A 72,089-nucleotide genomic window follows, 5' to 3' on the forward strand; every position below is an offset into this window, starting at 1 on the left:
GCAAAGCCTTTAGAACACAATTGTTTCTCATATTTAAGAGGACACATTTGTGAAAGATGTCTAAACCTTAGTTATAACCTCATCATTCTGTGCTCCCTGATGTGAAACTGGCCTCTTACCAGATGAATAGAACATGACCTACTGTTTTAGTAGCATCAGATATTGCGAGGGTATTGCCATCTTTCTGGTGGCAATGTGTCTTTGGTTATTTAAGGTCTGAAGAAAAATACTTTATAATATGAACACAAGTAAAATACACCTTATTTTTGTTGTGTTGATAGTCCAAAGGCTACTGGTAAAAAAAATTCCCAGCTATCCTTACTGCCTTTTGTAGAAATGTAGTGTCAGTGAATATTTATCAAGCTCCCTTGCTACATGAGATTCTCTTTTACATATTCGTGAAATGTGGAAATAAATTTAAAAGTTGATGATGCAATTTGATTAGTCTGCACTATGATTTATGAGGCTGTGATTTTTCCACGAAGATAATGTTTCCTTTCGTGCTTTGAGTGATACAAGATAGCAACTAGTTAAGGATAAAAGCTTCCAACATTCAACAGAAAATTTCCAGTGTTTTTAAAAAAGAACCTGATTAAGAAGCTGTCATTGGATCTTCCTCTTATTTTGTTTCACCTCATTCTTTGTTTAAAATGACATCTTGACTGTAAGCAATGAGCACTACTAAGTATCATCTTGACTGGATTCCCTCATGTTCTGTTTTTTGTTTATATGTATTTTCTCAGGTGTTAATTCATACACCTGCTTTTTGTGTGGGGGGAGGGTTGGGGTTGTTTTTCCCTTGGAGGGAGGTGCTCGCTTCAGTGTCACAGAATTCCTATAATGATTCATCACATAATTTTCTATATGGAAGTCACTCTGGTAGGTTCGGAACACAAATGGGTATCACCCGTGGCTTTTCATAAGCCTCTGATAACTTTAGATATATTTTAGGAAAAAGAAGAAATATCTTACTCACATTATGCTAAATTAACAGCAGCTATTTATCTCTCATGAACTTGTGTTCCATGAAACACTGCCCAGTATCTGATAAGCAACTGGATAGTAGAGGACTATGTGTTACTTATTACTGTGTCCTTCAGTGTCAAGCATAAAACAGTACACATTGTAGGAAATTGATACATATTTGATGAATTGGAACAATTCATTGCAAAAGTCCAGTTTGCAGATAAAAATTCAGTACATAAGGGCAAAAAAGGATTGACTTGGGGGAATAAAGCAACCTCAGTTCTTCTAATGTTCCTAACATTAAAACCACATATATTTCTATTCAGAAGTATATTACCAAATCCAATTGGGTGTCATTTAAAGCTTGGGGGAAAAAATATGTACTAATAAAAAGTAATTTTAAATTTCTTATGTATTATTGTGTTTGATAGTTTTCTTTGGAGAGGTACCAAAGGTTCTTTTTTAACTGTCACGGAAAGAAAGTGTTGCATCACTAGTGGGGAGATGCGAATGGGCAGCAGAAGCTTCTCAGAGCACTTAATTATATCAGTCTAACTTACTGTCACCAGTGTCACATCCTGGATTAGTCATGAGATAAGTTTAAGAAATGTCTAAAAATGGCAAATTATAACATAAAACTTAAATGTAAGTGCCATTATCATTAAAGAAATGAATTAAAGAAAAAGCCTCATGACCTTTAAGCAAGTTCTGTAACAGACATCAGCTGTTTCATTTATAAAATGAGAAGAATGGATTGGATAATACTAAGGTCCCTTCCACACAGCTTGCTTAATGCTTTTTCAGGAACAAAAAGGTCTTGTGGCTGAGACAAGGAATTGACAAAAAACAGTTCCTATGAGAATAGTGAAAAGGATGATGATAGAAAAATACATAGTATCACCATTCTGTAGCCCTGTACTAGACCCTCTTGTTATTTACCTGATGTCATCCACAATTAGAGCATTTTGCCAGAGTTCGCCCTTAAAGGGGTTTACTGTGTTCTGGAAATGGACTACACAACAGTGTGGCAGTCAGGAGATTTTTGCTTCAGTCCTGGACCAACTTTCTGAGCTTCCTGCAACTCTGCAAGCTGTTAGTCCGGGATTTAAATGTTGGTGTTCTCCACTGTATTGTAATCTCTTACAGGGCAGGGATCACACCCCATTCAGGTCTGTATCCCATTCTACCTTGCATAGTGCTTTGCAGATAGTCGGTACTCAATAAATGTCATTGGAATGATCTCTTTGTTAATGAAATAATAATGGAACCGAACTCTTTTTTTTTTTCCCCTCTTTTATTTTCCTTTTTGGCCACTGTGTGTGGCTGGCGGAACTTCCTTGACCAGGGGTCAAACCCGCGCCCCCTGCAGTGGAAGCACAGAATCTTAACCACTGTACCGCCAGGGAAGCCCTTGTTTTTTTTTTGAAACTGAACTCTTAAATAGAGGTTCATATAAAGGAATATAATATTCAAATAGTACCTACCACCTAAAATGTATGCTTTTCCTTATGCTCATTAAACATTTGACCCTTTCTTCAGAATCAGATCAGGTTCAGCCTTCTCCATGAAGCACTAATTGGTTGTCACAGCCTTTGATGTTGGCTTATTTTTTTGTACCACTCAGGTGGCTGAGCATATTGGGTCTCTATCACATTAGATTTTCAGTTTGTCATCGGGAAGAGGAGTTCAATGTCTCCTTGTATCCTGTAAACATGGCGTCTTCACAATATAGGTGCTAAATAATTTCTGGATGATGATCTCAGTGATCGTAATGATCAATAATAAGTGATTTACTGTTGAGGGTTCAGATCAGCTGCTTATAGCAAACCCCAAATACTTCACTTACATGTTTTCTAGGAGGCAAGTGCTTTGGGAGTGATAGCTTTGCTCCTGTGTTCCTCAGTACAGGCCTCCCTTCCAAATCCCTGCACCTTGGCTCAGCTTGTACCCAGCCATAGCCTTCTCTATATTTTATTGTCATAGTTTTTCTGGAAGCCAGGGGATTTGGAGAAAGATCAAATGTTAAAAAAAAAAGTCAAAATGTTTTTCCAAGGGTTAATCATGAACATACTATACAAAGGGTAACAAAAGAATAGACATTATAGACACTGCAGTTCAGTATAATCTAATGGGATACTCTGGATACACACAATTGAAAATATGTAAGAATGTATAACATAGAAATACAAATGTATATATGATATATGAACAATTCTATCTCTATATCAGAGCCAGAAGTAGTCAAAGAAGGCCTGATGGAAGGAGAGAGGCAAGAAGAGGGGAGAAGGAAGGAAGGAAAGATGGAAGGAAGGAAGGAAGGAAGGAAGGAAGGGGAGGTGAGATGAGATGAGATGAGAATGGGTCCTAGGAAGGAGGGATGGTGCTGTGTGAAGCTTTGGGGTGAGTGGGGATGACGTCTGTGTGGTATATTTAAACGACTGGGTTACTGGAGTGACCAGTTACAGCAGGTTAAGAGACTGGTAGAGTAAGGAGGAAGAGGTAAACTGAAAAGGGAGCAGAAGGCTCAGTGTAAATTATGGACAGTGTCTATGAGGAGCTGCTTACAGATGTGCGATGTATTCAAAACAGCACTTGAAAAAAAAAACAGCACTTGAGGAAGATGAATTGCACTATAACAATAATAGCTAACATTTATTGAGCACTTACTATGTGCCAGATGCATATATGTAAGTGATTTATGTATTCGCCCATTTCATCTTACAACAGCCCTATGAGGAAGACACTGACATCTCTATTGTACAGGCAAGGAAACTGAGGCGAAGATCTGTTAAAGTGCTTCTGATATAGCAGACCTATAATGTGAACTTGGGCTGTCTGACTCTAAACCTGGTGTTCCTACCCCTTATGTGACGTGGCCTCTCTTTCCATAAAGCTCTTTTTTTTAAAAAATTTATTCATTTTATTTATTTTTGGCTGCATTGGGTCTTTGTTGCTGTGCGTGGCTTTCTCTAGTTGCTGAGAGTGGGGGCTACTCTTTGTTGCGGTGCATGGGCTTATCATTGCAGTGGCTTCTCCTGTTGCGGAGCACGGGCTCTAGGTGCACGGGCTTCAGTAGTTGTGGCACGCAGGCTCAGTAGTTGTGGCCTATGGGCTTAGTTGCTCCGCAGCACGTGGGATCTTCCCGGACCAGGGCTCGAACCCATGTCCCCTGCATTGGCAGGTGGATTCTTAACCACTGCGCCACCAGGGAAGCCCTCCATAGAGCTCTTTACCTACGTGATAGAGACCTAGGAGATTCCTGAGGAGGTTGTGGTAGTCTGAGGCATATAGTGATTAGACCCTGAGCATGGACTGTGATCACAGAAAAAAGTGAGGAAGGGATGAAATTCTCCCATTGGAGAATCAATCAGACTTGCTAGATATATTTGAAAATGCAGAAGAGAGAGATTAGGAAGGTAAGGATGTTTGTGTCTATATGACTTAATTCCAAAAATATTTATTGAGCACTTACTATATGCCAGGAACTGTGTTCCATGCTGGGGCAGGAAGAGTGACCCAAGTAGGCCACGTCCCTGCATTTATGGAGCAAGATTGTGTTATTAGTTTAAAAAAAAAAAAACACAGAAAAACATATGCATAGACTAAGTCTAGAAGGAATCCAGCAAACTGGTAACACTGGTTGTTTAGGAGGGGAAGAAGATGGAAACAGGCATGGGTAGAAGGGGAACCAGTGTTATGCCTACTGGATTTTAATACATCATGTGTAATCTATTCAAAAGTCATAATTGTTTTTTAAAAACTGAGATAATAAGACTGTGTACTAAGACATATATGTGTATGTGTTTGTGTATATTTGCCTCTGTATGCATAGACTTTCTGGCATTTCATAAGAAGAACTAGCAAAACTGGATGCTCTTGGAGAGGGGAATTGGGCAGGTGGGGAATAGAGGTAGGAGGGTGACCTTTCACTTGAAAAAAAAAACAGCACTTGAGGAAGATGAATTGCACTATAACAATAATAGCTAACATTTATTGAGCACTTACTATGTGCCAGATGCATATATGTAAGTGATTTATGTATTCGCCCATTTCATCTTACAACAGCCCTATGAGGAAGACACTGACATCTCTATTGTACAGGCAAGGAAACTGAGGCGAAGATCTGTTAAAGTGCTTCTGATATAGCAGACCTATAATGTGAACTTGGGCTGTCTGACTCTAAACCTGGTGTTCCTACCCCTTATGTGACGTGGCCTCTCTTTCCATAAAGCTCTTTTTTTTAAAAAATTTATTCATTTTATTTATTTTTGGCTGCATTGGGTCTTTGTTGCTGTGCGTGGCTTTCTCTAGTTGCTGAGAGTGGGGGCTACTCTTTGTTGCGGTGCATGGGCTTATCATTGCAGTGGCTTCTCCTGTTGCGGAGCACGGGCTCTAGGTGCACGGGCTTCAGTAGTTGTGGCACGCAGGCTCAGTAGTTGTGGCCTATGGGCTTAGTTGCTCCGCAGCACGTGGGATCTTCCCGGACCAGGGCTCGAACCCATGTCCCCTGCATTGGCAGGTGGATTCTTAACCACTGCGCCACCAGGGAAGCCCTCCATAGAGCTCTTTACCTACGTGATAGAGACCTAGGAGATTCCTGAGGAGGTTGTGGTAGTCTGAGGCATATAGTGATTAGACCCTGAGCATGGACTGTGATCACAGAAAAAAGTGAGGAAGGGATGAAATTCTCCCATTGGAGAATCAATCAGACTTGCTAGATATATTTGAAAATGCAGAAGAGAGAGATTAGGAAGGTAAGGATGTTTGTGTCTATATGACTTAATTCCAAAAATATTTATTGAGCACTTACTATATGCCAGGAACTGTGTTCCATGCTGGGGCAGGAAGAGTGACCCAAGTAGGCCACGTCCCTGCATTTATGGAGCAAGATTGTGTTATTAGTTTAAAAAAAAAAAAACACAGAAAAACATATGCATAGACTAAGTCTAGAAGGAATCCAGCAAACTGGTAACACTGGTTGTTTAGGAGGGGAAGAAGATGGAAACAGGCATGGGTAGAAGGGGAACCAGTGTTATGCCTACTGGATTTTAATACATCATGTGTAATCTATTCAAAAGTCATAATTGTTTTTTAAAAACTGAGATAATAAGACTGTGTACTAAGACATATATGTGTATGTGTTTGTGTATATTTGCCTCTGTATGCATAGACTTTCTGGCATTTCATAAGAAGAACTAGCAAAACTGGATGCTCTTGGAGAGGGGAATTGGGCAGGTGGGGAATAGAGGTAGGAGGGTGACCTTTCACTCTACACTCTTTTGTATCATTTGCACTTTTATGAATTCAGTTACTGAATATATTATATAAGTATTAATTTAAAAATTGAGGTTTGAAAATAGTAAGCAGAAACCTAGGAATAGAGGTTTTATATACAAAGAAAGTCGCTCAAATTTTTGACACGCTTTATAGACTAGCGTGCTTTCTCCAAGTTGTAACATTCAAAGAATGTTACAAACTTAACATTCAAAGAAATAGTATGTGTGTGTGCACATTTCCTATAGGGAAACAAGCAAAAACGTTGGTGTTTGTGAAAATAAGGGAACTGAAGTATTCTGGCCTTTGGCTAATGTAGGAAAAACTTCTCAGCTATCAAAATTCTCTAGATAAGGTTTCAAAAGACGCCTGAGGCAGTTTCACTTCATACAATAGACACACTGTTGAAGTAGGTTCAGCTGGTGGCCAACCTCCACCCAAGGCTTCAGGGGTTTTGTGCTTTCTTGTACAACTAACCCCAGCAGGACAGCTTGTACTGAGCTTTTAATCTGAATTGATCCACTCAGTCCCAAAGAAAGTTTGGATTATGAAACCCCTTATTCTTTCACAGAACTAGGAGGGCCATATTTGGTGAAATCATGATTACAAAATTTAGTTTTGTTGCAGATATTTTAACTTTCAGAGTTTTAAACAGCTTTACTGAAGTATAATTGATGTACAAAAATTGCGCATGTTTTGGTATGGGTATAGCTATCACCACGGTCAAGATAACAGACATTTCCATTGCCTGTAAAAATTGTGCCTTTTTGTAATCCCTCCCTCCTGTCACTCCAGGCCCTCTCCGCTCCCTAGGCAACCACTGACCGGCTTTCTATCACTATAGAATAGTTTGCATTTTCTAGAATTTTATATAAATGGAATCATTCAGTATGTACTCTTTTGTCTTCTTACACTCAGCATAATTATTTAGAGGTTTATCTATGTTGTAAGTACCAAGAATTTTTTTTCATTAAAATATTTGAGATTATAGGTCCACATACAGTTGTAAGAAATAATACAGGGGCTTCCCTGGTGGCGCAGTGGTTGAGAATCTGCCTGCTAATGCAGGGGACACGGGTTCGGGCCCTGGTCTGGGAGGATCCCACGTGCCGCGGAGCAACTAGACCCGTGAGCCACAACTACTGAGCCTGCGCGTCTGGAGCCTGCGCTCCGCAACAAGAGAGGCCCGCGCACGGCGATGAAGAGTGGCCCCTGCTTGCCACAACTAGAGAAAGCCCTCGCAAAGAAACGAAGACCCAACACAGCAAAAATAAATAAATAAACTAATAAACTCCTACCCCCAACATCTAAAAAAAAAAAAAACAGAAACCCCTTTGCTTGCGACTTCCCTGGTGGTCCAGTGGTTAAGACTCCTCGCTTCCACTGCAGGATGGGTTCAATCCCTGGTGGGGGAACTAAGATCTCATATGCTGCATGGCGCAGCCAAAAAACATAAAAGAAATAATACAATGAGATCTTGTATACTCTTTACCCAGTTTCCCCCAATGGTAACATCTTATAAAACTACAGTACAATGTGACAACCAGGATATTGGCATTGATACAATCTACTAATCTTATAGTCTTTTGTGTGGGTACATTTAGTTCTATAGTTTTTTTTAAATTTAAGAGTAATTTATTTGTTATTGATTCTTTTTTAATTTAATTTTTATTTTATATTGGAGTATAGTTGATTTACAATGTTGTGTTAGTTTTAGCAAAGTGATTCAATTATACATATATCCATTCTTTTTCAGATTCTTTTTGCATATAGGTTGTTACAGAATATTGAGTTTCCTGTGCTGTGCAGTAGGTCCTTGTTGATTATCTGTTTTATATAAAGTAGTGTGTATATGTTAATCTCAAACTCCTAATTTGTCCTCCCCCCACACCAGTTCTATACAGTTTATCACAAGTAGGTTCATGTATCCACCACCCCCTTCAAGATACAGAAGAGTTTTATCACTGCAAAGTTCTCATTTTGCCCCCACTGCGCGTCTGGAGCCTGCGCTCCGCAACAAGAGAGGCCCGCGCACGGCGATGAAGAGTGGCCCCTGCTTGCCACAACTAGAGAAAGCCCTCGCAAAGAAACGAAGACCCAACACAGCAAAAATAAATAAATAAACTAATAAACTCCTACCCCCAACATCTAAAAAAAAAAAAAACAGAAACCCCTTTGCTTGCGACTTCCCTGGTGGTCCAGTGGTTAAGACTCCTCGCTTCCACTGCAGGATGGGTTCAATCCCTGGTGGGGGAACTAAGATCTCATATGCTGCATGGCGCAGCCAAAAAACATAAAAGAAATAATACAATGAGATCTTGTATACTCTTTACCCAGTTTCCCCCAATGGTAACATCTTATAAAACTACAGTACAATGTGACAACCAGGATATTGGCATTGATACAATCTACTAATCTTATAGTCTTTTGTGTGGGTACATTTAGTTCTATAGTTTTTTTTAAATTTAAGAGTAATTTATTTGTTATTGATTCTTTTTTAATTTAATTTTTATTTTATATTGGAGTATAGTTGATTTACAATGTTGTGTTAGTTTTAGCAAAGTGATTCAATTATACATATATCCATTCTTTTTCAGATTCTTTTTGCATATAGGTTGTTACAGAATATTGAGTTTCCTGTGCTGTGCAGTAGGTCCTTGTTGATTATCTGTTTTATATAAAGTAGTGTGTATATGTTAATCTCAAACTCCTAATTTGTCCTCCCCCCACACCAGTTCTATACAGTTTATCACAAGTAGGTTCATGTATCCACCACCCCCTTCAAGATACAGAAGAGTTTTATCACTGCAAAGTTCTCATTTTGCCCCCCTATAACCTCACCAACCTTCCAACCATACCCCTCACATCAGTTTATTCCTTTTCATTGCTGAGTAGTATTCCATTGTGTGAATATACCATAATTTGTTTTTTCATTTACCTATTGCTGGACATTTGGGTTGTTTCCAGATTTTGACTATTACAAATAAGGCTACTATAAACATTGCATTACATGTACAAGTCTCTGAATGAACATATGCTTTCACTTCTCTTGTGTAAATATATAAGAATGGAATGGCTGATTCATGTGGTAGTTGTATTCTTAACTTTTTAAGTAACTGACAAACTTTTTCAAAGTGATTGTACCCACTAGCAGTACATGGGAGTTCTAGTGGCTACACATTCTCTCCAACACTCCAACCTTTTTTAAAAATCAGCTTTGAGGGACTTCCCTGGTGGCGTAGTGGTTAAGAATCTGCCTGCCAATGCAGGGGACACGGGTTCGAACCCTGGTCTGGGAAGATCCCACATGCCGCGGAGCAACTAAACCCGTGCACCACAACTACTGAGCCTGCGCTCTAGAGCCTGTGAGCCACAACTACTGAGTCTGCGTGCCACAATTACTGAAGCCCGCGTGCCTAGAGCCAGATCTCTGCAACAAGAGAAACCACTGCGATCAGAAGCCCGGGCACAGCAACAAAGAGTAGCCCCCTCTCATTGCAACTAGAGAAAGCCGTGTGCAGCAACGAAGACCCAACACAGCCAAAAATAAATAAATAAATAAATAAATAAACAAATGTATTTATAAAAAGAAATCAGCTTTGAGATATGATTCACATACCATACAATTCACCCATTTATTTAAAGTATACAATTACATTGTCTTTAGTGTATTTACAGAGCTGTGCATCTGTCACCACAGTCAATTTTAGAACATTTTCATCATCCCCAAAAGAAACCCCACATCACAGCGAGGTCACTGCTCCTCATTCGCTCCCCAGCCCTCAACACCAGTCGTACGCAATCACTAATCTATGTTCTGTTTGTGTGGATTTGTCTGTTCTGGACATTTTACGTAAATGGAATCGTACAATATGTGGACTTCTGTGACTGGCATCTTACACACATTAGTGTTTTCAAGGTTCATTCATGTTGCAGCATGTATCCGTACTTCATTCCCGTTTATTCCATTGTATGGTTATACCCGAAACCCACCCACTAGTGTATGGACATTTGTGTTAATTCTACACTGCAGCCTTTTATTTTAAAATTTTTAAATTATTATTATTTTTTCTTTTTAAAATTTTATTTTATTTATTTATTTTTGGCTGAGTTGGGTCTTCGTTGCTGCACGCATGCTTTCTCTAGTTGCGGCGAGCGGGGGCTACTCTTTGTTGCGGTGCGCGGGCTTCTCATTGCGGAGCACAGGCTCTAGACATGCAGGCTTCAGTAGTTGTGGCATGTGGGTTCAGTAGTCGTGGCTTGCGGGCTCTAGAGTGCAGGCTTCAGTAGTTGTGGTGCACAGGCTTAGTTGCTCCACGGCATGTGGGATCTTCCCGGATCAGGGCTCAGACCCATGTCCCCCGCATTGGCAGGTGGATTCAACCACTGCGCCACCAGGGAAGCCCTACACTGCAGCCTTTTAAATTGAAACCATTTTTATAGGTATGTAGTGACACCTTATTGTGATTTTTAGTTTGCGTTTTCCTAATGATTAATAATACTGTATGTCTGAAAAAGTATTTATTTCATTTGGTTTTTGAAAGGTATTTTCAAAATACTGTGTAGAGAATTCTAGGTTTAGAAGTTTTTCTTTCATGCCTTTGAAAACGTTCCGGCTTGCTTGCACTGACAAGATATTTGTTCCCATCTTTAGCTTTGTTCCTCTGTAGGTAATGTATCTCTTTTTTCCCTTGGCTGTTTTTAAGATCTTTCTTAATCACTGATTTTAAGCAATTTGATGTTTCTTCATGTTTCCTGTGTTTGGGGGTTATTAAAATTCTTGGAACTGTGAGATTTTTTTTTTTTTTTTTTTTGGAACTGTGAGATTTTAGTTTTTATGACACTTGGGAAACTTCTAGCCAGTCTTCCTTCAAATATCTTTGCCCTTCATGAACTCCAATTACATGTACATTTGGCCTCTTGGAGTTGTCCTATGGCTCACTGATGCCATCTCTTTTTTCTAGTCTTTTTTGTTCCATTTTGGATCTTTTCTATTGCTATGTCTTCAAAATTTGATCATCTGAATTACTTCTAGGTCCATTTTGATTGATTTTTTCTCCTCAGTATGGTTGTATTTTCCTGCTTCTTTGCATGCCTGGTAATGTATTGGATGATAGCATTTCTTGAGCTTTGTTCTGGGACCCAGTTATCAATACTTAGAAGCAATTAGATCCCTTTGGGTCTTGCTTTGCAGGAAGCACTTGGTCAAGGGCTCACTATTGAAGCAAAAGCCTTCAGCCTATCCAATGTCCTGTGAAGTACATAGTTTTTTACTTGTTTCAGGTGAGAGGGTAAATCCTTTCCTTGTTAGTCCATCTTGGCCAGAAGCATAAGTTTATCTCCAACTTTTACAGAAATAATATTATGTGTTTATAATACCATATTTATAATTTACAAAGGCAGAATGGCAGAGATGGTACCCTAGGCAACTTTATTCATGCTCAAAAATTAATGAACTCAAAAAAAAAATTAATGAACTCTTAGGTGTAAGACATGATTGGCAATAAAAGATGGGAGGGAATTCTGGGGAAGAATAACATTCCTTTCTACTTCATGTTACATCTCAAACTCAGCTTCTCTTCCTAAAATTTACCTACTGTATATCTGCTTACCTCAAAGCCTACGTCACTTTCTGCTAAGTGACAATAATCCTGGCTATTATTGATGAAAGTTGGGTTATTTCTGGCAGTTTTGTTCCTTCCTTCCTCTGTTATTTCTTAAATGCCTACCATGTGCCAGGGAAATAGTTCTAGGTGCTTGGTACATTAGCTCTTACTATGTTAAATAGCCCCAAATTTAGCAGCTTAAAACAATAAACTTTCAGTAAGTCTGAAATCTGGGAGCAGCTTAATTGGTTCTGGGTCAGGGTTTCCTGAGGTTGTAGAAAAGATGTTGTTGACCAGAACTGCAGTTATCTAACGGCTTGACTGGGTCTAGCGGATTTATTTCCAAGATGCCTTTTATGACCTTTCTTTGGAAGTCATACTCTATAATTTCTGCATTATCATACTGGCTACTTAAATCAGCCCTATCAATGTGAGAATAACTGGGGGCCATCTTGGAAGGTGGCCTCCACACTTGAGAAATAGAGAAACAAAACAGACAAAACTCCCTGCCCTCAAAGTTTACATCCTAGTAGAAGCAGCTGGACAATAAATAATAACATGATAAATTACTCAGCAACTAATGGAAAAAAACTATTTAATAAAGATTAAGTAGTATTAGGATTGCTTTGGGGTCAGTTTGCAATTTTATTTTATTTTTTTTTGCAATTTTAAAATAAGATGTTCACAGTAGGTCTTACTGATATATTTAAACAAAGACTTTGGGTGGGGAGAGAGTGAGCTATGTAGATATCTAAAGGAAGAGCATTCTAGGGCACAGTGCAAAGGTCCTGAGACAGAATCAAGCCTGATGTGTTCTAGGAGCAGCGAGGAGCCAGCATACCTGGAGTGGAGTGTGCAAGTAAAGTAGATGAGGTTAGAGATGAGGGAATAAAATTGAGTGAAATGGGGAACTATTGGAAGATTCTGAGCAGACGGTTTTATACTTTTTTCATTCCCTCTTACTGTGTCTTGCACTTCTGTTCAGTAAGTATTTGTGGACTGATTTCAATGGGAGCCATATGTGAAAATGCTGACTTAAGAGTTACATACTAATAGTGACGACTGCCCGATAGTCCTAGGGCAGCCAGAAGGGGAGTTTTCTTTTTGTTTGGTTTGTTTGTTTTGTTTGTTTTGTTTTTAACATCTTTATTGGGGCATAATTGCTTTACAATGGTGTATTCGTTTCTGCTTTATAACAAAGTGAATCAGGGGAGTTGTTTTGAGGCAGATAAAACATAGTGGAACCTTCAGGCTACACCCCGTAGCTAAAAATAATTTAGAAATACCATTAAGATAATTTACATACTTAAAAAAAGGTCTTCAGTCCCATTGTCTCATTCTTTTGAATGGAAATAAAGGCGGCTTCCCTTTGTCTACTCTGACAACACATGATAGCCTTTTATACTATGACCACAAGCAGTGCATCACAAATATAGTGTCACTGAGTCACAATGTAGTGTTTTTAAAAGGAGAGTACAATGTTAAGATCTGATAATAAGAAAGAATCTGATCAAATTTCCTTCCAGGGCATAGAACAGTTAGCTATAGATTAGTGACTTATTGGTCATAATTGTCAGGTGCAAGAAAGGTTAGACTGTGAAGCAACCACTTTAATTAGGTTCTACAATGATAATTATTTTAAATGTGATGACCTGCTTTTCAGCTGTAAGAACTTTGTGTTCTATAGGAAGTGAGTGTTGTTACACTTGTTTATGTGTATTTTAATAACATGTTTTATAAATGCCTAATAAATAAAATCTTCAAAAAATTACTCAGAACTATTCTGCCTTAGCATAGAGTTCATCTCCTCAGGACAGGCGGTACCAGAACTTCAGTGTTTTTTGAACAACATCATGAATGACTGAGCTGTGTGGTGGGTTAGCATCTGCCCCCAAATGCATTTGGATCCCTGTTTTCTTTATCAGGGTGGCACGGCTTCCAGAAAGATGGGAAAATGATACTCGTGTCATGTCTCCCCTCCCCTGTTCCCCAGTTTCTACATTCTAAAGTACAGAGCTTTATCAGCGCTACAAAACGTCTGCTGACTCCTGTCAGTCCCAAACTGTTACCAGCTTGCAACCAGATAAGTACAGAAACTGAGGGCAAGCGTTTAAGAGCTTTTGTAATACTTGGCAGAGTAATTTTGTCGGTTGAACTTTTAAAAATCAGGCTATATCTTTTTAAAAATTCATTTTCATAGTTATTGACTTATAGCAGTTTACACAGTCATCCGTCCATGACAGATTGGAAACAAAAACTGGTCCTTCATGTCAAAAATTTTAACACTGTTCTAGGTGACCCTTTGGCCCAAATACCAACAGAAAAAAGGCCTAGTGATTCCTGCATCAATCCAGCCTTGTCTTTTTGAATGTGTGAATTCCATTGGCCTGTCTCTGAACCCACCTGGCCTTACTGCAACCGTGGCCTCCATCCTATATTTGCATCTGGGCTGAAACACAATATACTCAGCCCAGCATGTCTTCACAGGGCTGTGCCTGCCCAGAGGGAGCTGTCTTCTAAATTCATACTACTGTCCCTGCATGGTATAGAGTATGGTAGGTGGCTCAAGGGGAGCTGTGAGCAACAGCAGGAGCTTTTCTGTTAGATACTCTTATTTACTATAGCTCCGTAACTTACTTTTCTCACTTAACATGTTACAAAATTGTTATCATGCCAACATAGACCTATAAGTTTTGATAGCTTCAACACATTTCAATGGACGATTATTTAACCAGTTCCCTACAGGCCCACAGGCCTATGTTAAGCAATTCTTTCAAATTATAAGTAAATAAATTGAAGAAGTTTGCATAAAAGTTTATTCTTTATGAAACTGCCCATAATCTCACAATCTCAGCAGAGCAAATCTGGGCTCCTTTATCCACCTTTTGGCTCATTAAACTCAACATGTCCAAAAACAGACCTGTTATCTCCTACCCCAGTCCTCTTCCCTTTCCCGAACTGTCAGTAGAGCCAAGCTAGAGAACACTAGGTCTTCTACTTACCTCTTTAGTGTCTCATGTTTATCATTTTCTGTTGCAGTGACTTCACTGCATTAGTGGTAACATTTCTTACCTCTCCTCTTGAAGGAGTCTAACTGGTCTCCTGACATCCAATTTTTTTTCTCCCCCCTTGGCCGCACTGTGCGGCTTGCAGGATCTCAGTTCCTTGACCAGGATTGAACCTGGGTCACGGCAGTGAAAGCCCGGAATCCTAACCACTAGGCCACCAGGGAACTCCCCAGCCTAACTTTCTGCAATCCATTTTGAAGCTCCCTCCAGGATTTTTTGCCCCCAAGTTAACTTTCTTCAAAAAATTTTCCTTATGATACAGAACTCTTTAGCTGAGAACAATTTCTAGAGTCAGCTATGAGCCGCCAGTAGCTAGTACTGGGGTGGGGGTTGGGGGCAAGCCAAGGGGGAAATGAAATCCAAATTTAGCACCAAAGTACCCACTGGCAATCTTTCCACCATCTTAATCACTTTCCCTCCTCCCTCCACACTCAGTCCCTCCACCTAAATGGAGATTCTTGCTATTTCTATAGCAAGCAATTCACCTGGAACTCTTTCAAAAAAGATCTGCTTAGAAGGCTACATCCTTGCTTGTTACTTAGTATATTCCCACAGCTCTTAGCTCAAAGATGACCTTCCATTAAATCTTTCCTAACCTCCCTGGGTAAGAGGCTCTTGCAGCACGTCACTATCAGATCACTGTTTTGTTTTTAAATACAGCAGGTTCTTATTAGTTATCTATTTTATACATATCAGTGTATACGTGTCAATCCCAATCTCCCAGTTCATCCCACCCCCCCGCCCATCCCGCTTTCCCCCCTTGGTGTCCATACGTTTGTTCTCCACATCAGATCACCTTTTATAATCTACTTCCTCTACTAGAATGAGATCCTAGGAGGGACAGTGATTACCTCTTACTCACTTCTATATTCTCAGCATCTAGCACCATGTCCTGCATTTAATTCACACCCAGTATTTTTAACCGACTATTCATGTAGTTTTACCTAGTTAGTATAGTGAGCACAGTTCCTTTAAAATTTTAATGTACTTGCATAGACATTATGACCAGATTAACTGGGACCCTAATTTTTTTCCATCTAGGTTGTTTCTACAAGTGACTTCGTATATGGCTATCTACCTACATATTCCCTCAAGTTAAAAACGCACTGCCAGATCATCCTTCCTAGGAACTATTTTCCAGGGTACCATCATTGAATTGGTATGTATTTCCATAAAAGCTTCACCAGCATTAGATTTCATTATTTTTCCTTATTTTGCAGGCTTTTAATCCTTGCAAAATATTGAGGGCTGGTTGGGGAAAATGTTGACTGGGAGATACCATGAGCCTGTGTGGAGCATCAGGGTAAAGGATATCACAGGGTTAATGAAGGCGGCCAACTTCCAGGGTTCAACTCAACCTTACTACTAAAATGCTAAAACTGAAGTCAGAAGAAGCAAATGTACTATCAAGGATGGGGAACGAATTCTTCAATTGTAAATAAAGTAGGTGAAATAACTGAATCCCCAAGTTTTAGGTAACTATAAAAGGGAGACTTATTTGGAAAAGGTTTAGCTGAGAGACTGCATAGTGATTAAGAAAATGAGCCAGTTTTGAATCTAGACATTTCTACTTGTGCAACCTTGGGCAAGTTACTTTAAACAGGACAGTTTGGGGGATGTTTCAGTCTTAAGTTTCCATTAACTAAATCCTCCTCCCCAAGGACAGGAATAGTATGTTATCAGAATAAAGGAGACAAACCATATGGTCATTTCAGTGGATGCAAAAAGTGGGCGAGGGGGGATGAGGGGGGAAGGAGTCTGCCAAAATTCAGTACCCATTCATGAGAAAAACAGAGCAAACTAAACAGAAGTAGACTATGTAAAAGGTATCCATCTAGGCATCTACATAAAACCAATAGCATTTTTTCTTATTTAATAAATATTTATTAATACAAATACATTTTAAAAAATTTAATTGGAGTAAAATTGCTTTACAACGTTGTGTTAGTTTCTGCTGTACAATGAAGTGAATCAGCTATATGTATACCTATATCCCCTCACTCTTGGGCCTCCCTCCCACCTCCCCCCATCCCACCCATCTAAGGTTGTCACACAGCGCCACATGGAGCCGAGCTCCCTGTGCTATACAGCAGGTTCCCACTAGCTACCAATAGCATTCTTGATGGACTGCTCTTTTCTTCCTAAAGTTCGGATGAGCATGCCTTAACAGAAGACCAGGATAAGGCTGAGGCGAGGAGAGCCCCTAGGGAGCAAAATGCAAGGATGCACTCACTCCCAGATGCCCACTTGCATCACCCTGACACTACCTCCTTGAATTCTGCTCCCTAGGTTGTCTTCCCAACCTCATCTTAGTAGGCCTGCTCTTACCACTTATACTCAACATGTATTAGAGGTTCTAACAGGGCAATAGAGAAGAAAATAAAAAATTTTTAAAACCAGTGAGCTTAAGCAAGGTCTCATGATACAAGAAAAAAAAATTTTTTTTAATTGTGTAAGTTAGCAATTGGAAAAAAAACAATCCCATCGATAGGTTTTTAGCGTCAAGAAACCTAAAATAGTTATGACATAATCAAAATCACACATTACACAAAATACTGCTGAGAAAAATTAAAGATGACAGATGGATTCAACTCAATGCTAATTAATCATAATGCCCATCAGGCTTTTAAAAAATAGAAATCAACAGGCTTACTTTAATATTTACATAGAAATACAAAGTACACGAAATAGTCAAAGCAATAAGTAGACCTACACTTACAGGGTCAACCTAATTTATTAAAAGGCACCAAAGTAATTAAATGGAAAAAGCACAAATGGTGCTGGATTAACTGATCATATGGATAAAAATGAACCTCGATCCCTACCTTGTATCACTTAGAAAAATTTCAGATGGATCATAGATGTAAAAGCCAAAAATTATAAAGCTTTTACAAGAAAACATCACCATCACAATGTGGAGGAAGGCAGATTTATCCACAGAAAAGATCCATTAAAAAAGCTGATAAATTAAGACTTGAAATTAAGAACTTCTACTCATCAAAACTTAGAAAAATGAAGACAGACTAGAAGATATCTGCAAAATACTAGACCAAAAAATTGTATCCAAAATATATAAAAGTCCTCTATCTCATTAATAAAAAGCCAACCTAATTTTAAAATATACAAAACTTATTTTCATTCAAAGAATATAGTAAATGGCTAATTGACACAGAGCATGTTCATTAGAGAAATGTAGATTAATACAAGATACTATTACATACTCAGAAGCCACAATGCTTATATGCAAATGTTCATAGCAGCTTTATTCATATTTTCCCAAAATTGGAAACAAAATGTTCATTAACAGGAGAATAGCTAAACAAATTGTGGTACATTCATACAATGGAATACTACTCAGCAATAAAAAGAAATACATGGTTCAACCTCTCAAAACTTTATACTAATGAAAGCATTAAGTGATTCAATTTAGTTTCAGAGCTGGGGGGGGAGGGAAACCCTAGTCTATGGTGAAAAAACATGGATAGTAGTTAAACTACCAACTAAAGTAGGGGTAGTGCTTTGTTGCTTAGGTCGGGGTATAAGGGAAACTTCCCTTGTCCTGATATGGCTGTGGGCTAAAAGTATCCATTTTCAAAATTGTAGTTAAGATTTGTGTATTTCAATTTTTAAATAAATCTTACCTAATAAGAGGTGTGCATAGCGGATAGATGAATGTACCAAAGCAGAACTGAGAACTATCGAAGCTAGGGTGTGAAGGTTCAATTTTTTAAAATATACACCCAATTAAGATGTTTAATTACAAATCTCAACCTATTTTTATGGGCTCCTAGCTCACATATCCAACAGCATATTGGACACCTCTTGACACTGCCAATGGTTTTCTTCCAAACTTAGTCACGTAACAGATCTCTCTGACCCTGCCTCAATTTCATCCTAGGTTTCTGGTTTCAACAACTCAGGAAAATGCTAGATTCCAAGAAGTAGTCTGCAGAGGGTTCAGTTTGGGGTAAGAATTGACACTTATCATCTTGTAAAGGACTAATAAAGTAGACCCTAAGGAGCAAACATAAGTGGGAAGAAACCAGAAAAGTAAAACAAACTGATGGTGATCAACAGTGGACATGCTTGCAGTGAACTCAGTTATAAAGTCTCTGAAAATAGGAATGGGTGGATAGAATCCAAAGGACCAATACTTCTTCCATTATGACAAAAAGGGTAGATGAGAATGTCAAGTTTGAAGGGGGGTAGCCAGGAAATGGTGAGTTATCTGACTAGGACAATAAAAGCCTTTTATCTTTCATAGTGTGATAGAACATTTACCATATTTTTAAGATTATTTTCCTGAATCTGATCATCACCAAGTGTCTGCCAAACTCAGTTACCTGTTCATGTAAAAGAATCTGGTGCTGTAAGTATTGCACACATATGTAACAACCTGCTTTTCTACGATCAACCCTTTTTAACTCAGATGATGAGATATGTACCCGCATGGCACAATGATCAAAAGCTTATAACTCTGTTCTAGTTAATAGAAATAGCCATGAGTTAAACTCTGCCCCCACCCCACCATCAAGAGAGCCTATTTCATAATAAATGTTAGATTATTCCACCTTCAAACGTTTCACTTTTCTAGCTCCAAACTCTAGCATTCTTATTCTGACTACTTACACCCTTTCTACTCTTTGATATCCTGGTATATAGCCTGGATGATTTCCTTTGAGCTTCAGGTATGAAGCCACTAACAAAAAAATGTTTAAATCTGTTCTCCCAGGAGCTTAGAGATCTTATCTTTATGACAACTCCCATAAATCTTAAAAAATGATCATTAAATATTGATTTACTCAATTAATTATAAAAACTTTAGATGTCTAGTATTTGGTCATGTATACTATTTAAAAAAATACATCAACAGAAAACTTTCTGAATATCACTAGACAATGAATTAAGCAAACCTTTATTGAAGCTTAAATTGTGGTACAGAAATACATTTCAACTGATTTAAGTCCAACACCACGAAGAGAGAAATTATGGCACCAAAATTTTCCCTCCTCTATCATACACACTAGGATTAATTTAGATTACTATTCAATCTACAGTTTTTATTTTTCTAGGCTTTGTTCCATACAAATTTGTGCAGTTTCTCAACATTAAATAGAAATCTTAAATCTATTGGGCTGGGGCAGGGATCAGACCTCAAGCCAATAAGTGTTCATCAAATCTACTGGGACACTGTTCAAGAACAAAATCCACTTTGAGCATTGGTCCTCATAATAGCACCAAAACGTTAGGTACTGTGCGCTAATTACAGAACCGGACTGATCCATTGATTGAAAGCTTCTTCAATGAAGCTCTGAATCAACATGTTTAAAAGTCAAAAGTGTTCCAACCACTTGATTTCAAACCAAGTAGAATTTATGTTTAGAAACACTAAAAAAAAAGTGTTTCATTTATAAGTACAGAAGGAACAAAAACATCACTGCATCAATCCAGAATGAATCAAAAATTGTTTGAGGACAAGAAGAAATACAAAATTGAGTCAACTTTGCTCTTTTCTCAGCTGCTTAAATAAATGTCCGTATTAGCAAATACAGCTAAAAGATGCCAACTCTTTTAAGCCTGTATTTCTAGTCATTTCCAATTGACCATTTTGGAATTTTGTATGTTCTGTTTTATGGATAGCACTCTGCTTCACTGTGTAGTATGTCTGAATAACCTGAACAGTTCTCATTCATCACTTGATGTTACTCCATGGAGAAAGAAATACCAGTAAGAGGAAGCGTCAGAACACTATCACATGCATCACAAAGTCACAGAACTTTTTAAGTCACAAAGATGGCAAAGACATCGATTCTGCTTTGAACGAAAGTTTATGGCATATCATTAATAGAAATTAGTGGAAATGGCTATGAAAATAAAAGTTGAGGTGAATCATCTGAGCTGACTCAACTTGTTGAATCCAACACAACCTTTATCTTAAATCTCCTTGCTAACAAATTTAGTGATAATTATTCTATACTACTACTTAGCAAGTTAATAAAGACATGGTACCCATGAGAAGCTAATCTCATTTAATGGGGGGCACAGAATGGCATACAGTTCTGCCAATATTCCCTAGTATCAATCTACACCTTCTTCACTAATCAACACCAGCTTATTCCAAAAGAGCTCATGGTAACGAAAAATGCCAAACTCCCTTGACCTTAAAAGAAAATTAAGCCCAGGGTCCACCCCCAACCCCGTTCCCCCTCTGGGGTATAAGGTTAGTGTAAACCCACAGTGTAACAGTGTATTGCTTTATGGAGGGGGTGTGGTTGGGAGGGAGACACCATGGTGAGGAATGAATCAAAGTCACACAAGTATAGGAAGCAGTGAGATAGTAACACACAAAATGGATAACTGCAGTCATTTTCGTAGAGGACTCGACTCGTGGAAGAACTTTGATTGGTGCTGCAAAAACATCTGTATGAAGTAGAAATTCATTTCAATAACATTAGTAGAGAATATGTTCTAGAAAGTGGAGGTAACTGGATGCAAAATCCTGGTAGCAATTTAATAGAACAGTCCCAGATGGCTAGGCTGAGGCCAACACCTAATGAGGACGAAAGCCTTGTCTGTGGGGAATTTTGGATGATACCTGGAGAAATATTACACTGTGCATAAACCAAATTGAGTTGTTTTCACAAGTGTTGTAAAGTTTCATATAGTAAAAGGTTTTTTCTACATGCACTTCAATTTCACAGCAAGAGTGGCATAGGATACCTAAACACAGAAGAGAGCATTCATGCAAGATATCTAACTCCTTGATATAATAATGCATACAATTCAAAATGATTACACTATCATTACATCTAGGGCTTTCTGCAACTACAAGGTGGTGGTTATGGAAAGCATGGCCCTTGGTATCAATATCTAAAAAGCAGCCACCACCTTCTTCTATGTGTGTTCTCTTTTTGCGTTTCTTCTTCATTTTTCTTAATCAACTCTGCTGTTGTTGCTGCTTCTTAGCAAAACTGGTAAAAACAAAATTGTAATCATTGAACATAGCGCTCTGGCAATCAAGACGTTTAAAACCTTCAATCTTCTGGGGTGAAGAAAGCACTGTGCGACATTTAGAACTCTGGGGAAAAAAATTAAATTAACCATGAGTGCTTCCAATCTGCAGAAGTATTTTCAAACAAAGCAGTCATGCAATAAATATTTAAGGCTACTATTTTAGTCAAACTGTGGCACTGAAATATTTTAGCTGACTTCTTAGGGGTGGGATGAAGTGGGGCACCTTATGTCCCCTGGCACCCCCCACCCCAAGGTCTATCAACAGTGAAAATAGGACAAGAGGAGCCCATGAACTGGGTTAGATATAAAAACAAGGACCAACATAAGTCTAATGAAACACATAAAGCTTCTCATCTACCAAACACCTCAATTAGTAGTACCTCTGAATATCTGAATGATTATGTGCCATCTCAGAATACATTTTATGACATGCTTCACTATCTTTATTTTCTGTAAGATTTTATTGTCGATAATAAAATACTTTACCTGATTTACAAACAGGGTGGTCACAAATTTTCCTGGCTTGAAGACTTCCACAACTTTCCTGATCAGGTCATCATAGGAGGTCTGACTTAAGTTTGTTTCAAAGCTAACATAAGAAAATTCTGGTTCTGGAGTGATGTGAATAGTCCAATAAGTTCCCTTTGAGAAATAGTTTTGTGTTAATAATGGAAAGGGCACACTTAAATATTTCAATTATTAAGCAAGATATTCTTACTTACATCCGATTTCATTCCATTCATTGAATACCCACAAGGATTGAACAGTGTGGCATCAATGACAGAACCTGGTATCAGGTCACGAATTCCACTCTCCTGGAAAAAAGCCCAAAAACTGAGTTAAAAACAAATCTGAAAAATAAATGGAGAATGAGTTAAAATATTTAGTCACCAAGCAGAATACAGAATTATTATTGAAAATGCTTACACGAGTGACATCCTTTGCAGTAACACCATCTTTCATGTAGAACTGGTCCATAACTGCTGGGTCAAGCTCACTCATCAGAATTTCCAGGGTTTGATCTGGCTGATTGATTACCCGACTCTCTGGGAAATCCAAAGTATACAAGTACCTACGTAAAAGTACAAAATAGTTTCTAACAATGACAACTCCAAGTTTAAAGTAAATCTTATGTAGAACAAAACTTCCATCAAATTAGGTCCAACATACCAACAATCAGAATTCATGCGTCCCATACAATATGCTGCTCCATCTGTTGAAGGAGAACATAAAATAAATTTAACAGATCCATTCGATAGCAAGTAGGCAGGATCCCCCTCACCTTTTAAGAAAAAACTTTACTGGCTGTCATTTAGAGATGCACTTCAGCTAGTGAGTCAGTCTAAATGGTGCTGAGAAAACTATGGTTTACTCTCCCCTAAAACTCCATCAGGAAATGGAATTTGGTCACCCATTTATCTATTCTCTCAAGTAAAAAGTTATTTTATGTAATATGTCCTCCTGTCCATAGTGTTTCAAAGCCTCATTAAACACAGTAAATTAATAGTTGGTAGATATTTAAACTAAATTATACTCAGCACTCTTATTTATATAAGTAGTACAATTTCATATTAGTAGATGAGGTAAGAACAGTAGGATAGAAATCTGATTTTCTTTTTAAATCATCCCTGTGGACAACTTTGTGCCATGTGACTAAAATCATCCAGGTTTTCAGCCTCCTTTAGGATATGAGGGTGTTAGATTAGATAAACTTTACTTCCCTGTCCTTGAAGCTCAAAAAGGAAGGTCTATAAATAAAGCTTAGCAAATGGATGGAAAAAATCTTGCCAATTTACTTGAAGTGACACTATGCTCTCACTAAGTTGACCATTTTTAAGCTAGGACAATTCCTATATAGAATGCTCGACAGAGTTTCTTAACATGGACCAGTGCCTTAGCCTGGGTTTATGAGGTGACTGGGCATTTTTCTGGATGAAGGGATTACAGCCTTCATAACCACTAAGTTAGATATAAATGAGGGCAACTGGCTAGATGAAGATGAGCTCTCCCTCTGGCAGGCGATCAATTCCTTGATTTTTCCCCCATCATTTCAACAATACTTACACAACATACTCCAAAAATTGTAATCAGCTACGTTGATATATTTATCTTAACTATATAATGTGCTGCATTTGACACATAGGCGCGCGCACACACACACACATTTGAGAGGATATATCTTCTAACTTTAAGAAAGCAGGATTCAATTCTATTAAAACTTACTTGGAAAAAAAAAAAAAAACTTACTTGGGAAAATTGCATTCAGAAACTCTATTTCTTCCTGGAAATTCCGGTGTGGGTACCCTTGGTGAGAAGGCTTCATGAAATTCTTACGAGAATAAAAGAAGCTCTATAAAAAGACAGACAGATAACTTCATACACTGAATTCTATCACCTTTCCGAAACCAATCAACTATTTTCTACATATACATATCAAAATCAAAACTATATCCATAAATATTTTCCCCAATGACAACTAACATAGTGTTTTTCCTGTAATATGCTTAATAGATGTATAAGTACTTTGCTGGCCGACAAACAAAAGCAAAGGCCACTATGTCAAAGAGCAAGGTTTCAGACCAATACCCATGGGTTAGTGTTATACAGAGCAACTTTGTTTTTCAGCTGTGAATAGAGTCTAAATAGAACATTAACCATGTAGATTGTGTCACTGAATTTCTAGAAACTAAAAAATGCCCAACTACTAATGATGGGTCATAACAACTGTAGAGACAAGGTACAATATTTATTTCTAGAGCAGAAGTTTCTTTCTTTGTTTTTTTCTGTGCCATATCACGTGGCATGTGGGATCTTAGTTCCCCGACCAGGGAATTGAACCTGGAACCTTGACAGTATGAGCACGGAGTCCTATCTACTTGATGGCCAGGGAATTCCCTAGAGCAGGAGTTTTCTTTCTTTTTTTTTTTAAAATTAATTTATTTTGTTTTATTTAGTTTTTTGGCTGTGTTGGGTCTTCGTTGCTGTGCGTGGGCTTTCTCTAGTTGTGGCGAGCGGGGGCTACTCTTCATTGCGGTGCGCAGGCTTCTCATTGTGGTGACTTCTCTTGTTGCAGAGCATGGGCTCTAGAGCGCAGGCTCAGTAGTTGTGGCGCACGGGCTTAGGTGTTCCACGGCATGTGGGATCCTCCTGGACCAGGGGTCGAACCTGTGTCCCCTGCATTGGCAGGCGGATTCTTAACCACTGTGCCACCAGGGGAGCCCTAGAGCAGGAGTTTCTAATACGAGTTTTTTTTTGTTTTTTTTTTTAAATTTAATTTTGGCTGCGTGCGGGCTTTCTCTAGTTGCAGCAAGTGGGGGCTACTCTTCATTGCGGTGCACGGGCTTCTCATTGCGGTGGCTTTTCTTATTGCGGAGCACAGGCTCTAGGCACTCGGGCTTCAGTAGTTGCAGCACATGGGCTCACTAGTTGTGGCTCACAGGCTCTAGAGTGCAGGCCCAGTAGTTGTGGCACATGGGCTTAGTTGCTCCGTGGCATGTGGGATCCTCCTGGACCAGGGCTTGAACCTGTGTCCCCTGCATTGGCAGGTGGATTCTTAACCACTGCGCCACCAGAGAGTCCCTAATCTGAGCTTTATAACAGGCATGTAAGCAAAAATTTTGTGGCAGAACATGTGTATATTTAGTTTCAAAAGAGTCACTGATCCAAAAATTAAGAACATATTGCTAAATTTAGATTTTCTTAAAAGGGTCAATAATTAACAAAAACTGTTTTAGGTCCTAATGACAGCTATCCTTGCCATAGTTAATTATTAAAATCCAACATTTGCTTATCAGAACAATTATACCCTAAGTATAAATTCTGATAGCATTCAAGAATTAACCGACTATTGCTCTTTAACATAATCAATTCTTTATTATGAAGACTGGATGATTTTTCTTGCTTTTCTTTTTCTTAGCTTCTCTACCATTCATAGTAATAATATTAAGGAATTAACTACTGAAAGTGTCTGGTTTTCTTTTCTCCCATTTGAGTTTTATCCCAACTCATTCTCTGGTTCCTCCGTATTTTTTGCTATTAATGAGCAACAGGCACTCTTTCTCCCCATGTTGTGAACGTCCTTACCCATTAAAACTGAACAAATATATTTACCAGGCACATCACCGAACCCTAACATTTACGCCCCACCCCACAAAAGGATAAATGATTTTTGATTACTTACTTGAATTGAGTCAAACCCACTGTAATCCCTAGCAAGTTTCAACAGGGGAACCAGTGCTTTCAGCAAGAGGGTGGTACCACATGTCTTCAAAATGAAACGTCTCTTGGAGACAAACATGCTACTCTCACTGCAGTTTAAAAAAAAAGTCACAATATTATAACAATGTTTATGTACTACTGAGATGCTTAATCTAGTATTGCACTGTCATTTACAATGTAAATTTTTGGCTAATAATTTTAAATGTTAAGATCTCAAGGAGGCAAATAATGTACTATAGTATTCTTCCTCTTCTATTATATAAAAATCAGTGTAATGTTATAGGACCCCACAGAAACAGAACTTAAATTAGGTATAAAGCATATTAGCTCATTACACAAACTCTCTTTTAGTAGTCAACTTTCCTCCTCACCTAACCTAACCTAACCTAGGACACTAAATTCATACTTTACCTCATTTTGAACTGCCCACTCTCGTGTATTTCTGTAACCATCTCATTACTTTTCATTAGATAATAAGCTCTATGAGGAAAGGAATGTTTGTTTTTACTCACCATTATATCCCTAGGGCCTGGCACATAATAATCATTTGATAAACATCTGTACATGCCAAGCACAAGCTTCGTAAAAAGCAGGCACCATGTTCAATACAATAGCCCCAAGGCCCATTATAGTATTATTATAAGAATTCAATATAGTATCTTTGTACCTATAAAAAGGTTGCATGGCTTTCTTCTCTTACATACAGCAATCCTATTTGTATGATGAAGCTAATTTTCACTTTGCCTGAAGTTCTGAGAGAGAGGCATATACTAAAAAGGAAGACCTGTATCAGGGACTGTGGGCAAAGGAACAGTGCCATTCTACCCTCCCCTCCTTCACAGACATTTCCTGCTAACCTCAAGGAGGTAGTAAAGATGGCAACCATCTTGAAGAGCTATTAGGTAAGACTTCAAAAACCTACTGCCTAGGGACATCGGAAGTAAACATTTTATTTTACATCATATTTTAAAAAATAAGATGAAAACAATTATAGAACTAAGATCCAGAAAAGTGATTTGCTATTCCATGTAAAGTATGATTCAGACTGAAATTGGTTAGCCAACACTTGTTTTACAGGACTTACCTGAGTACATAAGCTTCCTGCTTGTCAGTTTTTGTCACACTTATGATTGAACATTGCACATCCTTCAAAAGTATGTCCCACTCGGATCTATTATTTAACCAAAAAGAGGATGATTAATTCATAACAGTACTCTCATAAAAATTACAAAGGTCTCAAAGGTTTCCAATGATTTAAGACCACATTTTATATTTGTTGTCACATTCTTGTTCCAGCTTCTCTTATGAATACCAACATTTAGTTTTGTTTCAAAATAATTTATATTGGGGCTTCCCTGGTGGCGCAGTGGCTGAGAGTCCGCCTGCTGATGCAGGGGACACGGGTTTGTGCCTCGGTCCGGGAAGATCCCACATGCCGCGGAGCGGCTACGCCCGTGAGAAATAAGATGGATACATTTTGCTATAGCATGTAAAAAACAAAAAAGCAAACCGAAACCCAGGAAATTATACTACGTATTTGCAATTTATTAAGAAAAAGACAAATGGACAAAATAATGTAAACAGGCCATGTACAGAGGAAATACCAAAGGCCAATAAACCAAGGGAAAACATTACCTTTCACTAAGTGATTAAAGAAATACAAGTTAAAATGAGATACTTTTTTCCCCTATCAAATTCTGATTGTTTTTTGTAGGGGGGATGCACCACACAGCATGTGGGATCTTAGTTCTCCGACCAGGGATCAAACCTGCGCCTCCTGCATTGGTAGTGCAGATTCTTAACCACTGGACTGCCAGGGAAGTCCCTCAAATTCTGATTTTTAACCTTACTATATGAATTACAATTTAAAAGCATATTTCCTTCACCAATTAGATTGGCAAAGAGATTTAAGTTTGACAGCAAAAGTAAGCTGGTACTCTCACACAGTTTTGATACTATTTTCTGCTATCAAATTGGCAGCTAATCACAATGCCCAGTGCTGTTTAAAGGTCTAGAAGCATTGTCAAAAAAAACCAAAAAATGCCTTTGGCTGACAATTCAATAGTACAAGCATACCCATAAGATCTTGGGAATACTGTTACACTCTAATGGGATGACAAAACGCCCATTTCAACAAAGCTGAAATGCAGTAAGGCAGTAGACAGCAAAAAGGAGGTCATGCGCTAGTCTTAATCTACCCGATTGAGACCTAAGGTAGTGCTTCCTCTTCAGTGTGCCCACTATAAACAGAAAGTTAACATAAAATATTCCCACAGGACAGCTTAAAATAACCAGACTAAAGGCTAGAAATATGTTTTAAGCCTCTTAATATTTGGCAACTCATTCTTGTATACCCAAGAAAATGGCACATTAAAGCTTTCTTTTCCAGTTAAGACCTTGTGAGAGAAATCCTCAACAGCACAGCCAGCACAGAAATAAGTATGCTTATTCTTTCGTATTAAAGGCAAACATAATACCAATCAATCCTGCTAGAATTTTGTGCCTGTTTCATCATTTTTCTAAAAGAATGTTATTGGCCCAATGGGCTATTGGATGACCAGCCACAAGGCAGTAGTAATTCCTCCCACTGGTAGATTAAATTGAACATTACTCAGACCCATCTTAAAACTTAAATGATTTAGCCTTGCTAATGATTAATTATAAAGCCTATTTGCCCATAACTTTATCAAGCAACTTTTTTTTTTTACGAAGCAACTTTTAAAAAGAGCTAACAATTACTCTTTTTAAGAGGTGCTAATGATTGTTTATATAAAGAAGAAAATACGTATTAGACTTGGCCATGTTTTTGCAGTTTGTTTCAAATTTTAAAAATGGTTCAATTTGTTTAGGGAAGGAAAAACAGTTGCAATTAAGACCCAGTTCTGAGTTAACACAAATTTATAGATTGTCTTAGGTACTGAAGTAGTAGCTTTCAGTTTCATATTTCTAAGACTCAAAGGTCACTAAATGTGCAAACAACATTCCAGAACCCACAGTATTTCAATTCCACAAAGAATATGCCTTCATGCAAAAAGAAATAACCAGAACTAAAGGAAAACATGAGGCTCTTATTGAAGCTATTGCTTTTCTGCTTTGTGACATTTCTTACAATTACCCCTGGGCTTGGTTTAATAAAACCTACCTCACATGACTGATAATAAATTACATAATGCATACAAAATTTACCTACTAGATAATAAGAATTCAAATACTGAATATGAAGGTAAATAATAAAAATACCCACTATAAACATTAGAAGCATTTAAGTAAAATTCTGGAGCACAGGGATCTCTTTAGAGATCTAATTCAGATCTTCCAATAATGCTGCTGGCTGATGTCATTACCTACTGACTTCCCACTAGAATTAAGCACTCCTGCAAATATTCTCTTCTATCCACGGGACATAACATAAATAGTGAATAGAACTGAAAAGCAGTGATTAAAGTTAACTACCCTCCCCCAGTTTTATTCAGATATAGTTGACATACAGCACTGTGTACGTTTCAGGTGCCCATCATCATAGTGATTTCACTTATGTATACTGCAAAATGACTACTGCAATAAGTTTAGTTAGCTTTCATCACCTCACATAAATACAATTTTTAAAAAAGGCATTAAAAGAAAAAATTTTTTTCGGTGTGATGAGAACTCAGGGTTTATTCTCTTAACATTTTCTTCACATATCATACAGCAGTGTTAACTATAGGATGTTAAGACTTTTAAACGTGTTCTGTGGCTGAGCTAGATATAGTATAACAAGAACTTTTCCTCGCTTGTATAGGTTTTTTTCCTGGACTTGCTTTACACTTATCCAAATTTATCCTCAGATGTTCCCCCAAATGTCTCCTCTTTCAACGTTTCTTTTAAGTGGTTCTTGGCCAAGAATAGGGTGCTAAGACTTAGCTAGTCAGAAGTTCTATGCTTGTTTAGTGGACCTCTCTCTATCTAGGCTGTTTCACTTGGGAACTCCGTGTTTTTTTGCTGTTGTTCTTTCCTGGGTAGGTCAGATTACCCAAATATTCGGTTCTCTTGCCTGGAGCATATTAAGATTTCTGGTAGGTAAAAGAGCTGATAAAGGGCTAGGGATCTCACACTCAGTATAAACTTTTTATTCTGTTTTCAGTGTAGTGACTCTACCCCTCAACTGTACCTGCTTCCCTTACTTCAGAAAGATCCTGTTTTACTCTCTCCAAAGAGTAAACTATTATCTAATCTTCAGATCTCCTGGGATCCCCCCTTCTCATCTGACACATTATATGATAAAGACACAACGAGGGACTTCCCTGGTGGCGCAGTGGTTAAGAATCTGCCTGCCAACGCAGGGGACATGGGTTTGAGCCCTGCCGGTAAGATCCCACATGCCGCAGAGCAACTAAGCCTGTGCGCCACAACTACTGAAGCCCTCGTGCCTAGAGCCTGTGCTCTGCAACAAGAGAAGCCACCGCAATGAGAAGCCCGCGCACTGCAATGAAGAGTAGCCCCGCAGCTTGTTGCAATTAGAGAAAGCCCGCGGGCAGCAACAAAGACCCAACGTAGCCACCCCCACACAAAAGACAATGAGAAGAATAATTAAAGCAAATAAAGTGTACATTGACAAACATATAGATAACTAATTCACCCAAATCAAGCCACCTGAGAGTGAACTAGAACCTTATAATTATGCTGAGACAACAGGTGCAAACTTTGACTGTTCTGGATACTGCTGAATGGATTTCACTCTACCTAGAACCTCTGTCCCCACCTCCCTTCCTCCAGCTCAAGCCACCCCACTACCCCCACCAGATCAAGTCTGCCATTAAAATGTTTTAAAACTCAGAAGGCTTACCTAAGTGCTTTAGTTGTGTGGCTATTTGGGTATTCATGTTAATCCCACCAGAATCATTCCAGGTAGTTAGGGATTGAATGTGTAATTTACTGTTTCCATCCTCAGTGCCTAGCCCAGTTCACAGCAGGTCCTAAAATATTTATTGCATCTGGCAATAATTTTGATTAGATCTTATAAACTTACTAAAAAATCAAAGAGCCTTAAATTAAAAAAATCTAAACTGCTACATGATCCCATTCAGTTTTTTAAATTTGTCACCATAATAATTCAGGTATTTAGAGGGTGAGTTCTTAAAAAGAAAAAATAAAAGATTCATTTAACAGAATTATTCTGTTAATGAGCTACACATATATCTTCCACTTGAAATGCTATCTTAACCTGCATAAATGAAGTTTAGTCATTTCACTGTCCAGTATCTTAGCTGTTATAGAACCCATTCATTATAATGAACCTAGACATGGACTATTTTCTCTGCATCACACTCCTCTTTCTGTGAATCTGACATAAAATGTTAAAACTTTTGGTTTGTCCCACCAGGATCTGTTCATTTTCAGTCTCAATATTTTCTGTTGTTCACACTGGGCAATTCCTACTGATCTGTTTTCAAGTTCACTCACTCTCTGTCATCTCCATTCTACTAAATAAAGCCCATTCAGTAAACTTTTTATTCCAGTAGTTATTTTTTAGTTCCATCTTCTATTTCTCTGCTAAGACTTCTAAGTGTTCTCCTTACTTCTTATAGAATGGTTATGATAGATGCTTTTAAATTTTGATCTGCATCACCTAGAGGCTGGAGTCTATTGATTGTCTTCCTTTGAAAGAATTTCCTGGTCATTTATTTGTATGTCGAGTAATTTATGATCGCATCCTGGACATCACACTGTATGATTTTACATCTCCTTTAAATCCTATGGAGCATGCTGATTTTAAAGAACTGTGTTAGGGGACTTCCCTGGTGATGCAGTGGTTAAGAATCCGCCTGCCAATGCAGGGGACATAGGTTTGATCCCTGGTCCGGGAAGATCCCACATGCCATGGAGCAACTAAGCCCATGAACCACAACTACTGAGCCTGCGCTCTAGAGCCCGCGAGCCACAACCACTTAAGCCCGTGCGCCTAGTCCATGCTCTGTAACAAGAGAAGCCACCAATGAGAAGCCCGTGCACCACATCGAGGACCCAACGCAGCCAAAAAAAAAAAAAAATTGTGCTAGCAAACAGTTGAAATGGTTAAGTTCAGTCTTGTTCTCATCCAACTTCTATGGGTTATGTTACGATTTCAGAGTTATGAAAGCCATTGCTATGGAATTCTGAGCTGTCCTGCATATGTGCCACCCAGTGGCCAATCTGTCAGTTTTCAAAGCCTTTGATACACTGTTTAGGGTCAGATCCACACATGAGCAGCTAAGGAGTGTTCATATAAATCATTAAGGGATCACCTTCTTCACCTCTTTCTCTCCATAATCTCCACAACAACTTCTGGCTCAAGGGGGGGAGGTTTGGTGGGGGGACTGGGGTGGTAGTGAAGATGGCCTGCTTCTTGGTCCTCTGGCTAGAAAGCCAATTTAGTTTCCCCACTCTGCAGCAGTCTGCTACAGGACTGCCTGAGCTGTGGCAGGAAAGAACAGAAAAAAAGCAAAGCAATACGAAAATAAAAAAGGGATTTTCCCCACTCTCTCTAACCCAAAGGGGCCCCCCTTCCCTTCCTTCTTTGCATTCCAGAAAAAGACCTCTCTCAGAGCTCAGTTTGTGTGCAGTTCCAGGTTTCTGGCAGCTTTTGAGACCACCCCAGGAGATACCAGAGAAAAAAAGAAACAAACTCCCGACTATTTCAGTGATATTTTGAGTTTTGGCTTCCTTCTACAATTCACCTAACATTTACTTTTCAGAGTTCTCAGATAGCTGCTCCATGCATTCTGTCCAGGTTTTTTAGTTGCATTTAGTGAGAATAGAGTGTGCTTATTCCATCTTGATGGAACAAGAATGCTCTTGCACTCATTCATCACTGTTAATTCTACAACCAAACTCTTCCTCACCTAATGGAAACCTTCAAGTAGGATTTTTCAAAGTCACAGTATGAAAGGAATTGCTTTAAAACACCCTAAGCCAAACACAGTTGAACAGTCTATCAACCAAGTGATTATAAAAACACAATCTTAGGAGCACTGTTGGCTCAAAAAAATAATAAATCAAAGGACAGGAAAGATGCAACAGAGATACAGAATTGAAGAAGTTAATACAATGCCATACATGAACACAAAGAGGAAGGAGAAAACCAAACAGCTGAGAATTTCAGCAAATTATTAATATCACATTTCTGAGGGAAAAATAAGCCTCCTTATGTAAATAAAGCTTTTTTTGGATCCTAGCCACACCCAGATCATGATAAATATCCCAAATAGTATGCTCTTTACAAATGACAGTACATGGATTGACTGATCTTAGTCACTATGCCAGAAAAGTAAAACATTAATGGCATGCCATATTTTATAAGTTTTCTTAAAGAGTCTGTGGTCTAATAAAAATAGAACAAACTGGGGTGTTAACACAGTAAGAGAGGCAATTAAAATGACAAGAGACTTCTATGTCATCTGATTCAATAACACTTGTAATGGCTAACTGACTTTTTTTTTTTTTGGCCATACCACATGGCTTGTGGGATCTTAGTTCCCCGACCAGGGATTGAACTGGGCAACCGCAGTGAAAGCTTCTAGTCCCAACCACTGGACCGCTAGGCAATTCCCCTGGCTACACTCTTTAATGTAAAAATTTAAGAAGTAAACACCTCAGGTCAAATGACCTTTAACAAAAGTACAAGACTAATTGGGCAAAGAGTCTCTTGAGCAAATGGTGTTGAGAAAACTGGATCTGCACACAAAAGAATGAAATTAGATACTTACCTTACACCATATAACTCAAAATGGACTTAAACACCTAAATTAACAGACTTCCCTGGTGGTCCAGTGGCTAAGACTCCTCGCTCCCAATGCAGGGGGTTCGATCCCAGGTCAGGGAACTAGATCCCACACGCCACAACTAAGAGTTCGCATGCTGCTGCAACTAAAGATCCGACATACCGCAGTGAAGATCCCCCGTGCCGCAACTAAGACCCAGTGCAGCCAAATAAATAAATATTATATATATATATATATTAATGTTAAACACCTAAATTAAGACACAAAACACCTATAAGAAAACATAGGGAAAAACTTTAGGACATTGGATTTGGCAAAGCTTTCTTGGATGTTACACAAAAAGCACAGGCAACAAAAGCAAAAAGAGGCATATGGATCTACATAAAACTTAACTTTTATGTATCATAGGAAAACACTCAATAGAGTGAAAAAGCAGAATTGGAAAAATATCATACATCTTATAAGAGATTAATATCCAGAATAAACAAAGAACTCCAACAACAAAAACAAATAACCCAATTTAAAAGTAGGCAAAGACTTAAAAAGACAATTCTCCAAGATATACAAATGGCCCACAAGCATGTAAAAAGATGCTCAACACCACTATTCATAAGAGAAACGCCAATCACATTCTTGATACCACCTCACACCCATTAGGATATCTGCTATTTAAAAGGAAAAACGAAAGAACAAGTGTTGGCAAGAATGTGGAGAAATTTTAACACTTATGCACTGTTGGTGAAAATGTAAAATGGTGCAGCCATTATGGAAAACAGTATGGACATTCCTCAAAAATTTAAAAATAGAATTTACCACATGATCCAGCAATTCTACTTCTGGGTATATACACAAATAATACAAAACAGGATCTGGAAGAAATATTTGCACATCCATGTTCACTGTTACTCACAATTGTCAAGAGAAGGAGGCAACCCAAATGTCCATCAAGGGATTAATGGATAAAGACAAAGTGGTATAATACATAAAATGGATTATGTGGTCTTAAAGGAAATCCTATCACATGCTTCAACGTGGATGAATCTAAGAATTTTATGCTAAGTGAAATACACCAGTCACAAAAGGATGAATACTGTAGGTTTCCACTTGAATGAGGTAATCAATACATTCATATGAAGTATCTAAAGTAGTCAAAATCATAAAGAAAGGTGATTGCTAAGGGCTGGGGGAAGAGGGGAGGGGAAATTAGTGTTTAATGGGTAGTTTGTTTTGCAAAATGAAAAGTTCTACAGATCTGCTGCACAACAAAGTAAACACACACACCGAATACTGCTTAATTGTACACTTTGTTAGACTTTTAAAACATCAATTAAAAGAAGTAAATGATGGAGGGAACAAAATGCTGCAAGCAGGTGGAAGAAACCCTTTAGAGCAGAGTTTCATTTCACTCTTATCACTTAGATTCTACCCATAGATACTGTAGGTCAGATACTCTGCAGATGGTGCCTCGAAACCTACATTTACTTAAAAGGGCTCCATGTGATTAGATTCCTCTAATGGTTTTCTTCCTTTAAGCAAAAATCACTGGTTTCAGGACTATCAAGTAATTTACCCAAAAAGCCACCCAACTGAACTATTTGAAGCTTCCCTGAACTGTGACCTTAGCTATTAACTTGACCTATCTGTTTCAGAGACTCTCCTTATCACATTACATTCAGGCCTCAACACCATACCCAAAGTAGTAGTACTAGTAATAGTAGTCTGACTCAAACCTATCCTAGAACATGAGATTATTCTTTAGCAACGTCTAGACTGACCAGAATTTAATTCAGATTATCCAGAGAAAATAAGCTTTTATCTTTTGTTCAAAGAAATCAACCCAGAATGCACTGTTAATTATAATCAGAGTACTAAATCCGCCATCTCAAACTTTACCTAAAAGTTAAATGAGTATAATTACTGCTACTTTCATTTGATTATTACTTTCAATGTGTACCTCTCAAAGAAAGGTGGTTTAACTTTTTTTTTTTTTTTTTTGCCGTACGCGGGCCTCTCACTGCTGTGGCCTCTCCCGTTGCGGAGCACGCTCTGGACGCGCAGGCTCAGCGGCCATGGCTCATGGGCCCAGCCGCTCCGTGGCATGTGGGATCCTCTCGGACCCGGGCACGAACCCGTGTCCCCTGCATCGGCAGGTGGACTCTCAACCACTGCGCCACCAGGGAAGCCCAGAAAGGTGGTTTAAAGATAACAGTTCAAACTTTTCTGAAACTGCTGTGAGGAGTTAATGAGAAGCTTAACTCAATAAGAAGCTTTTCACTCCGCAACATTTACGCTAAAAGGTTTCTTGGCAATGGGTTGTAAATTCCTTAAATGTAAATTATTGATATTGAAATATGGTGCAGTCATTTAGTCAAGTAAGGCATGAGTTCTGGGAAAGTTAATGCTGAGGTGTAATTTACTATTTTTGCAACTGCCCCCAGTCCTTTACTGAAGATTTTATTTTAGCTTACAAATTTGAGTGAAGGAAAGAAAGAAGAGCAGAACATGCCACTAGTCCTAAATGTCTTTTCCAATATTAAAATTATAGATGGTAGTTTTCATCTAACCTTCCCACGATTAGTAACACGTCTAACACCTCTAACCTTCCCACAATTAGTAAAATATTCTCTTCACCTCCATCCACTACAATTTCCCATGTGAACCTACCTCATTACTAAGAATATGTATAGCTCAGGTCTGAGATGAATTCTAAAGCAAAAAGGAAAGCCAATTTTAGAGTCCTGAAAGATCAGATTAAACTATCTTTCCTCACCAAAATTTCTTCTTTTCTAACATACTTCCTCCCCATAGCTGCCATTTCTTATAAAAAGGCTTTTGCTTGGTCCAGGATTTTAGTCCGGCAATTCTAAGACATTATGGAAATAGACATAAATGGTCTATTTCTATTCAACATCATTTGAAATCTGAAAAATTCAGTAGAGAAAACTGCAGGTTAAACCTAATATACTACTCCCTCTTTTTATATTTCAACTTTAATTACTGTGTGAAATAAGTCAGTTTTAGAACACATCATCTGTTCCTTATTCATTTGGATGTCTGGACTACTGCTTTTCTCCAACATATTGTTAACCAGTATTATTTAACCCAAGCATACCAGAAAAGATTTTCTTTCTTAAAAAAATAAAATCTATATAATGTGCCCCTTTTGTCTCCCTTGAGAAATCAGTAAAAAAAAAAAAAGATTCTCAGTATTATGTCATTTGTTCAGATTACACTGAAGGTAAATGCTACAATTCTACTAAATGGCCTACAGGAGAGTGGGAAATGTTTAACAGAAAGTGGGTTCCAGGGAATTAACTCCCTGGCAGTCCAGTGGTTAGGACTACACTCTCTCACTGCCAATGGCACGGGTTCCATCCCTGGTTGGGGAACTAAGAACCCACAAGCTGCGCAGTGCAGTTAAAGCTTGGAAAGATGGGCCAACTTTGCTTCATGTGCTTTCTATTCCCTCATACCATATTAAAAAATCAATTCCAGATGGATTGCAGATCTAAATATGAAAAGTAAAACAAAGTTTAGAGGGAAAAAATAACATCTTCGTTACCTCAGGATGAGCAAAGGTATCTTAAATAGGATACAAAACCACTAACCATTAAAGGTGAAAACACTGATAAATGGGACTACATTAAAATTATGAACTTTTGTTTCTAAAGCTATCATTAATAAAATGAAAAAGGAAACCAGAGTGTATAAAATATCTGTAATACACATACTGGACAGATAATTCATCCATAATATATAAAGAACTCCTGCAAACTGAAAAATCATCCCAAAAGAAAAACAGGCTGACTTGAACAAGCATTTCACAAAAGATAGCCAAATGGTGAATAAAGATATGAAAGGATGCTCAACTCCATTAGTCTGAAGGGAAATACATAGACCACTATATACCCACAATAATAACTAAAATTAAAAAAACAATACAAGTGTTGGATGAAGATATGGAGCAACCAGCACCCTTATGCTGACTATATGCACACCCTATGACTTAGCAATTCCATTCCTAGGTATGTGTATATTTAACAGGAAAGCATACATATTGCTCACTAAAAGACACACTAGTGTTCATAGCCATATATTTGTATTAGCAAACTGGAAATCACTCAAATACCCATGTTAACAATAGAGTTGATAAACTGTGGCATATAGACACAAAATACAACATTGAGAATGAACTAAAAAACCTCAAACATAATGCTGACCAAAAGGAGGCATAATGCATACTAAATGACTATGTTATATATAAAATGGGGAAAACTAATCTATGGTGTGTTAGAAATCAGGATAGTGGTTCCCTTAGATGGAGAGGGGAATAGGTTATAATTGGAAGGAGGTACGGGGGATTTCTGGCTAGTTACATTCCTCAGATTTGAGCGCTGGTTACATGAATGTGATCAATTTGTGAAAATCAGAGATGTACTTATGAGTATTTATTTATTTAGGCTGTGCCGGGTCTCAGTTGCGGCACTTGGCATCTTCATGCGGGGTCTTTTCGCTGCAGTTCCCCAACCAGGGACTGAACTTGGGCCTTCTGCATTGGGAGCATGGACTCTTACCCACTGGACCACCAGAGAAGCCCATGATTCTCTTAACTTTTGTGTTATGCTTCAACAAAAAGCTCAAAAACCCCAAAATATCTGTATTCAGAAGATATGCTGTTTTACTATTAGGCAGATTTTTCAAATCATATTGTTTTATTTTGGCAGATTACCACTTTCTCCAGCTCTGCTGGAATATTTCCTTCAAAATGGCCCTACGGTTTTTTTTTCTCTTGGTTGATGTCTGTGGAATAATTTTCATGTCACAAATTCTTCAAACCCCACACTGCTTCCAACTAAGTATTTTTTTGGATCCTTATACCTGATGATAGCAGAATCTTTTCTATAAAACTATTTCAGCAGCTTTTCAAATTCTCCAAATTCATATTCATCGTTGTTACTGTACAAAGAATTTGGGGACATATAGTACTCTAAACTTCAAATTCATTTGAATCTTTTCATTTACATTAAATCTACAAGATTCTTGACATACATGTATACCTGGGAAACTATTACAAAACACTGACCGCATGCATCACCCCTAAAAGGTCCCTCATGCCTCTCCGTAATCCACCCTTCCCCCTTAACTCCATCCTCAGGCAACCACTGATCTGCCTGTCAGATTCTTGGAATTTTCTGGTTTTATAGACATGAAATCTTACAGTATAGTACTTCTTGTGAGGCTTATTATTTTTTCTCCAGCACAATTATTTGTTGCATGTATCAATAACAGTTCATCTCTTTTTTTATTACTGAGTAGTATTCTATCGTATGAATAATCATAATTTGTTTATTTATTTGCTTGTTAATAGAGACGTGTTTCCAGTTTGGGGGCTATTGAAAAATAAAGCTGTTATGAATACATTCATGTAAAAGTCTTTGTATGGACACATTTCCTGTTCACTTGGACAGATGCATGAGTGGACTAGACTGGCTGGATCATATGACAGATGCATTAACTTATTAAGAAACTGCCAAACCATTTTCCAAAGTGGATATACTGTTTTCCATTCCCATCTGCAGTGCGTGAAAATTCTGATTCCTTCACAGCTTGTCAGGGGTCTGATATCAAAATTATACAAACCCCAAAAGGAACTGTGATGTGTATTCCCTTTCTGTTAACTATTAGAATGTATGAAGAAGGTTGGAATTATTTCTTCCTTGAATGTTAGAACACTCCAGTATAACCATCTGGGCCTAGATTTATATTCATGGGATGATTAATGATTAATTCAATTCAGGCAATGGTAATAGGACTATTAAGATTTTCTGTTTCTTCTTGCATCAGTGTGGAAAAGTATTTTTCTAGGAATTTCCCCATAATATCCTTGTTATCTTTTAATCGATAGTGATGCCCTCTTAGGACATCTTAACCCTTTCCATAACCTTAAGTTTTATGTTTTATAAACAGTGTAGTTAAGTTGTTAACTTTATTCCAGTCTGTTAGTTAATGTCTTTTGACTATGACTTTTGTCTATTTGCATTTTGGCAGTATTACTGAGGTTGGAGATGTGAGGTTAAGGACAAGGAAGGATTTTCTGGCTTCCAAACTTTTATATCATTAAAAAAAGAACAAAGCTACTAAAGACTGATTATTCTGTGGAAGAATTAAGGTTTAACTGCATTAAGCAATCCAAAACTCACCATCTCCTCTACTTGAATAAAAATATGTCAACTTGGTAGAGCACTCTTTAATGTTAAGTATCTGATATACTTTCTCCTCCAGCCTGGTTTGCTTAAAGAAAGGAAAAGAAAAAAAGATTCTGTCCTTAAGGGCAAAGAATCAAATATAAAGATGTTAACACTTATGGTTACAATTTGTCAGTCAGTTTTTAAGTACTATATATGTATTAACCCACTTAATCCTCACAATTACCCTATGAGGTAGGTACCATTATTTTCTCCATTTTAGAGACATGGAAATATCAAACAGCTAGCTATTAGATGATATTTGAATTCAAATCTAGACATGCCATAGGTCATGCACGAACCATCTCATTATGCATTACTCTTCTGGATGACTGATAACTCCTCTGTGGTCTCTGGGGCCTGCACCCCACCTCCTCCGAGACCAGAAGCCAGTGATTTTCTCTGGCCAGGCCATTGGTTTTAGGTGATGTATCAAGCATGTATTGTTTTTCAGGTACTTTTTTTTAAACCTCTGAATAAATAACCTAACCAGTTGATCTCTGCCTGAGAGGTCACTGAAAAATGTTCCTCGAAGGTTACCAACGGACATCTCTGTTAAATCCAATAGATGTTTCAACAGCTGAAATGTGCTAAACTCTCACAACAGTGACGTAACAAATTTTACGTGTCTACAAAACGTATGGTACTAAATCACGAATTCAACAAAACTGAACATCCTGTCCTTGAAGGTATAACTTTTGCCATCATTTTAAGATCCACACTGAAGCAGTAAAACAATTTCAGCTGATTAAAGTACAAAAGCAGTTCTCAAACATTTAAAGAAAGCAAGTTGCCCATTTATAAGCCTTTCTCCTCCTTGATTCAGGGAACTCTTAACCAAAAAAGCGCAAGCTTAAATTCTGGCATTTTTGCCCAAGAACTCGGGGAGGAAACACTCCCTTCCCTTTATTAAGAACGCGTGCTTACAAATAAAGCTTCAACCCATTTAAAGAGCCAGAGCAGAAAATTTTGTTATTCATTTTATATAAGACTGTTCTTACTCATTAGTTCTTCCTGACAACATTTTCTAGATAATCCCATCACAATCGTTTTACCAAAGGCGTATTACCAACACCAGGGAGCTTTCCCATCTGTGAAATGGAGGAAATACTAAGCTTCCCCATATTTTGTAAGTAACTGCTTCCTATAAACATAAAGGGCTTAGAGTAAAGGGATATATTAAGACATTTTTAAGTGTCGCACAAAGCTTGAAAAATGAAACCGGTCACACTTTAGCTAACGCGATGCTCTTCTACAGGAGATTCCTTCAACATAGATCGCCTTAAAGTCCCGGCAGCACGTGTCCGCCTGGATTCCCTTCTCCAGTTGCTTTTTGTCAGAGAAGGCGGCGAGCGCAGCCAACATTCCTGAAACGCCCATTGGCCCACACCCCGGGGCCAGGCTCCCGGTCGGGCCAACGAGCTCATTGGTCGTCGCCTCTCAATGAAGCGGCCGCGCCGGCTCCGCCGCCGCCGCACGGCCACTCTAGCTAGCTGCACTTGTGCGCGGAGAAGCCTAGAAAGCCAAGGGGTGCTTAGCGAGCCTAGCCGGGGGGAGCCGGCCCAGCCACCCCAGGGGTCGCCTGCGCCCTCGTCTGCGATTGGATCAAGGCCACTACAAGACCTCTCCTTTTCTGCGCGATCGCCCAGCTCTCTCGCGTGACTGCCCGGGGTGGGAGGCTGGGGCCCCAGATTCCTTTGCTGGATTAGGCATTAAAGGTATTATGTCCGAGCTCGGACGGGCCTCTAGCCCGTGAATATAGGCAAGCGTCACTCTACCCCGCACCTCGCCCGGACCCCGCCGACTCGGTAACAGGTTACACAACCCAAGGTCAAGAGAGTCGGGAGCAAGCCTCGGTGGGCTCCCTGGGCCGCCCCGAAAAGGCTTTGGTGCAGAGCACGTTAGGGCGGCGGTGGGGCCCAGCCACTGCGACACAGCTGCTCCCGCCCAATCCCCGCCGCCCGGGCGCCACATGCTGCCAGCGCCGACCGCGGGCGGGAGGCCTGCTCGTCAGCCCCTCGGCCCGGCCCCGGGTGGGCCCCCTCCTCCCGCAGCACGCGGAGAGAACGAGTCGGACTCCTGTCCCGCTCCCTCCCTCCTCCATTCCCGAGGCAGACACGCCCGAATTAGCGCCTGACTAAGCCCGCCGAGCCACACCTGCTGGGAGGGAGCCCGCGCGGCCCCCACCCCCGGGCACCTCACCCGGGGCCCCGAACCGCCAACTCCCGCGGAGGGGGAGGTAAGTTTGGGAGGCGAGGGCCGCCAAACCACCCCAAGCGTCGCCGCCCGCTGCCCCGCACGCCGCGCGGGGGACGTTACCTGAGCACGCGGCGGCGCCGGCCTTTTCCCCTCCCCCCGGGCAGCGCCCGGCCCTGCAACGGTGGCGGGAGAAGCCGGCTCGGGCCGCGCGTGGACCTGGCCGCTCCCGATAGCGCCGGGGCCGCCCTCCACGGCCGCCCAAACGACCCCCGCCCGCGAACCTGACCTCACCTGAAGGCTGCGGGAAGCCAGCCCCCGCCCCCCAGCCTGGGGCTGGTGCCTCCCAGGCGGCGACAGCCCCCAGACCCGACTGTGGGCGAGAGCCCCGAGCACCCACCTTGGGATGGTGCGAAGATCCCCAGATCCTTGGTTTGCGTCGGGTTGCTGCCTGGAGAACTAAACCTCCAGCAGCTTCTCAGTCCCTTCGAAAAAATGTGCAACCTCCATCACCATGAGACTAGCGAACAACCAACAACCACAGAAAATCAACTAAATTAAATCTCTTCTCCCGCCGCTGCCGCCGCTGCGGATTGTTCCAGCTGTGTTACTAAAGTTCAGGTTCCTTTTTTGCTATAATTTTATATTAACTTTTTTAAAAAAAGGGTTAATAAAATTTTCCCGGCTTTTTTTTTGTGTGTGTGTGAGCGAAAGTTGAACGTGAGTCTGTTGGAAATAGAGGCAGATACAGCTCAGTCTCTTGTAGTCCGCTGTTTCCCCGTTAGAGAGAGTAGAGCGAGCGCTAGCTAATGTCGCCGGCCATACTGTGGGAGCGAGGCCGCTGCGTGAGCACCGAAATTATATACCCCGTCTACCCGAAAAGCCAGGAAGTGACGCAGCGTCCCGCCCCTGCGGCTCATTGCTCCAGCCTCCTGTCAATCACCAACCACCCAGTTGCGGCTGGCTGGCCGCCCGCCTGCGAGGAGCGCGGGGAGCTGGCTCCCTCGCTGCGGTGCGGGTTCGGGCTGGCAGCTGGGCGGGAGACGGCGATCTGTTGTTCGGCTGGGGACTACAAACCTGGGGTCGAATGCGGAGTGGGTGGGAGAGCGGGGACGGAGTGAGGAAAGGCTGTGTAGCGCTGCGTAAAACAACTGGTTATCGGGGAACATGGGTGGATCCTCTGGAGGGTTGGCGGGGTTCGGCGGGGGCGGTGGCCACTGCTGGGCTGGCGTGGGGGTTTTGATCCTGTGCACTTCGTCGCGATTGTCGAGGTACTCGGCCATTCTCTCAAGTAAGCTTCCCCAAGGCGAACGAAGCCAGGCATTAAAACTCAACATTGGTCCGTGACGCACATGTTGCCAGGGGTCGGATTAGAAGGCGCTTTAATGCTGCTCTCGCTTTAGCTGATGTGCGAATGAACGCAGTTCTCAACCGGTTTACACAATAGCCAGAAGCGTTGTCTCCCTATTCAAAAAGGGAGAAGCAACGTGGCGCCCAGCCTCGAAGGGCTCCGGCTCTACCTACCTCCCAGCATGTGGCTCGCCAAGCCTCCGAGTTGGCCCAGAGCAGTAGCTGCCGTGAAGCACTGGCAACTCCGCGTTCAATTAGGTCAACTGGTGGGACTTTATTCTGCAAAACTGTTTCTAGAACCTGATTTATTAAGTATAATTTGAAAGTGGGACATAAAGGGGTAGGAGGGAAAGGGGGGGTTATTTTGGGACTGTATGAAATCATCTGTGTGAGACTTGAAAATTGTGAAGAACTATAGAGTTTAAAGACTCCTTCATTCAATAAAAATGAACCAAAAATAAATATAATCTGAAATTGTTTGCAGGGAAATGAACGTAACAGGGATTCAGAGCTATCACTAGTCGTGATTTAGAGTCATGAATCTGTAATTTCAGTAATCAAGTAAACTGTAAAAGTTGTCGAGTCGTAGTCAAGCAGTTTAACCTGAGGTGGCAAAATTGTGGTAACAAAGTTGTGACTTTTACTCAGAAATATGGGAGAAAAAAAACCAACCTGACGTAAAAATTAGCAGTCACAAGACAAAAGACTTTTCCTTATCATCCTTAGAGAAAGACTTACCTCAACTACAAGTGAAATAAGACAATGTTGTAAGCGTCAAGTGCTTTGAGTTTGTACTCTAGATTCCCTGCAGGATAGTAGTTGTCTTTACAGGAGCATGAATTTGTTCGCATTTCTATGTCAAACCTGTTGAAAGAAGCTATGTTGTGCACTAGGTACATATGCTACTCTTGCCTTGTTTTTAAAAGCACCCAACTCAAACTGGGGATTGGGACAAAAAATAATGAATGTTGCTTATTTTATTATAATAATAATTCAAAGAGAATGCGGTGGTTACACTTGGAATAAAGATAAAAGAAGTATTTGTGTGTTTTACAAGCTATTCAATTATTTGATAGTTGCTTATTGAAATGAAGAATCAGTCTACTAAACCACCTCAAACACTAATTTTGGTATAAACATAATTTGGCTTGTAATTGCTTATAATTAGTTGCTTTTCAATTACTGAGATGTTTTTTCCCAATGCAATTTAAATGAATATAAAAGTGCCGAGAATCTTGGCAAGGTAAGTCCTTGTTAATTTTATATAGGATAATTTGGTTTTTTTTTGGCCATGCCTTGCAGCACGTGGGATCTTAGTTCCACTGGACCACCAGGGAAGTTCCTAGGATAATTTAAATGGTGTCTGCCAACTGGACTGATCCTTTGTAAAATATATTGTTTTTCTTAAGGATTATTACTATCTTGAAGCTCAAAGTCTCTTGTACTAAGTTGGTCAGTTAATCTTATTTAAATATTTCACTGAACTTAATATGTCCAAAACACATCTGTCACTCCTTTATCATCTGCCCTATTTTTATCACTGATGATTTTTCCCACTTTACGAGTTTAAAAAAGAAATTCTTATTGAACATTTTTTGCTTTGCACATAAAGGATTGCCTAAAGGACTTAAAGGATTCCCATCCCCTAGACCTTCTTAAGACACCTCTAACTGTACCCCTCACCCCTCATTCTCTTTAGTAATCTTTCCTATTGAAATCTTACCCAAATTTTAAAAAATCCTTACTTGACCCCACTTCTGCCTTCAGCTAGCACCCAATTTTTCTGCTCTCCTTCAACAGCAAAACTCCCTAAAAGACATGTCTATACTTCTGGTCTTCAACTCCTCATCTCTTCTTCACCCTTGAAATGGATATTTCTCAAGGCCCACATCTTGTCAAAGCCAGTGGTTCAAAGAATGATGTCAGTCCTCATTTAACTGTCTTTCAATAACTGTTGACACAATTAACTACACCTTCCTTCTTAAAACAATTCTCCAGGCTTTTGTGACTCCTCTCTTTTTTGGTTTTCCTTTGACATCTATACTATCCAACACTGCAGTGCCCTTGGCTTCTCCTCCTCCCTCTTCTCCGTGTGCACTTTCTCCCTGAGTGACCTACTTCATCCAGTCCATGGCTTTATAACACATCCATATACTAGTGACTTTCAAATCTATATCTCCAACCCAGACATCTTTGAATTCCAGACCTTTGGGACACTTGCCTACCTGGCATTTCAGATTGAATGTCTAATAAGCATATTGAAGCTAAAGTGGCTAAGAGAGCTATTCTTTTTCACAGCAAAACTTGCCCCCTCCCCACAAAAACAGAAACAAAAAATCCAGCTGTCCTCAATTCAAGCTCCCTGGCTGACCTTTCTGCTCTGCTCTTGCATCCTTATGGTCCATCCTTCACGTAGCAACTATCTCATTAAATAGCAGTTGCTTGGGCTTCCCTGGTGGTGCAGTGGTTGAGAGTCTGCCTGCCGATGCAGGGGACACGGGTTCGTGCCCTGGCCGGGAAGATCCCACATGCTGCGGAGTGGCGGGGCCCGTGAGCCATGGCCCCTGAGCCTGCGTGTCCGGAGCCTGTGCTCCGCAACGGGAGAAGCCACAACAGTGAGAGACCCACGTACCGCAAAAAAAAAAAAATAATAATAATAGCAGTTGCTTAAGCCCAAAGTCATCCTTCATTTCACTCTTTCCTGCACTCCTCCTACCAATCCAATCTATCATTAGCTTTCTTGTTGATACTTCTAAAACATTTCAAGGATTTATCCTCTATCTTCATTGCTACCTTAGTTTAGAGCACTAAAATTTGTTCCCCTGGACTACTGCAGTAGCTTTCTAAACAATTTCTCTGGAACTTCCCTGGGGGTCCGGTGGTTAAGAATCCGCCTTCTAATGCAGAGGACGAGGGTTCGATCCCTGGTTGGGGAACTAACATCCCTCCCACGTGCTGCGGGGCAACCGCACCTGTGCGCTCTGGAGCCCACACGCTGCAACTAGAGAGAAGCCCACGCAACACAATGAAAGATCCCACGTGCCACAGCTAAGACCCAACACAGCCAAATGAATATTTTTTAAAAAATCTCTGTGCCTTCACTTTGCCCCCTCAGATGACTTACCACTGAGCAGGCAGAGAGATTTTTTTAAAATCCATTTATGACACTTCTCTTATTTGAATATTTTAAAATTCTCGAATGGTTTTCCATAACATTTAAACTAAAAATTCCCTACTGTAGCCTTGAAACCCCTATGTGATCTGGTCCCAGGCTAATTCTCCAAGCTTATCTCTGCCATTCATTCCCTGTGCCCCAGGCATACCGACCTTTCTCCTTTTAGGTCCTTTACATTTGTCTGAAATGCTCTTTCTCCTCTTCTTTGTATGGTGTGTTCATTCTTGTCACTTAGGTCTTAGCTTAAATGTTGCCTCTTCTGAGAGGTCACCTGTAGTAGCAGGGCATAGGCTCAGTACTATAACAAAGAGGTCCTGAAATATAGTAACTCAAAAATATTAAAGTTGGGCTTCCCTGGTGGCGCAGTGGTTGAGAGTCCGCCTGCTGATGCAGGGGACATGGGTTCGTGCCCCGGTCCGGGAGGATCCCACATGCCGTGGAGCGGCAGCGCCCGTGAGCCATGGCCGCTGAGCCTGCGCGTCCGGAGCCTGTGCTCTGCAGCGGGAGAGGCCACAACAGTGAGAGGCCCGCGTACCGTAAAAAAAAAAAAAAAATTAAAGTTTATTTCTCTGACATAACAGTCCAGAGGTAGGCAGTTGGTAAAGCGTGAGTGGGCAGCTCTGCTCCATGAAATCATTCAGGGACCCAGGTTCCTTCTAGCCTGTTCTAGATTGTTCAGAAGGTTCAATCTTTGTTCACATGATTGAAGCTGGTCCATACCTGTCTACATTTCAAGTTGCCTGGTGAAAACTTGGGGGATTCTGTTACTAGAAGGAAAGAGGGAGAAAATGGATGCAGGGGACAATTTACAGGCCTGCCACACCCTTTCTTACCACCTAATCTACAGTAGCCAGCTAGTCACTCCCTAACATGCCATTCTGCTTTAATTCTCTGCATAATCCTTATTGTTCTCTTGTATTTACTTGTTTGTTGTTTGCCAGCTCCCTCTTACCTGCAATTAGATTTTAAGCTCCATAAATCTTGTTTGTTTTTTCTCAATACTGTATAGCATTGCCCTCCAAAAGTATTGGGCATAAGGTTGGTATTAAATCATTATTAGTTGAATAAATGAATTTTTATTTTATTTTTAAAAAATTATTTATATTTTTGTTTTCAGCTATGCCGCACAGCTTGAGGGCTCTTAGTTCCATGACCAGGGATTGAACCCAGGCTCCAGCAGTGAAAGCGCTGAGTCCTAACCACTGGACTGCCAGGGAATTCCCATAAATGAATTTTTAAGTGCCTTCTTTTTTCTTTTTTTTATTCTTTTTGCGGTACGCGGGCCTCTCACTGTTGTGGCCTCTCCCGTTGCGGAGCACAGGCTCCGGACGCGCAGGCTCAGCGGCCATGGCTCACGGGCCCAGCCGCTCCGCGGCATGTGGCATCTTCCCGGACCGGGTCACGAACCCTTAAGTGCCTTCTTAATAGACCCTACTCTTTCAAACTAAGCTTATCTTCCAACGTTCCCTCAAAGCCCCCTCCAATCCCTGCACTATCAAAACTCATTAAATTTTAAATTTCTAATACTACAATCCCATATAACATTCTCTAGGACAATACTCCAGTACACACTGACTATATTAGTTATCTATTGCTGCATAACAAATTACACAAGCTTAGTGGCTTAAAACAACACACATTTATTATCTCGTTATTTGTGGGGTCAGGAGTTTGCACATGGCTTAGCTGATCTTCTGCTTCATGGTATCTCACAAAGCTGCAATCAAGGTATTGGTCCATGCTGCAGTCTCATCTCAAGTTCTAATAGGAAAGACTCTGCTTCCAAGCTCACACAGTTGTTGGCAGAATTCAGTTCCTTACAAGCTGTTGGACTGAGGACCTCAGTTCCTTGCCATGGGGGCCTCTCCATAGATCAGCTCACAACATAACAGCTTGCTTCATCAAAGCCAGAAACAGAGTCTGCTAGTAAGACAAAAGTTACAGTCTAACATAACATAATCACACAAATGGCATCCCATCACCTTTGCCATATTCTGTTGGTTAAGGAGGTTAGAAGAAAGTAACAAGTTCTGCCCACACTGAAGGGAGTGGATTCCACAAGGGCATGAGTACCATGAGTTGGACGTCATTGAAGGCCAGTTTAGAAACTGTCCATCAACTCACTACCCTCTGAGAACTCCAAAAGCATTTGTAATTGAGACCACATATATTGATAATTTACCACTTAATAGCTTCATTGTTGGTTTAATCCACCAACTACATTGGCATATCCAATTTTTTTTTTATTTTGATAATCCTAATCTCAAAACAAGGCACATATGCATGTATATGTTTCATATACTTTGGATTCAATTTAAAGTGACTGTTGGTGTGCTGGAGCTCACTTCCTCTTGTTTGCAAGAGCCCTTTGTTAACTTTTCAGAACTTTTAGGAGCCAGTTGACATCACATAGGTAGCTTGACATTGGCCATGCTGGGAGTAGTCACTTCAAGGAAATTGGTAAACTCTACAAGCAGGGCTCTCCATATCCTCCAAGAGACAGTTGTTAAACATTTACCAGTATACCACTGGTTGTCACAAATCTGTCACTTTGATGGTGTTAAAAACATGGTTTTCTCTGATGTAAATGTGAGTTCTACCACCCATGGCTGTTGTGGGGCTTCACTGGCATTACAAGTAATAAAAGTGATTTGGAAACTGTAGATAAGGTATGGTATTATTACTACAAAATACAGAAGCAAAAGTACCGAAGAAAGGAACAATATTGCAATGCCTGAGATGTTTTACATTAAATCGTGAAACAAAAGTGCCCAGATATAATCTGTCCCAGAAGCTATTTGACTTCTTGGCTGTGACTAACATGGATAAGAGGAGATATGCCAAAAGTCGAAAAGCAGTTTTGTTTGGAATGACTCCCCTTCATCTTCTGTATTGTATTCAACTTATCAGACACAGGGGAAAGACAGGTAACAGAAGAAAGTGAAACTACTAAGCGAGAATAAGAAACTCAGAATACAACAAATTTAGTGATGACGGTGTTTCCTAAGCCGAATTAAATATTTAACAGTAGATGTAAAGTTGAAAATAAGAAAAGATATACAATGACCTTAATGTAAAAGGACAAAGTCATTTATAAACAGTGTAGTTGACCAGTGTCCTGGCAAAATATGTTAACATAAGTTTCTTAGTCACTTTCGTCAGTAATTAAATATTCAGTAAGCAAAAAATTTGTAATGTGCTGTTTGCAAATTTCATGTGGTTCATGAACACTTTCATTGTTTCAGTTTTTAAATATTCGAGCAGGTGGCCTCTTTGAAGGTTTTTAAATTTATTTTTCCTTTTGAGATTTTTTTTTTTTTTCCTGTTTTTGAGCTCCACTCTTCTATCTTCTTTTTCTGTCATGATCTCAACTTGTACTCATTCTGTCATCCAAAGGATTAAAAAAGTGATTATTTTGAATGTGTATAAAATATAAATTAAAGTAAATGTAAAAAAAATCACAAATTAAAATTATTTTCAGATAACTCAAAAAGCTATTCTCCTACCAAATGTATAATTACCCATTAAAATTAAAAACAATAAATATATGAATTTTATTTAATATTAACAACTCAAAGTCACAATTATAAAGTTTTAAAATTTAATTTTTGAAAATTTAATGAAACCTTATTACATATTTTTATGAAAATCAAACTATCTGCAATTCTAGTATAACACATCCATTTTGCTAATGTAGAGTTTGTATCACACTTCATGTATGCTATGTCTACACCTACATACACACAATTTGAAAAATAATATAAAAGTGTTCAGTATTGTAAAATGTTCCTCAGCTACTATGTTCAACTGTTTGAAATTTTACTTTAATTTGTGAGTATCTCTGGTGTCCTGAGAGAAGCAAGAAAATGGATACTTGGCACTAGGGAAGATACTTCATTAGGCCAAAAGCTATTGCATTCACAATGAGAGGAAGAATTTGACAAGTTAATTATTTTGTCTTTTCTCTTATCTGTCTCTGCTACTCAAATCCTCCCCACATTCCAAAGCAAGTTCTTTCTCCTATGTCAACCGCACCATAAACCGTATTCCATGGTATTTGTATTCAGTTGCCTTTTGTATTGTGGACGTAGGGCAAAAGATGTGGAGAATTATTTCCTTGGGGACTAAATGGTGTTATTTCCAGGAATGGATGTTTATGAGTCACAACTGTGCCAGCAGTATGCACTGGATTCCAAGTATCAGAGGTGCCTGTGTGTTATTTAATAAGTTCGTTTTAGGTATGTTTGTGACATGTGGGGTCCAGGGCAGGGCTCTTCCACCTGGGTCTCAGGTACTGGTTCCAGAAAGTTCACAGAATTGTTATTTCTAGATTGCTGCTTCTAAAAGCCTTTTATAACTGTGGCTTAAAGCCCCAAATCCCCAGTTCTCTTCTAGTCTTCCAATGCCACTGGTAAACATAAAGTTTTCTTAGAGTAGAGGTCTTTAATCTTTTGGGTCCCACTGTCCACTCCATCTTAAAAAACCTGTCAGATTGAAATTTAAAAGTCTGCATTTTCTAAGGACAAATATTTAGAGAAATTTAGTTATTGTGTCTATTGCTTATGGTAAATATTTAAGTCAAGTACTACAGGAAGTAAGTTCTTTTGAGTATTTAATTTATAAGTCTTAGAGAAAATTAGCCCTATTCTCCCCCTCCCCCCAGTGCTAATGTTTAATATCAGAAAGCAGAATCAAGTTTATATCCCAGAGTTTGGAGGCTTCTACTCAGTAGACGCTGAGTAGCTCCAAATGAAAGAGCTCTATCTACATACTGACATTTGAGGCTCATTTCAGTTAAAGAAAATGCAACCTGGTCTTCTTATGGTGAGGTCCAGAATCCAACAGCTTACAATCTGTTCTGTTGTGCTTCACGCTTAAATACTAATAGCCAAGTATCAGATTGAAGGAAGCCTTCAGTGTTTGAAGGGAAATCAAAGAAAATAGGAAAATAAGGAAGCCAGAAAAAACAAATAATAATAGGAAGTAGAAGTAAACTTCTAAGAAAAAAGGACCATAATTATACTCCATAGGGATAAGAGAAGAGAGTCTATCCATAAAAGCTAAACAAAACAAAAATAGAATACTACATAAAATATATAAACAAGAAACGTTCAAAGAACAAGAAAGAGTACTTGGAAATTAAAAATAGGATAGCTGAGAGTGATTAAAAAAAAAAAAAGGTGGGGGCTTCCCTGGTGGCGCAGTGGTTGGGGGTCGGCCTGCCGATGCAGGGGATGCGCGTTCGTGTCCCGGTCCGGGAAGATCCCACATGCTGCGGAGCGGATGGGCCCGTGAGCCATGGCCGCTGGGCCTGTGTGTCCGGAGCCTGTGCTCCGCAACGGGAGAGGCCACAACAGTGAGGGCCCCATGTACCGCAAAAAAAAAAAAAAAAAAAGGTGGCAGATAAATTTAAAGAAATCTTTGAGAAAGCAGGGTAAGCCAGAGATGAAAGATAGGAAAATTAGTTGATCAGTCCAAGAGTCCCCATACCCAAATAATAAGAGAAAGAAAGAAGAGAGAGGAGGTGATTATCAAAAAAAGAATATAATAAAAAATTTCAGAACAAAGGATATTGATTGAAAGGACTCACCCAGTACCCCACACAATGAAAGAAAGAAAGAAAGAAAAAAAGACCCAAAGCAAGGCATATAACTGTGAAATTTTAGAACACATTGGGTAAATATTTTGAAAGCTTCCAAGTGGGGGGAAAAAAAAGTTCAAAGAATAAAGAATCAGAGAGCACTGGACTTTTCAGCAGCAACACTGGAAGCTTAAAGGCAAGGGAGCAATACCTTCAAAATTTTGAGAAAAAAGTATTTTTACCTGAGAACTCTATACCTAGGATCTCTTTCTTTCTTTCTTTGTCAATTTATTTTTGTGTTGAGGTATAATTGACGTATAACATTATATTAGTTTCAGGTGAACAGTATAATGATTCGATATTTGTATACATTGCAAAATGATCACCACAATAAGTCCAGTTACCATCTGCTACCATAAATAGTTACAAAAATTTTTTTTCTTTTTCTTTTTCTTGTGATCAGGACTTTTAAGATCTACTCTCTTAGCTATTTTCAAATATGGAATACAGTGTTATTAACTACAGTCACCATGCTGTACATTAGTACCTTGGTTTCTGGATAGGCACTGTGCTAAACTGAATGTATCATGTTTTATGCAAAGCACTAGCAAAAGCAAATTGTCACTACAACTTATTATAACCTATTAACAATTAATTAATAAAAGGAAGTGATCCCTCAAACTATTAAAAATCAGAAGTAAAATGTGATTTTTCTGTTTTCATCACACATAGAATGGTATGACAATTAGGGCAATGGAACCAAAATATTAAAGAATTAAGTTCTGTTCGTGGCTTATTCTCTTGTAATCTTCCTGTTTGAGAAAGTTAATTAAAGGAATAATTGGATCAATAAACTATCAGTATCAATATGTTATCTCTCTTAGGATGTCTTTTTAAAAAAATAATTAATTAATTTGTTTATTCTTGGCTGTGTCGGGTCTTAATTGCGGCACATGGGATCTTTCCTTGCGGTGTGGGGGCTTCTCCCTAGTTGTGGCGCACAGGTTCCAGAGCGCATGGGCTCTGTAGTTTGTGGCATGTGGGCTCTCTAGTTGAGGCACACTGTCTCTCTAGTTGTGGTGTGTAGGCTCAGTAGTTGCGGCGCCCAGGCTTAGTTCCCCCTCAGTATGTGGGATCTTAGTTCCCCCACCAGGGATCAAACCGGCGTCCTCTGCATTGCAAGACGGATTCTTAACCACTGGACCACGAGGGAGATGCCAGTCTCTTAGGGTATCTTTATTTGGAGCTTTAGAACAAAAACTATTCTGGCAAATGGAAACAGGTTTTAGTTGGTTACTCAAAGCTTCCTCTCAACCTGGACACTAGAAAATTACTTGGGAAACCAGTAGCCTTAGTATACCCCTTTCCCTTTTTTTTTGGCCGCGTACCGCTGGCATGTGGGATCTTAGTTCCCCAGCCAGGTATCAAACCCGTGCCCCCTGGAGTGGAAGCGCAGAATCTTAACCACTGGACCGCTGGAGAAGTCCGTCCTCTCCCATTTTTAATAGAGTAAGGTATACCTACCACATACCAAAACCCTGCCTTTTTTTGAAATAAGGAGAATATGCTGATATTCTCTAAGGAGAATATGCTTCTGTCTTCCATAGCCTGAACTTCCAACGAAAAAGAAAGCAAGAAAAGAAAGAAAAAGGAAGGAAGGAAAGAAGGAAGAGGGAGGGAAGGAGGGAGGAAGACGTTAATCATAGAAATAAGAAGGGGGGGAGGGGGAGAGAGAGGGAGAAACCAACTGAGAAAGTCCAACTTCAACATATCCTGTATCTGGGAACTTGAGATAGTAATTGTTTCATTCCCACCCGCATGCCCTTCTCAGAGAATCTGCCCCACCCACAGTTCCTGGTAGTGGCAGCCCTACTGGCATTAGACTTTGTCTCCAGACCCACAGCTGATGGGACCAGGGGAGAAACCTAGCCCAAACAGATTCTTCTGTTTGATTATTTAACCGGAGACCTAGATACTGAGTCAGTAACTCCATAGAGGCTGTAGAGCTGTAAGGTCAGGTAGACTCAGGACAGGCGCCATTTTTTGATGTGTGCGTACAAATAAACTGAGAAAACCGTTCTTCAGAAATAAGCCATAACCTATATGTGCTAAAGGAAGCAGAAATCATACAGCCCTAGTGAAAGACTGAGAGAACAGTGGTATGATAGCTTTGATGATTCCTATACTTGTATTTGGGATCCATGAGATTTCCCTATGGATTTCTAACCTCATGCTTTTTACTTGAGTTAATTTGGATAGCTTCATTTTTTTTTTTTTTTTTTTTTTTTTGCGGTACGCGGGCCCCTCACTGTTGTGGCCTCTCCCGTTGCGGAGCACAGGCTCCGGACGCCCAGGCTCAGCGGCCATGGCTCACGGGCCCAGCCACTCCGCGGCGTGTGGGATCCTCCCGGACCGGGGCATGAACCCGTGTTCCCTGCATCGGCAGGCGGACTCTCAACCACTGCGCCACCAGGGAAGCCCTGGATAGCTTCATTTTGCTTATAACCAAAGAATCCTTGACCCAACAGTTTTTTAAAGTGCATTTTTGGGGAATTCCCTGGTGGTGCAGTGGATAAGACTCTGCGCTCCCAAAGCAATGGGCCCGGGTTCGGTCCCTCGTCAGAGAACTAGATCCCACATGCATGCCGCAACTAAGAGTTCGAATGCCACAACTAAGAGTTCGAATGCCACAACTAAGGAGTCCTTGAGCCGCAACTAAGGAGTCTGCCTGCCACAACTAAGACCCTGTGCAACCAAATAAATAAATAAATGAAAAATAAAGTGCATGTTTGGAACCCCACACTTCTACATTTTCATACCTCTCTTGTAATATATTTTATGTTGGTTGGGAGCAGGGAAATATCGGAGAGGAGAAGACATTTCCTTTGCATTGTCCTACAGAAGAGATGCCTGGACCCTTCTAGTCACAGGGATTCATAAGTGCTTAAAGGATCACCTTCTTCAAGACTCAGCCTGCTCTTCAGTAGTTCTGGTAGATGCTAGAAGAAGCCAGATGATCAGCCACTGGATTAATAATCCATATAATTTGATGCCATTTATTAATTTATAATTATGTCAAACTGTAATTTATAAGTAAATGTAATAAAGTTATTAAATTTATTATGGTTTGTAAAATAAAGCTATTAAATCTTAGTTGCAGGTTCCTTCCATCAGTTTTTCTGTAGATTTAATACATATAGTTACAGTATTTTAAGTATACATGAACATTTTTAGAAATTTTTCATTTATTTCCTTGACCTCGGGATTCTTAAAAATCTGAAAAAGAAAAAGGAATTTTACAAAAACCAAAATGAAATTGATTAAACTATCATCCAAGATAGATTTTATCTGCTAGAGAGAGCAGATTCTAAAACAATAGAGAAAGTTATTGTTTAAAATTATAACCTTAAGACACTCAGTAAATTAAAGTCTAAAAACTCTCCTTTATACACTGACATAATTAATGGAACTGACAATGCTTTGCTGGACAAAAATACTCCGAGCTCCTCACCACCAGACGTTGAAAACACCGCTCCACATCAGGCAAGATAGTTACTTTCTTTTTAATATATTTATTTATTTATTTGGCTGTGCTGGGTCTTAGTTGTGCCATGTGGGATCTTTTAGTTGCAGCATACCAACTCTTAGTTGCAGCATGTGGGATCTAGTTCCCTGACCAGGGATCAAACCTGGGCCCCCTGCATTGGGAGTGCAGAATCTTAGCCACTGGACCACCAGGGAAGTCCCTTTTTTGTTGTTTTAAAAAATGTAAAATTACATTTTGTGTAGGGGAATTCCCTGGCAGTCCAGTGGTTAGGACTTGGCTCTTTCACTGCCAAGGGCATGGGTTTGACTCCTGGTCAGGGAACTAAGATCCTGCAAGCCGCACGGTGTGGCCAAAAAATTAAAAAAATAAAATCACATTTTTTTTCCGGTGGGGATGCAGTTTCCATTTTGGTTCCTTGTTGAAACTTTATTTTAACAAACTATGTGGTATTGATATCTCTATTTGAGAAAGCCTCTGCTGAGAAATTATCAATTTTCAGTCATGTATTCAGAGCATGTGGAGAGAACATTCTCTGATATTCATGAACAAACCTAACCTTCATAATTTTTACAGAACCAGTTTGGTATTACTCATTCAAAATCCACAACCATAGTTCTCAACTTAGCAAAACTTTGTTTTGTCTCCTGTGTGCTTTGTACTATGTGAAAGCAAAGATCAGGACCCTTCAAAGGACTATACATAAAATGCATGAAACTAGGAATTTATACATTTCAGTATAAACTCAACTAATGAATTTTATTCCACAGAGTGTAAGAATTACAAAAATTTGAAGTAGGGGAGATGCCACTGTTATGAGTAGTAAAGTGTGTAAAGTATGTATGGGTAAACATCAGATAATTATGTAGACTTTTGTATGAGGTCATATCACAAAGTATGCACTTTTAAAGCAGCTTCCTCTTTAAATGACTTTCAAATTCTGAGATAATAAAAACCATATGTTTATAAGTTGGTCACACTATTTACAATCATTAAATTCTTACGACAGTCGGGAAGACCAAAAATGAAAATCATCATAATTTTGGATGAAAGGAAATAAGTTATTTTTATCCTTAGGTAATTACAAATTAGAATATTTTATATGTTTATATATGACAATTCTTATCTGCTCTGAATAGTGAAGTCACAATACTGTTTATTTAGTTTCATACCTAAAGGAAACGTGAAACTTTCCCATTCACCTTGATATTTCTACAACCTACTTTATATCTAGCACTATTTTCACTTAACCTTAAAAAGAGTATAAGTGGGACTTCCCTGGTGGTGCAGTGGTTAAGAATCCACCCGCCAATGCAGGGGACACGGGTTCGAGCCCTGGTCCGGGAAGATCCCACATGCCGTGGAGCAGCTAAACCCACGCGCCACAACTACTGAGCCTGCGCTCTTGAGCCCGTGAGCCACAACTACTGAAGACCACGCACCTAGAGCCTGTGCTCCATGATGAGAGAAGCCACGACAATGAGAAGCCCGCGCAGTACAACAAAGAGTAGCCCCCACTCACCACAACTAGAGAAAGCCCACACACAGCAAAGAAGACCAACGCAGACAAAAATAAATAAAGGGTATAAGCTTTTCCTAAGAAAAACAATATTTAAGGAGGTAATCACTTCAATTCATCTAATTTTTAATTTTTATTTTATTTTTTAATTTTTTGCCCATGCCATGTGGCATGTGGGATCTTAGTTCCCCGAATGGGGATGGAACCCTCATCCCTTGCATTGGAAGGGCAGTCTTAACCACTGGACTGCCAGCGGAGTCCCGAATTTATCTAATTTTAAAAATTTAAATATAGTTGATTGACAATATTATATTATTTTCAGGTGTACAACATAGTGATTCAATATTCAATTTACCTAATTATTACTTTAATTTTCCATTAGATATTTTAAAGCTTAATTTTTTAAAAGAACAATTATGTGAACAAAGTGTTGCAGTTATTCTATTCTTTCTATTCTATTCTATTCTATTCTATTCTATTCTTCGGAGCAGAGGAAGTTTTATTGCAGGGCCAAGCATGGAGAATGGGTGGTTCATGCTCAAAACCCCCAAACTCTCTTGCAGTAAATTTAGCCTAGCTTTGTCTAAATAGGCGGGTGTTGATGTACGGTTGACCCTTGAGCAGTCGGCCCTCCATATCTGCAGTTCTGCATCCACAGATTCAGTCAACTGCAGCTCACATAGTACTAAAGTGTGTACTTAGTGAAAAAAGTCTGTGTATAAGTGGACCCGTGCAGTTCAAACCTGTGTTGTTCAAGGGTCAACTGTATATAGTTTATCCACTCAGAATTCTAATTACACTCAAGGAATATTTACTTTATCCACTCAGATTTATACTTCTGTCTAAGGAGTTACATAAAAAGGAGTGATTCCTTTCTCCTTTGTACTCTTATTTTCCTACATAAAAGTTAGTTGTCACTCAGCTACATGTAAAAGGATGAAATTAGAACACTCCCTAACACCATACACAAAAATAAACTCAAAATGGATTTGAGACCTAAATGTAAGACCAGACACTATAAAACTCTTAAAGGAAAACATAGGAAGAACACTCTTTGACATAAATCACAGCAAGATCTTTTTTGATCCACCTCCAAGAGTAATGGAAGTAAAAACAAAAATAAACAAATGGGACCTAATGAAACTTCAAAGCTTTTGCACAGCAAAGGAAACCATAAACAAGACGAAAAGACAATCCTCAGAGTGGGAGAAAATATTTGCAAATGAATCAACGGACAAAGGATTAATCTCCAAAATATATAAACAGCTCATGCAGCTCAGTATTAAAGAAACAAACAACCCAATCCAAAAATGGGCAGAAGACCTAAATAGACATTTCTCCAAAGAAGACATACAGATGGCCAAGAAGCACATGAAAAGCTGCTCAACATCACTAATTATTAGAGAAATGCAAATCAAAACTACAATGAGGTATCACCTCACACCAGTTAGAATGGGCATCATCAGAAAATCTACCAACAACAAATGCTGGAGAGGGTGTGGAGAAAAGGGAACCCTCTTGCACTGTTGGTGGGAATGTAAATTGATACAGCCACTATGGAGAACAGTATGGAGGTTCCTTAAAAAACTGAAAATAGAATTACCATATGATCCAGCAATCCCACTACTGGGCATATACCCAGAGAAAACCATAATTCAAAAAGACATATGCACCCCAATGTTCATTGCAGCACTATTTACAATAGCCAGGTCATGGAAGCAACCTAAATGCCCATCAACAGACGAATGGATAAAGAAGTAGTGGTACATATATACAATGGAATATTACTCAGCCATAAAAAGGAACGAAATTGGGTTATTTGTTGAGACGTGGATGGATCTAGAGACTGTCTTACAGAGTGAAGTAAGTCAGAAAGAGAAAAACAAATATCGTATATTAATGCACGTATGTGAAACCTAGAAAAATGGTACAGATGAACTGGTTTGCAGGGCAGAAGTTGAGACACAGATGTAGAGAACAAACGTATGGACACCAAGGGGGGAAAGCCGCAGGAGTGTGGGGATAGTGGTGTGATGAATTGGGCGATTGGAATTGACATGTATACACTGATGTGTACAAAATTGATGACTAATAAGAACCTGCTGTATAAAAAATAAATAAATAAAATTCAAAAATTAAGACAAACAACAAAAAAGTTAGTTGTCACTTATTTCAATTCAAGTCTCCAGTGTGAAGCAGGGTATTGCTTAACTCAACAGGGTTGTAACCCGAAGTGTGAGAAGGGGAGTATCAGCGTTTCCCAACAGCAACGTCTTTAGCAATTAAGGCGTGGCACCACCGGTACCAAATAACCCAATTCCAGTCAAACATGTTCCTGCTCCTCATCTTCCACTGTGCAGTAAACTCTCTGATACATATGTTCTAATCCTTAAATAAAGGGAAAAAGCTAGAAAGAAAAAAGAAAAAACACCATCCCAAAATCAAAAGTCATCTATATCAGTCATTGGATTTTCCTTCATCCCTGCCAAGCTCCACAGCCTCCGAGCAGGTTTCCCAGCAGGAGATGAGAGAGGAGGGGCAGGGAAATGTTGCTAAGTAACACACGGGGTACAGTTCTGTAGTGGGCCTATCAGATGACACAACCTTGAGCCTTCTGCTGGTTCACAATCTTTCCACAATATAATAAAAGAGCTGCAATATTATATAGATACAGAGAGGCAAAATAGAGAATTCCTAACCTCAATTGTTAGTTCTAAAAGATCAGGTAGTTTAAGAATGATATGGTTACTTATACCTTTGAATTTTTCTTGTTAGTCTTGTTTTTCCCCGGACACTTTAAGGGTCAGGTATCATCTTTTTGTATTCATGAACTCATAAATTAGTTCAATCATTTATTCATTCAACAACTATCCATCGAGTACCTATTACGGCATTGTTACATCTTAAGTACTAAAACTGAGACTCATATATTGATATCATGAGGTTTCCATCAGAAGTTTGTTATCAAAATGAAAAAGCATAAAGATCAAAATCAGCAATTCCTTGAAATATTTATTATCGTTGCAATAACATTTATTATTTACTTTTAAGATAAGGCTAGAATATATGCTTTTATTTGATATGGCTATGGGTTACAAAACAGATATTTCCCAATCATATGGAAGGTGGAGAGGAAATCCAAACATCAATAGCTACATAATACACATTAGAAAATATATTGTTACAGAAGAATTTACCAGAGTTCCCTTTTAAACAAAAAGCTCTTGGTTTGACTTTAATCCAGTTTACACACATTTTTATTTTTGTTTTTGTTTTTTTTTAATTTTATTTATTTATTTATTTATTTATTTATGGCTGTGTTGGCTCTTCGTTTCCGTGCGAGGGCTTTCTCTAGTTGCGGCAAGTGGGGGCCACTCTTCATCGCGGTGTGCGGGCCTCTCACCATCGTGGCCTCTCCTGTTGCGGAGCACAGGCTCCAGACGCGCAGGCTCAGCAATTGTGGCTCACGGGGCTAGTTGCTCCATGGCATGTGGGATCTTTCCAGACCAGGGCTTGAACCCGTGTCCCCTGCATTGGCAGACAGACTCTCAACCACTGCGCCACCAGGGAAGCCCTACACACATTTTTAAATAAAAGCATATTATTGTCTAAAGTGACCTGTGCTTGTTATTTACTTTTGCATATTCATCCCCTATTCTATGTCTAGGATAACTTTCCTTTTTTTTTCTGGCAAACTTAATATGCCTAAAATATATAAACACTGCTAATATTGAGCACCTAATTTGTACAAGTTGGAGAGATGTTAATTCTGCATGCTTCATCTCCTTTACATTCTAAGTAGATACTGTCATTATCGCCACTTTACAGATAGTAAAACTAAGGTTAAGTAAGCTGCCCAAAGTCATACAGCTTGAACTACAGAATCAAATCTGAGCAGTCTGTCTCCAGAGCCCTCCCCATTAATCACTATGCTATACAACTCCCCATGAGCTTCATTGCATTTCCTGATCAAAATTTCATATGGTAGGGACTTCCCTGGTGGCGCAGTGGTTAAAAATCCACCTGCCAATGCAGGGGACAAGGGTTTGATTCCTGGTCCGGGAAGTACCCACATGCTACGGAGCAACTAAGCCTGTGCTCCACAACTACTGAGCCTGCGCTCTAGAGCCTGTGAACCACAGCTACTGAAGCCCAAGTGCCCTAGAGCCCATGCGCGGCAACTACTGAAGCCCGCACGCTCTAGGGCCCGTGCTCTGCAATAAGAAAAGCCACCGCGTGAGAAGCCCTGCACCGTAACAAAGAGGGGGCTCACTGCAACTAGAGAAAGCCCACGCGCAGCAACAAAGACCCAATGCAACTAAAAGCGAAAAAAGAAAATTTCATATGGTACATCAAGATGTTTCTAACACTTAAAAGTGTTGAACTAGGGGTCTTTCCTGGTGGTGCAGTGGCTGCGAGTCTGCCTGTCGATGCAGGGGACACGGGTTCGTGCCCTAGTCCGGGAGGATCCCACATGCCGCGGAGCGGCTGGGCCCGTGAGCCATGGCCGCTGAGCATGCGCGTCTGGAGCCTGTGCTCCGCAGCGGGAGAGGCCACAACAGTGAGAGGCCCGCGTACAGCAATTTAAAAAAAAAATTTGTTTTTAAATTTATTTTATTTATTTTTGGCTGTGTTGGGTCTTTTTTGCTGCACGTGGGCTTTCTCTGGTTGCGGTGGGTGGGCGGGGGCTACTCTTCGTTGCGGTTCGCGGGCTTCTCATTGTCATGGCTTCTCTTGTTGTGGAGCATGGGCTCTAGGCACGCGGGCTTTAGTAGTTGCGGCATGCAGCCTCAGTAGTTGTGGTGCGCGGGCACAGTAGCTGTGGCTTGCGGGCTCTAGAGTGCAGGCTCAGTAGTTGTGGCACACGGGCTTATTTGCTCCGCGGCATGTGGGATCTTCCCCCACCAGGGATCGAACCTGTGTCCCCTGTATTGGCAGGCAGATTCTTAATCACTGCACCACCGGGGAAGCCCACGCATTTTGTCTTAAAAACAAGAACATGGGGCTTCCCCAGTGGCGCAGTGGTTGAGAGTCCGCCTGCCGATGCAGGAGACACGGGTTCGTGCCCCGGTCCGGGAGGATCCCACATGCTGTGGGATCTGGGCCTGCGCGTCCATGGCCTGTGCTCCATGGCGGGAGGGGCCACAGCAGTGAGAGGCCCGCATACTGCAAACAACAACAACAACAACAAAAAAAAACCAAGAACATGCCAAAGATTTTTAAAAATCAACAAACTATGCTTTTTTTTTTTAACACGATGAATTTAAAGTAAATTAAACAGCATATTTCTCTTGTGAAATGGGAAATGTTTCCTTTTCTGTGAAGAGGGATTCACTAGCCTAACAATCCAAGCTGCTTTCCCCTATGCCTCTTAGCTAAGGTAAGTAATTTGATTAATGAATTTGGGGGAAGAAACCAGGTATGTGTATCCCACTCAGTTCCATTCTCCTGATAGCTGGCAGCCTCTAGGTGTATCCTGACTAATGTCATATGGGGAAAGGGGCTGGTCTCTTCAAGTGTAGCCTGTGGTTTTTCAGCATTACCTGTGACAAGACAGGCAAATATGCCTACATAGGAGTTCAGAGTTAGGAAGCTCTCATGCCCACAGATGTAAGCCATATTCTCTAATATCTGCTTTTAATATTAAAAAGGAGGATAAGTTGGTTCTTCACATACCTACCCTGTCTTAATCTCTCAATTAGTTCAGATCGCAGGTGGGGAAGAGGGATAATGCTTACTGGGTTCCCTCAGACACAAACATGTGTGTGATCGATATTATTAAACAACATATTAAAATGAACTGACATTATTTTTAATAATAATTCTAAAGTATTTTATATTTAAAATCAGCTCTTCATCACAGACCATAATAAAATCGTGAAATAATTTTTTAAATTTCTAAGGAGTGATAAGATTACATATTTCTATGAAAGGGGTGGTCAAAAAATCTTAAGCAAAGCCAAGGGCTATTAGGATTCAGGAGCCCATTTCCTCTATACTTTAGTTTCCCAAACATCCCTAGAATCTGGGCCACTTATCAAATTTGTAGATTATCAGGTCTCTACCCTGGACATCCTGATTCATTGAGTCTTGACTGGGGCCCAGGAATCTGTTGCTAACAATGTCTTTGATATGCCTCACCATTTGGGGAACTGGAAAAACACTGTCTTTCACCAGAAATGAAGAAAACATGTTTTATTATAGCTGTGCATGAAAATTTAGGATGAAATTTAGCTTTGTATTATGACATCCAATAAATAAATTTGGGCTTGGGGAATTCCCTGGCTGTCCAGTGGTTAGGACTCTGCACTCTCATTACCAGGGCTTGATCCCTGGTCAGGGAACTAAAATCCCCGCATGGCATGGCCAAAAAAAGGAAGAGAAATTTGGGCTTGTTTTCCTAATACTTCCAAATAGATTACTTAAGAGAAACATTACAAAATTAAGCACAATATAAAATAAAGAAAAAAATGATCAAGATTTCTGGCTCACATAATTTGCACACAAAATGATAGGTACAGTAACATTTGAATTCAAATCCCAGCACTGCCACTTTCCAGGTAAGTGACCTCATGCGAGTTCCTCAGCTTCCTCATCAGCAAAATGGAGATTGTGTTAGTAGTAACTTCTTACAGAGTCGTTTTGAAGATTAAATGAAATAATTAAAGTCTTCACAGTATATAAAATGAATAATTATTTGTTGTGCATCTTATTAAACCTTGTTTTAATTAATTGAAATAGTTAATACACGTAAAGCCCTTAGAAGGGTGCCTGCACATAGTAAGTTATTATTACATAAAGTAATATTGAGATAATAATGACCTTTATTTCTATGATGATTTATGTTTTAAATCCATCTTCATATAAATATCCTTTCATTTGCTCCTTCCATTAATCCTGTGAGGTAGGTGTTATTAGCCCTTTTTTTTTTTTTTTTTTGCGGTACGCGGGCCTCTCACTGGTGTGACCTCTCCCGTTGCGGAGCACAGGCTCTGGACGCGCAGGATCAGCGGCCATGGCTCACTGGCCCAGCCGCTACGCGGCGTGTGGGATCTTCCCGGACCGGGGCACGAACCTGTGTCCCCTGCATCGGCAGGCGGACTCTCAACCACTGCGCCACCAGGGAAGCCCCAGCCCTTTTTTATTAAGGAGGAAATTGAGGCTTAGAGAGGTGAAAAATTTACTCAAAACTTCACAGTGGGGAAGTTTTCCCTGGTGGTCCAGTGGTTAAGACTCTGCTCTCCCAATGCAGGGGGCATTGGTTTGATCCCTGGTCAGAGAAATAAAATCCCATGGCCAAAAAAAAAAAAAAAAAAAGAAACTTCACAATGTATTATTTGAGCCCTAATTAGAAGGCTGAATTTGCAGGATTTCATGAGGTGGATCTGTTTGTCATATGAGGGCCAGGACACAGGGAATATTTCATAACTGTTTGCAGGATACATCCTTTGTCAGATGTGTAACAGTTCCAAATCCAAAATAAATCAAGTACAGGGCTTTTGTATCTAGTTTCTGAGGTATCTAGTTTTTGATTTGATTGATAGTCCAATAAGGGGGTAGAATATTGAAATCTGTTTCAGCTTAGAAAATTTAGGTTGTAGAGTCCTTGTAGTGATGACACTGAAACAGGAGGGAAGGGGGCAGGGCACAACCTTTAAAAGAATGACATAGCCATAGGACATGACAAAAACTGGTTAGAACTAGGTCCAAGATGGCGGAATATTCGACTTCCAGTGCACCCTGAACCTCATCATATGCTTATTATAATACATTAGCATGCTCAATGACACACCCACCAGCGCCATGACAGTTCCGAGGCTAACCATAAAAGGCCAAAAAGTGGGTGGTGGCCCATTTCCTGGAAATATCTGCCCCTTCCCACCAATAGTTGGAATAATCCTCCCACTCATTAGCCTATGAAATTACCCAGCCCATTAAAAACTAACCACGCCATATTTCGGGGCTTCTCTGCTTCTGAGATGGCCCAAACTCTGTGAAGTGTGTTTCTCTCTAAATAAATCCAACTTCTTACCTATCACTTTGTCTCTCACTGAATTCTCTCTGCGACAAGACATCGAGAACCTGAGCTTCATTAATTCCTGAGACCAGGTGTGTGATCTCAATTAAAAGACCAGGTTCAAGTCCCTATCTGAGTTGCAGGGTTTCAACACTCCTTGCATTCTTTCCTGCATTCCTGGTAGTAATGTGATTTATTCCTACTCTCAGTCCTTAAAAAGTATGTCTTTATATTCACATACAATATAAAAAAAGAATAAACATATTTATATACACATTAAAAGAAAAAGATTTGGAAGATACACACCAAACAGTTAACAGTGGTTACTTCTGGGGAATGAAATCTCCAGTCTGGGTACTAATTTTTTTATATTATATACCTTTTTACTAGATAAATGGTTTTACAATGATCATATGTTTCTTCTGCATTTCAAAAACTACTTTGAATATTTGAAAAATCAATCACAAATAGAACTTAAACCAGGATGTCTTCTTTTCAAATAATCACTGCTCAGTCTAGGTTTCAGTCAACTAATCAAGCAAGCGGTTAGTTGCTCATCAAGCAAACTAATCTCAGCTGCTCCAGTTTGAATGTTGAATTCAGACTCACAAGTCAGAACCTTTAGATTGATAAATTTTGCCCAACTTGGTGTTATGTTCCATCTTCCTTGCTCTAAAATTCTTAGAATCCATTCTCACAAGTTTCCCAGTTTCCTATTAACACACATTTGCATATCTCTTCGGAACAGTGCGCTTTCCCCTTAGGGCATCCTGGGAGCTAACTGGCTTCTGGAGGCAGAAGGGAAGGTGGGGGTGGGTCTTCAGGAGATTAGGCATCCCCTAGAGCAGGGGGCCCCAACCCACGGGCCACAGACCCGTAGCAGTCCGTGGCCTGCTAGGAACTGGGCTGCACAGCAGGAGGTGAGTGGTGGGCAAGCTGTCGAAGCTTCATCTGTATTTACAGCTGCTCCCCATCACTCTCATTACCTTCTGAGCTCTGCCTCCTGTCAGCATTATGGTGAGTTGTATAATTATTTCATTATATATTACAATGTAATAATAATAGAAATAAAGTGCTCAATAAATGTAATGCACTTTAATCATCCTGAAACCACCCCCACCCCCACCCCGTCCACGGAAAAACTGTCTTCCATGAAGCCAGTCCCTGGTGCCAAAAAGGTTGGGGACTGCTGTCCTAGAGCAAGATTACTGCCTTAAGGCAAGGTTTGATAGATCCTTAGACTCAGGCAGGGAAGGAGGTTCTGTCTTCACCAGCAAGGCAGGTGCAGGGAAATTTGAAGGTACAAGATTCCCAGTTTTGTCTGAGTCCATCCAAATATCCCTAACTCAAGTCTCAAGAATTTCCCTCCTTCCCAACTAATATCCTAATCTTAACATAAAAGACTTGGTGAGGTTGTGTATTCTGTTGTAATTCTATCTGCAAAATTAAATTTGGGGCCTTGTCTGCCAGGCAGTTGCGAGATCAATTCTTTTAAGGTTATCATAGAATTTCTCTGGTTCTCTACCTATTCCTTCAGCTCAGAGCTCAACACCCTGACATTTTCATATTCTTACTGAATATTCTTTTTTATTTTTGGCTGCGTTGGGTCTTCGTTGCTGCGCGCGGGCTTTCTTTAGTTGCGGCGAGCAGGGCCTACTCTTCGTTGCGGTGCTCGGGCTTCTTATTGTGGCGGCTTCTCTGGTTGCAAAACACAGGCTCTAGGCACATCGGCTTCAGTGGTTGCAGCACGAGGGCTCAGTAGTTGTGGCACAGGGCTTAGTTGCCCTGCGGCATGTGGGATCTTCCTGGACCAGGGATCGAACCCATGTCCCCTGCATTCTTAACCACTGCGCCACCAGGGAAGTCCTGAATATTCTTTTATTCTCCACTACAACTAAAAGAAATCTCACCTTGTGGTCATCTTTATTACTATACTAGGCTAGCCCATACTTGAATTCTCAAAGTCTTGCTTTTTTTGGACACTTCCTCCCAAACAGATTACATTTTAAGGAATCATGTCGTTGTCCCATCCTGTAATGCTTAGTTTTATGTGTTAATTTGGCTAGGTTATAGCACCTAGTTATTCAATCAAACACTAATCCAGATGTTGCTATTAGGAATTTTGTAGGTGGGATGGGATTAATTTCTGTTGTCTTTGACTTTAAGGAGATTATCCTCTATTATTGTTATTAATTAGATGATTATTCTCATCCAGTCAGTTCAATGGCCTTAAGAAAACACCCAAGGAAGACATTGCATCTAATAGGCAGTAGCTTCCGTTTCTGCCAGAGTTCCTAGCTTGAGGGCCTGCCCTCAAGACTTCAGTCTTGCCTAGCCAGCCCCCAAGATTGCTTAAGGTAACAGTTCTTGCAATATACATATATATATATGTGTGTATGAGAGAAACAGTACATGTATGTATATGTTATATATATGATGGGTTCTGTTTGTATGGTAGAACCCTGACTGATACACATGTCATGGATTCAGGGCCAGCTACATAATTTGCTTGGCCCAGTACAAAATGAAAACATGAGAACCCTTGTTCAAAAAGCAGGAAACAAGTGCTATCAAAGGTACTAAAATATAAAACATTTTCCTTTAAAAATTTTTTATTATTTATAAAACATACAGAGGTGAGTCACAACATAAAATTACTGAAAACTGATTTTTGTGTCATAATGTTTAATAAATAATACTTTATTAATGTGATATCTTGATTGATCATAAGATTTTTCTGGCTTGCTTGTCTGCAAATTCATTATGGTAGGCCATCATGATACTTTTAGCAACTTCATTTTCAATCAGTGTAATTGAAAGCTACACCAGGTGGTCTTGGTAAATGCCAGATGGCAAATAATTTTTGATAATTTTAAAATTTGAAAAGGACTTTTCTTCTGATGCAACTGTTACTGGAGCTATTAAGAGTATTTTATAGAAAAAAAGGCATTATACAGACTATGATAATATTGGGCTAAGTTTCTGATAAATTATTTTGAAATATATCTTTTAATTTGTATAGAGCTAATAATTCAGATGGAATAATTTTTCTAAAAAGACAACTCTGTATATACATCAGTTTCATTTAAGTCTGAATTTCATTGTAAATGAAAATTTATGCAATGGAATTTTAATGTTTTCTCTGACATTTTCTGTAATTGTAACAGTCATATAAGAAATTGAAAGTGGTTTTCTGATTTGTATAAATTCAAGATGGCTGTCTATGCATTCTTCAATTAAAAGGAAAAATTAATTTAAAATTGTCATCATTCTTAATAATTTGTTCACCTGAAGCTTTGTATGAAAACAGTATTCTTTTCTGTTAAATGTGACAATGTTTAAATTCAGTTTTTATTTGTAAACTCTTGGAATTGTTAAAAAAACAAAATTCAACTAAGTAAATTTAAAGGTCTAACTGACTTTATTCAATGATTCATGAATTGCACTGCATTCCATCTAGCAAATAGAAAGGAGCTCCCTCTGAAGAGCTGTACAAAATGAAAGGCTTTTATAGGCAGAAGGGGGTGCCACCTCTGTTTTCTGTGCTGCTGCTACCACCATCACCAATACCAGTCTGGACCCAGACCCTGGCCCAGGTATAGGCAAGTGTGCTGGGCTGTCAGACCAATTGCTGAACACCCAGGCTTGTCTGCTATGCCCACAGGTCTGAACCTGTGTCTGCATGTGCTGCCTCCTTTCTCCCCAAGTGTATCTCCCCTACCCAAAGGACTACTTTATTGTCCTGTTGAACTTCACTTACAAAACACAAGTTCAAAGACAAAATTAAGTATGAGGCCTTTCTGAGAGTGAGGCCCAGAGGCCCATGAAGCAGCCCTGCATGTTTTACTAGTGTTCCAATTTCACTTCATTTATGCTATGCTAGGTAAGCAATCCAATCCCCAAATTCTCTTCTTGAGAGTCTGTTTACTGAAAAATGAATATATGGTCAGTGTTTATGAAGACTGGGTCTTGTAGGAAATAGATGTCAAGAAGGAATTAGGAGCACAATAGATTTATTGAGGGTAATGTCTGTGAAAGATAAAAGGAGGGGGAACAGGAGTAGACAGGGAAAACCTTCAGACCCAGCGATTCCTTTAGAAATAAAGTAGCCTTAATCTAGATATTATAAAAATATTAAACTAAAAATTTTTTTAAAACCCTTAATTAAAGAAAATTAAAATAAGGTTTTCTAATCTTTTAATTTCAAAAGAACTTTCAGGCATAAATAGTCATGTTTCAATGTAAATTTATAAAATTCATTTCAGAACTTCTCATAAAAGTTAAAAAAACATTTTAAGTTCAAATATAAAAGCAGATAGATAACTTATGAATTAAAAAAATACCTCTGCAAGAATATACAATGGAGAAAAGACAGTCTCTTCAGCAAGTAGTATTGGGAAAGCTGGACAGCTGATGTAAATCAAAGAAGTTAAAACACACCCTTACACCATACACAAAAATAAACTCAAAATGGCTTAAAGACTTAAGTATAAGACATGACACCATAAATCTCCTAGAAGAGAATATAGGCAAAACATTCTCTGACATGAATTGTACCAATGTTTTCTTAGGTTAGTCTGCCAAGGCAACAGAAATGAAAGCAAAAATAAACAAAATGGGACCTAATCAAACTTATAGGCTTTTGCACAGCAAAGGAAACCATAAACAAAAATGAAAAGATAACCTTCAGACTGGGAGAAAATATTTGCAAATGATGCAACTGACAAGGGTTTAATTTCCAAAATATACAAACAGATCATACAACTCAATAACAACAACAACAAAAAAAACAACCCAATCAAAAAATGGGCAGAAGAACTAAAAAGACATTTGTCCAAAGAAGACATACAGATGGCCACAAGGCACATGAAAAGATGCTCAATATCACTAATAGAGAAATGCAAATCAGAACTACAATGAGGTACCACCTCACACTGGTCAGAATGGCCATCATTAAAAAGTCTACAAATAGGGCTTACCTGGTGGCGCAGTGGTTGAGAGTCTGCCTGCCGATGCAGGGGACACGGGTTCGTGCATTATGGAAGTTCCTTAAAAATCTAAAAACAGAGTTGCCATATGATCGTGCAATCCTACCCCCGGGCACGTATCTGGAGAAAACTCTAACTTGAAAAGATACATGCACTCCAATGTTCATAGTAGCACTATTTGCAATAGCCAAGACATGGAAGCAATCTAAATGTCCATCAACAGATGAATGGTTAGAGAAGATGTGGTATAGCTTCTTCGCTGTAAAAACACCAAATGGTGGATGACGGCAGTGCTGCGGGAGGGCCCAGAGGCCCCGGGGCCCTGGAATGGGAGGCCCCAGTGTCTTCTGCAGAGGCTTTGGTAGCAGCGTCTGGGTCCGGGGTTTTGGCCCGGGTCTCGGAGGGGGCAGAGATGGCAGAGCTCACGGAGGCAAGGCTGAGGACAAGGAGCCACAAGGAGTGGCTCCCCAACACCAAGCTGGGCTGCCTGGTCAAGACATGAAGATCAAGTCCCTGAAGATCTATCTCTTCTCTCTGTCCATCAAGGAATCTGAGATCATTGACTTTTTCTTGGGGGCATCCCTCAAGGACGAGGTTTTGAAGATTATGCCTGTGTAAAATCACACCTGTGCTGGTTAGTGGACCAGGTTCAAGGCATTTGTCGCCATTGGGAATTACAATGGACATGTTGGTTTGGGTGTCGAGCGCTGTAAGGAGGTAGCCACTACCACCCATGAGGCCATCATTCTGGCCAAGCTCTCCATCGTCCATGTGTGGTGATGCTACTGAGGGAAAAAGATCAGCCAAGCCCCATACCGTCCCTTGCAGGGTGACTGACCACTGTGGCTCTGTGCTGGTGTGCCTCATCCCTGCTCCCAGGGGCACTGGCATCATCTCAGCCCCTGTGCCCAAGGAGCTACTGAAGATGGCCAGAATTAATGACTGCTACACCTCTCCCAGGAGCTGCACCACCACACTAGGCAACTTCACCAAGGCCACTTTGTTTTTTTAATTTTTAAAAAATTTATTTATTTAATTTATTTATTTTTGGCTGCATTGGGTCTTTGCTGCTGCGTGCGGGCCTTCTCTAGTTGCGGCGAGTGGGGGCCACCCTTCATTGTGGTGCACAGGCCTCTCATTGTGGTGGCTTCTCCTGCTGCGGAGCACAGGCCCCAGGTGCGAGGGCTCCAGCAGTTGTAGCATGTTGGCTCAGTAGTTGTGCCTCACGGGCTCTAGAGTGCAGGCTCAGTAGTTGTGGCGCATGGGCCTAGTTGCTCCACAGCATGTGGGATCTTCCCAGACCAGGGCTCAAACCCGTTTCCCCTGCATTGGCAGGCGGATTCCCAACCACTGCACCACCAGGGAAGCCCCCAAGACCACTTTTGATGCCATTCCAAGACCTACAGTTATCTCACTTCTGATCTCTGGAAAGAGACGGTGTTCACCAAGTCTCCATATCAGCAATTCACTGACCATCTTGTAGAGACCCACACCAGAGTTTCCCTGCAGAGGACCCAGGCTCCAGCTGTAGCCACCACATAGTTTTATATGAGAAAAATAAAGTGAAGTACTAAGTGAAGTAAATCAGA

General features: G+C 39.8%; 1 protein-coding gene and 1 pseudogene across 1 annotated transcript; one reads left to right on the forward strand and one right to left on the reverse strand.

The window, feature by feature from the left end:
• Positions 1 to 19,808: 19,808 nt before the first annotated feature.
• Positions 19,809 to 43,150, reverse strand: AMD1 (adenosylmethionine decarboxylase 1). Its single transcript, XM_024740934.1, has 9 exons — positions 42,727 to 43,150; positions 27,231 to 27,317; positions 26,109 to 26,235; positions 24,176 to 24,278; positions 23,099 to 23,141; positions 22,856 to 23,000; positions 22,651 to 22,743; positions 22,415 to 22,570; positions 19,809 to 21,992 (listed from the first exon to the last, which is right to left on the reverse strand). Exons 3-9 carry the CDS (start codon positions 26,223 to 26,225, stop codon positions 21,852 to 21,854), a joined length of 798 nt encoding a protein of 265 aa, XP_024596702.1. The 5' UTR covers positions 26,226 to 26,235; positions 27,231 to 27,317; positions 42,727 to 43,150; the 3' UTR covers positions 19,809 to 21,851.
• A 27,624-nt stretch (positions 43,151 to 70,774) lies between these two features.
• Positions 70,775 to 72,042, forward strand: LOC112396963 (40S ribosomal protein S2-like; annotated as a pseudogene).
• The last annotated feature ends 47 nt before the right edge of the window (positions 72,043 to 72,089 follow it).

This window comes from Neophocaena asiaeorientalis, unplaced genomic scaffold (genome assembly GCF_003031525.2).
Source record: "Neophocaena asiaeorientalis asiaeorientalis breed wild unplaced genomic scaffold, Neophocaena_asiaeorientalis_V1.1 scaffold203, whole genome shotgun sequence".
NCBI classification, from domain to species: Eukaryota; Metazoa; Chordata; class Mammalia; order Artiodactyla; family Phocoenidae; genus Neophocaena; species Neophocaena asiaeorientalis.

What these genes read in the sequence shown, in the direction of transcription:
- AMD1 (XM_024740934.1), bottom strand. Translation starts at nt 26,225, where the DNA reads ATGTTTGTCTCCAAGAGACGTTTCATTTTGAAGACATGTGGTACCACC. An exon ending in CTGCAAAGGATGTCACTCGT is followed by an intron (nt 22,744 to 22,855) that starts GTAAGCATTTTC and finishes GCTTTTTTCCAG; the next exon opens with GAGAGTGGAATTCGTGACCT. An exon ending in TGAATGGAATGAAATCGGAT is followed by an intron (nt 22,571 to 22,650) that starts GTAAGTAAGAAT and finishes TATTTCTCAAAG; the next exon opens with GGAACTTATTGGACTATTCA.